General features: G+C 49.2%; 2 protein-coding genes across 2 annotated transcripts; both read right to left on the minus strand.

Annotated features, from left to right (window-relative positions):
- Positions 1-26411: 26411 nt before the first annotated feature.
- On the minus strand, positions 26412-27188 carry LOC123116967 (late embryogenesis abundant protein D-34). Its single transcript, XM_044537829.1, has 2 exons — positions 26757-27188; positions 26412-26641 (listed from the first exon to the last, which is right to left on the minus strand). The coding sequence occupies exons 1-2, from the start codon at positions 27138-27140 to the stop codon at positions 26468-26470; spliced, it is 558 nt and encodes a 185-aa protein (XP_044393764.1). The 5' UTR covers positions 27141-27188; the 3' UTR covers positions 26412-26467.
- A 33077-nt stretch (positions 27189-60265) lies between these two features.
- Positions 60266-61097, minus strand: LOC123116968 (dirigent protein 22-like). Its single transcript, XM_044537830.1, has one exon. It carries the CDS (start codon positions 60954-60956, stop codon positions 60429-60431), a length of 528 nt encoding a protein of 175 aa, XP_044393765.1. The 5' UTR covers positions 60957-61097; the 3' UTR covers positions 60266-60428.
- Positions 61098-72089: the final 10992 nt, after the last annotated feature.

Here is a 72089-nt window from a genome sequence, read left to right on the forward strand (position 1 = left end):
GTATTATTTTAATTTGTGTCTAGAGTTGTGTTGTGATATCCTCCCGTGAGTCCCTGATCTTGGTCGTACACATTTGCGTGTATCATTAGTGTACGATTGAATCAGGGGCGTCACAATCTGGCGTGGGCGTGCGTGAACTGAGGGCCAAGGGTCGTGTAACCCATCTTTCTCACACCCACTTCACGCCATAGTATATATAGACCTTCCCCTCTTCCTCCTAGGGTTAAGTTGGATTACATCTTGAGAGAGTTTTGCACATCTATCACTCATCGGAGTTCAAGACCTCATAGGAGAAGATCCCCTAGTAGATATCAAGGCTTCCTCCCTTAGGTATTGATAAGCCTACCCTATCAATACCTAAATCCTCTAGGGATTGGGAAGAACTACCTTATTTGCTATTTCCTTTGGTTGATTTATGGATCTAAGTTCTTGTATGGATTGTGAGATAGTAGATGTGTATCTTGGTTTTTGTTGAGAGATTCCTCTTTTCCTTGTGTTCTTGTGTGTTCATCTTGATTTCCCCTCCAAGAGTGAGAAGGTCACACATATAGGGTTCCAACATACTTCATTTCCCCTCTTCCTTGGTCTCGGTTTCATCTCCATCCCAGCAAGATTCGGTTTCGTCCATGCCATGGCCGAGCTCGGCGAGTTCCGACAATCAGAGGAGAAGAACAAGGAGCCTGGAGCCCAAACACACCCAGCTATGAGCCCCATACGCAGATCATCACCAGATCCGTCGCTCACCACTACCGGTTGCACCTGCCCGTACGCGGGTCAGGCTGAATCCGTCGCCCGCCATCGGGCGCTGTCCATGGCGACCATGCCTTCCCTTCTCGCCCCCTCATTCCCCTGGCCGTCACAGCTAGACATGGGCCTCTGGGCAAGGTCCATGGCAACCATCTCTGGCAAGCCACAGTCCAGGGGACATCGCTGCCTGCACTGGGTGATTAGAGTGCTGTCACTGGGATATTGTATGCTCCTAAAGCACAACCAAGTTGGTGTAGCAACAGTGCAAATCTGGCAGTGGCGTCCGGTTTACTTCCGTTGCCACAGGTGCCAAAACTAGGGATGACAGCCGCAGGGTTTGGGTACGGGTCGAGCCATCCCGTACCCTTACCCATTCCACTTGAGCTTACCCATCACCCTTCCCCATACCCACCAACGGGTAGAATATTTTCCCATGGCCCTTACCCTACTGCATAGATGGGTACCCGTGGGTAAAATTATCCATGTTTGCAAAGCATCAACATGAACAACTCATAGTCACAAAAAGCAACATATAATCACATTTTATAAATAAGGAGACATTATAACAGCAACACAATAATTATAAACAACAACACATCTTAAACAACAACACATATAATAAACAACATCACTTTCCCGTAAATAACAAAACATCAAAACACATCACATAGTCATACATTTTGAGTTCACAAATTTACGATATAGTGTAGAGATAACTTGGCCATACTCTTGTCTAATTTTATATGGGTACATGGGTATGTGGGTACGGGTTATATGATCCCAACCCACACCCACTTTACCCGATGGGTTTTAGATTTTCTTATTTATATATCTATAGGTAACTTTTTGTCCCATGCCCTTACCCTAATAGGGTTTTTACTCGCATGGTATGTGGGTAATGGGTACCCATTGCCATCCCTATCCAAAACAAAGGCCTACCAAAATGAGCTTTCCAAAACGAAGGCCTACAAAAATGAAGCTTTCCTTTTAGTCGGTAGTTCTGCCTTGTAGTTGTAGGTGTTTGATCTTTGATGGTATGTGGGAAAGAAACATCGCGGCCTTGAAGTGGCGGTGCTCTATTATAATGCTATTGTTGGAGACGATGCGTTTTTGTGCCAAAAAAGCATTTTTGGTGTCCAATTTTCTTACCGGACTTTTTAGTGCCTTATTTTAAGGCTGCTACCTCTATGCAATCGGAAATCAGTGATTATGAAGGGCAAAAGCACCAACTAAAAGCATGTAGTACCCCGAACCGAGCCTCAAAAGGCCATGTGGTGAAACCTGTCCATCAGTGCACAAATCTTAGACTTAAACTTGAACAAATGATAATGTAGTTTTTATATTTATTTCTGATTTTTGACGATGTTTGTTAGTGAAGACGTTTCTGCCGACTATAAAGTGCTCTTGATGCCAGCCTGCCTGCGTTAATCGAGATGAATGTAAGTATATAGGTGAGCATCTGCGTTTCAAACTGAAAAAAATGCATATTATATAGTACTACTCCCTCCGTCCCACAGTAAAGTGTAGTAGTAATAATGTAAGGAAAATACTTGATGATCCCAGTTCTTACATGATACCATAATACCAACCTGTAAAATTGAAATTTGAGGATGTCAAAAAGTTAAAAAAAGGGTCCGAATAACTGCCACACGTGTGGCTTCGACGGGAACCCGCCCGCACGCCTCGTGTGGCATGGACGGGAACCGGCCCGCACGACCACGTCCGCGCGCACAAACGCGTGGCCCGCACGTCCGTTGCGTGCCAACCCCACCCGCACTGCCCTGTCCGGGCAAGCCGACCCGTTGCCCGCACGACCAAGCAGTTCCCGGCCTCCGATCCATCCCCTCTCTCGTCTGCCGCCATCGTCCCCCACCTCTCGAACCCCGACCTCCGTCGCCGGCCTTCTATGGTTGCCATGGCAAACAGAGCAGATCCGTAGGGCACTCCCACCTCAAAACCACACCCCAACCCTCCCCACCCCCAGCCCCAAACTCCAACCCAGCCCTCCAGAGGCGATCATCTAAAAACCAGGTGAAAATCTCCCGATCTCGACCTTCTCATCCTTAAGGCTGAAAATCTCCCGATCTTGTGCTGGATCTATGCTATAGGGGTAGAACACTACATGGTTCAGTGTGTAGTCGCAATTGCCAGGCAGAGTACACCAGATCTGCCATGTACTACATTTGAAATTGACTTAACTTCCTAGCTTAATTGACGCAAGTAGTTGAGTATGAAAAGTAGGAATCACTAAAGAAGGACAGGAGGGACAAATTTTGGAATGAAGAGGGTTGGAAGAAATTAATTGCCACTTATTTATAACGACAGTTGCCACCTTTCGTTGTCAGTAGCTGCCACCTATTTTGACCCGTCGCTTGCCATCCATATCTTCTATGTGCAAGCAGCAGAAGAATACAATTCTTGTGGATTGTTGATGCCTTCTTGTTCATGCAGTGATTGAGAACACATTGGAAAGAAGCGAGACACGGAAAGAATGAATCACGAAGATGGCGCTGATGCTTGGGGTTCTCAAAGGCCAGAAACGCCCCCTTGTGATGCAACAGAGTACAGTCAGCTCATCTCTTCAGGGCCGTTGCTGCCACTACTAGAACAGTATGCAGGCGTAGGTATGATGCGTGATAACAAAAGAAGAGAACAGTTGCCATCTTCACAATGATGAAGATGACATTCTACTTATGTCGTACACTGTCATTTTTTCGCAGGTTCTTATGACCAAAACACAATTAGGGGGCCCCCGTGGCAAGTTCACTCACAAGGCGCTAACACTGACAAATGTACGGGCAGCCAACTTCAACTAGCTTGTATGGATAATCAAGGTAATGCAAACCGAGAAAAGAGCACATACTGCTGTGGACATGAAAAATGAACATGCAAAAAAACTGGCAAAAGGACTCACGAGTTACCACGGGTGAAAATGCAGAGCCTTCATGCAGCGCGTGGCATCAGGCAGCACCAATGTACCTGCCATCGACATCATACACAGGTGAGTCCATAAAAAAGTGAAGTTGCGGATGATCAATTAGCAGAAGGAGCATAGTTGACAACTACAATTTCCATGACTGGACATCTACAATTGCCATGTATTAGAAACTACACTTGACATCCCTGGACAACTGTTGTTGCCATCCTGGACACCTGCAGTTGCCAGGGAAGAACAACTGCAGTTGCCATGCCAGTGCGACTACATTTGCCATGCCATGGCAACTGCAGCTGCCATGAAGGAACAGCTGCGGTTGCCATGCCGATGCAAATACAGTTGCCATGCCAGTAAAACTGCAGTTGCCACATCATGGGAAACTGCGGTTGCCGTGCTAACACAAAATGCATTTGCCATGAATTGACCAACCACTACTTTGCGTACAGGTTATTACACTGGTGGTAACCCGGCAAACGTCTCATGGCAAGCTTCACAAATTGCAGGTGGAGCACATCATTTTGGTGTCACAGACCACACAAGAAGGTCAAATGCAACACAACAAGGTAAGGGAAAAAACTGAACCACAAAAACAGCACTACATTTGTTATTTGTAGTTATTTGTAGGCAAAAACAATAGTTGCCATGTTTGTTGAACAGTAGCTGCCATCACTGGACAGCTATAGCTGCCGTACATGTCCACGCACAGACTCACGGCTTGCTGTTTGAAATGATGTCATGCCAAATCACTCGTAGATGGTGTGATCCGTTGTGATACACATGTTATTCAAACAAAAAACTTACTCTCGTACCTGTTTTTCCTATTACAGGGCCTACAACTAGAGTTAACAGCGGCGCGGGGACATCTACTGCGGGGAGTTCTGAGCGCACGGAAGACGCGTTCCACCAGCCAGTAGACAATCATGCCGTAGACAATTTCGAGTCATAGTCGAGTATGGCAATCATTCCAGCAATACCGACAAGCACCCCTTTGGACACAAGCACTGCCAACACTCAAGTGGATGGAACTGCCGCCGATACTGAAGTGAATGATGAAACTGACGACGAGGCAGAAGGGGATGAAGATGGCGGGCAATCAGAGATCATGGTACCTCAGCCACCGTACATTGGGCAGAGATTTGAATCGTTCGAAGAAGCAAAGGAATACTACCAGACATATGCAAAGTTCCATGGATTTGCGGTCAACATCGAGTACCATAGGAAAATTAAGAAAACTAATGAGTACAGCAGAGGTGAGATGAGGTGCCACAAGGCACGGAGGAACAAGAAGGGGAAAGGTGATGCGCCTGTCGTTCCGGAACGAAAAAGAGGAATCATTCTCAAGACGGGATGCCCTGTCCGGTGTAAGCTGAACGTAGATGGAACACAGTATGTGGTCACTGAATATTTTGACGAGCACAATCACAAACTCATAAAGAAGTTCGACCTGGTCAAATTTCTGACCGCCCACAGAGGATTCACCCCAGTCGAAAGGCAATTCGTAAAGCTGCTACATGATTGTAACGTCGGTCCATCAAGAATGGTCCAGATACTATCACTCATCCACAGCAAAAAGGGGAAACTGAGTAGCATGCCGCACATACCGGCTGACGTCACAAACCTACAGGCCAAGTACCATAGAGAGAGCAGGCTGGCTGACATAGAGGCTACAATTGCCTACTTCGATGAGAAAGCAAAGGAAGATCCAGATTTCTTCTACAGGATAAGGTTGGACGATGAGGACCGTGTCAGGAACATGTATTGGGTGGATGGTGCTGCAAGGAGAGCCTACAAACATTTCCGAGATTGCATTTCATTCGACGTGACGTACCTCACCAATATGTACAAGATGCCATGCGCTCCGTTCATAGGAATAAATAACCACAATCAGTCGTTGCAGTTCGGCTGCGGGCTCGTTCAGAACAAAGACACGGATGGGTACGTCTGGTTGTTCAAGACCTTCTTGGAGTGCATGGATGGACTTGTGCCGATGAGCATAATAACAGACCAGGATTTCAGCAAGCGTGCAGGCATAGAGGAGGTCTTTCCGTTGGCAGTGCACAGGCACTGCAGGTGGCACATTATAAAGAAGGCTGAGGAGACGCTAGGACCGTTCTTTGCTGACCGTCCAGAGCTGCACAAGGCATTCGAGCTGTGCGTGGACCATAGCTTGACGGTCGAGGAGTTTGAAAGGAGCTAGATGGCCATGGTTGAAACACATCAAGTCCAAGACAATGAGACGCTTGCTAGCCTGTGGGAGAAGCGAATGTACTGGGTGCCCGCCTACTTCATGTAGTGCTTCTTCCCCTTTCTGCAGACTACGCAGCGCAGCGAGGGGTTCAATGCTGTTTTGAAGCGATACGTGAGTCCTGGCAACTCATTGCTACAGTTTGCCAAGCAGTACACAGCTCTGCAACAAAAAATTCTGGGATCTGAGCTACAGCAAGAAGCTACCACCGCGCTAAAGCAGCCGAAATTGCTAACGTATTTACCAATGGAGAGGCAAATGAGCAAGATATACACAAACAAGATCTTTAACAAGTAAGTCAGTTGCATTACGGTCTTATTTGCGCAAAAGCACTAAGGCAGTAGGTGCCTAGTAGAGTGCAATGCAGTTGCCATGATATGCAGTTGCCATGTTTAATGAAATACTGTTTGCCATGCTTACTCAGCTGCAGTTGCCATGTTCAATGAAAATTCTGTTTACAATGCTTACTCGGATACATTTTCCATGTTCAATGAAGTGCAGATGCCATGTTTAATAAACTGTACTTCCATTGGGGCATGTTGGTATGCAAATGCCAATGTCAACTGAAAAATGTTATATTGTCAACGCATATGCTGAAATGCAATTGCCATGTTTACTGAAATGCAACTGCCATGTTTGTTGAAAATGCAATTGCTATGTTTACTCAAATGTAGATGCCATGTTTTATGCAATGTGCTTCCATTGGGGGAAATATTGGTGTGGAAATGACGATGGCCAGTTGAAAATGTAGTACAGTTGCCATGTCTAGTGTACTGCAGTTGCCATGTCTGCTGTACTGCAGTTACCATGTTTAGTGTACTACAATTGCCATGTTCAGTGTACTACAGTTGCCATGTCTGGTGTACTGCAGTTGCCATGTCTGGTATACTACAGTTGCCATGTTCAGTGTACTATGTTTTCCGTGTTCAATGTACTATGTTTGCCATATTCAAACAAAAATCTATTTCTATTTCCATGACAGCGTAACATGCTACAAAAAAAAAGATCGCACGATAGATTAACATAAAACACACAAAACTTGCAGATTCCAGGAAGAAATAAAGCGTGCCAGCATGTTCACGGCTTTCCAGGTGGACGAACATACATTCAAGGTGTGTTCTATTTTGGGCATGTCGGATTTAGAACCTGAAGACCCAGACAAAGGAAGGAACTACTTCGTGAAAGCCTCGATCGAGCAAGGCGAATACTACTGCCAATGCTGCAAGTTTGAACGGGACGGCATTGTGTGTTGTCACATACTAAAAGTAATGGATATGAACACTGTGACACGGATGCCCCGCCATTTCATAAGGCGGCGATGGACTTGGGACGCTGACGACGCGTTGGCGCCGCAGACAACACACGCGGTTCTGGCTGTGCATGACGAGAGACCTGAGTCAACCATGGAAGCCGCGAGGCACGTTGTGCTGACAAAGAACTATGCTGAGCTAATTGATGAAGCGTGCAAGAGTGATGAGACAACGAGAGTCGCAGAAAAACACAGGAAGGCACTGAAAAGAGAGCTTGATGAGATCAAGAAGAGGAAAGCTGAGGAAGCCTTACACCGGTTCCCCCGCACATCAAGTGTGCCTTCATCGACGGGGCCATCATCTGAAAACTCGGAGATAGGATCTGGAACAGCAAGCACACAAACCCAGGTCAGGTACCCACCCCGTTCCATCACAAAGGGTCGCCCAAGAGAGATAAGGTACATGTCAGGATTGGAGATTCAAGCAAAACACAAGAAAATGAAGAAAGGGGCGGGCAATCCATGAGCAGAAATTGGGGCAATGTGACATGGTCCTTGTGGACATTTTGTTTTGTACCCTAGACGATGTGATTTTTTTAAATTGGGAGAATAACTCTTGAGGAGCATCAAAAGTGGAAGGAAAATTCATTGAGTGGAGAAATGCAGTTGCCATGTTATGGATACTTAATCTGCCATGTTATGTGTATTAAATCTGCCATGTTATGTGTACTAAATACATGCCATGCTATTTTATACTAAATATATGCCATGCTACTTTGTACTAAATATGCCATGCTAGTTGTACTGGATCTGCCATTTTAGTTGTACTGGATCTGCCATGTTAGTTGTACTGTATCTGCCATGTTAATTATGCTTGATCTGCCATGTTGTTTGAACTGTATCTGCCATGCTAGCTCTGCTGAAAATATGCCATGGTATTTGAAATGACTCTGCATGACATATATTTCCATGACAAATACCACGCAGTTTAGAGAAACATAGTGTGTTGTGGGCGATGTATGGGAAACAAGTTGGAAAAAGGCGTAACGTGCATAAACCGCAACCAAGGTTGTGGATGCATGATCAACCCTACCCCATGCTAGCCGGTGCACTTAGCGATGAAAAAGAAGAAGCAAAACAGACAAAATGAAAACTGACAATGACTTTCGCTACCCATGTATGTTGAACTACATTTGCCATCTGTTTTAAAACATCATAGACGCAATCAAAACAGCAAACTGGTGCTGTAAGCGATGAAACCATTGTAATAATGATAAAACATAAAAACATATGTGCATTGACGCCTAAAATAGGTTCACGTCCACACATATATTACAGAAACTACTAAAATGTCGCTCACACACCACCACTACATATTAGCCTGCGCGGGGTTGCAGTCGTAACATAGCACACAAACATAGTTTTCGACGATGACAAAGAGATAAGTACCTTACATTCCTCAGCAACAGAATGTAAGATATGCGTCCGGTGTGTAACACCACGTGATCACTTGTACTTCTTGTTGATTTTCTTGACAGCTTCCTCCACGAACTCGCGTGCTCCGGACCGCTTGTTGAAATCTTTATTCGTCAACCAGTTCCATGTGTGGATTTTCCGGAGCTCAACGACCGTTGCAGCTGTGATAGCGGGAACAACTATGCCTTCCCACTTTGCAAAGTATTCCAGCGCATGAAAGCCACAGTCCGTACTGCACGAGAAAAAGACTCAGATGAACACGCAAAAAAGGATAGAGGTATCAAAGATAGACTTCAATTCAGATGTGACAACAAAAATAGGGGTTGCATTGATGTAAACGGCACATGAAGGAGGGGGTTAAGAAATTACGTGTTCCCTTGCTTCACAGTCGCCACATACTCAATCGGAAAATGTCTGATCTAGACCTTTGGATGTTCGTAGTGACGGTTCCATGTCTCTTTGAGGTTGTTGATGAAGAATTCGGCATGCGTAGTAAGATCTGAATCAGCTTCCGAACGCATTGAATCAAGCACCTCAAAACGTTGGTTCTTCAGTTCAAGACAAACCGCATAGTGGTGACCACACTTTTCTTGAGTGTCATGTGGTGCAAGATCCTGGAACATGGGGAACATGACCTGCATTTGAAAAGTGAATGAATGAGAAAGCAGACTACACAAAAAAAACAGCGGAGGAACAAAAAAAATAGAATCACGTAGAATGTTTGGTTATGGGTGAACAAAATGTGCCGTGCATTTTACAATCAAATTGCCACGTAGTTCGCATGGGATGCAAAAAACAAAAGAAGTAAATGTGCACGACAGCTGTTGCCACATGAAAACATCTGCCACATAATCACAAGTGCATAAGATGGCAAAAACCACACCATGTGAAAAAACAGTGCAGACAGGGGAGGAGTACTCACATATTTCTTCAGTGTTAGCTTGAATTCACCGTGTTGAGCGAAATTCTTCCTCAAGATTTTGTGGTGGAAGTCACCATCCCATATTTTGCATGTCACACTGTAATGCATGATGATCTTGTCGGCACACACATCGATGTGATTGTTAATGTAGTCGATCCCGCATGCAACTACATTTGTCGACATTTTACCGTTTGGCCTCACGGACTCGGCGAGATCACCCATGTCGATGTACGTCGCTCCGCATTGAATGACTTTGGTTCTGTCCAAACATGAGCTGTATGAAAACGACATAACATGGAAGAATCATGCTTGCTAAGTAAAAAAATATATGAAAGAACTAGAACGTAAGCGCATCATGTATAGAGAGTACGAAGAAGATGAATGTTAAGAAAGGAACAAAGCAAAATGAGAGATTATAGGGTGTGGTCATTTACGCTTTCAACTCCTTCATGTGCTTGCTGCTGGCCCTCGCATTTCCAAACCGCTTGATGATGTCGTACAGCTGGGTCTATTCCTTAGTGGCCCTGAATTCGGGCTTGTAGTCTTCCGCGGGAGGTGGGTGAACTACCCTCTGCTGTCTCACAGAACCAGGGGTGGCACTTCTGATGGTATCCTCAAATGCCGTCTCTGCAGGCAAGTTGGAACTTGATTGCCCTTGCCCTCGCGAGGTCCTCCTCTGCAATGCTGCCTCCTCGATCTTGCGGTAAGCTTCGTCAAGTGACGGTGAAATTTCCTCAGGGGTGCCTGCAATGATTCAAAAAATAAAAAGTGTGTTAGGATAAGGAGAAAGTCAGAAAAAAAATGGGTTGTGAGGAAATAGGGTGTATGATGTGAGATGTAGGTAGAAAAATAGTGGGGAAATTGACATGTGTGGTGCAACTACAGTGGCCACGTCATGGCAACTACAGTTGCCATACAGTTGTGCTGAATTACCATCTAGATGGATTGTGGTTGCCATGTCACATCAAATGCAGTTGCCATGTTGTGTCAACTCCACTTGCCATGTGATTGCCGTACAGAAAAAAATGCAGAATGGTAACAAAAAACTGCAGGTGACATGGTGTGGCAAATCCAGTTGCCATGTGGAATGCACTATATTTGCCATGTGCCAGCAAATACAGTTGCCATGATGAATCAACTTCAGTTGCCACGTGTTTACCCAAATGTCAAAAATGCAGCATGGCAAAAAAAATGTAGGACATGGTGCATCAAATCCACTTGCCATGTCATCACACGGCAGTTGCCATCACAAGTGAGAACACCCAAAAGAATATGATTGGGACAAAATTCAAACTACAAAGATGTATACAGGAAAATCATAAGGACACGACAAATGTACCTTGCACAATTGGCTCCGCAAACTTGACAGCCTTCCTGCCCTCGACCATTGGCTGCGCCATCATTGCGGGCATGCCTCCTGGGAAAGCAAAGGCAACTGGCAAAGGATCTTGCACCACCGGTTGATCTTGACTGATGCCAAGGCTGAAGCTCGGTGGGGTAAATGTCATTGGGTGCCTCTCATTCCTACTAGCCGGACCACGAACGATTTGCAGGGCAGAATCCAATGGTGAAAGATCAACAAATATATCTGAATCGGCCGCTACAGAATGTTCGGGCTTATTTGCAGGGCGGGGCGTGTTGTCAGCGGTATCAGCAGCAGCTTTCATGGCAATCTTCTTGTTTGGGCTGTAGGGGACACCGACATTGACTGGGAGCCTGGAAGTGCGCAGATTTATGCTGGGGATTTCCACTGCGGGTAAAGGCAGTCTGCTCCGGCCGTTCACCTGCGTCACTCGTGCCCGGCTTCACACCTGCATCAATTGTGCTCCGGTCTTGCGGTTTCTCCATCACATTGCTTTTGGCGGGTGGTGGGAACAGTGTGGACGCAGGAACATACCCAGACTCGTCTCTCCTGCTCCTAGATAGAGCCGGTGCGTTGGGTATGACTGTTGGTTGCTTGTGGGGGCTGCGACGCCTAGGTGGAAGACCAGCACGCGCCATGGTCACCTTAGCAGTATCTGCACCGACAGGGGCTGGAGCTGTTGTGCCAGGACTCTCACCTGTAGATGGCATATCCTTATGAACTGCTGCCTCGGTGGCTTCTGTCGTGGACACAGGTGTGCCACCACGCACACGCTTGGAATCAGTGTCAGAAGAGCGGGAATCTTCCTTGCCTAGGTTCGTCTCGGGAGCGTCCACTTCAACACTTGCTGATGGGGTGGCATGGCTCACAGCAGCATCCTTCATTGCCAGAAGAGTTGGCAATATTTCAGCTGTCCTGGCAGATACCGACTCGTCACTCCTCGATGTACGGATGCCTGTTGTTCTAGCCTGGACATCCGCAGCCGGCGGAGATGGTCGGCCACTTGCATCAGAGTTGGTGGGAGCAGTCATCGGTGCAACAGCAGTGTTGTCGCCGGGTGCCTCATGTACATTTGAGTTGCCCCCCATTGACAACTTTGAATGTAGGCGTTCGAACGGGTCCTTACTGATATGCTTGGCCCCGCGCGTAGTAGTCTTCTTCACCCTGCAAAAAGAAAAAAATCACATGAGAAAGGTATGAAAAAATGAACAAAAATATGTTTGCAATGGTAGAAATCTTAAAAGAATGAAAAAAACAAGTGGAAAAGCTGGTAGTTGCCATGTAATGGGAACATGAGTTGCCATGTGTCATAGTTAGCAGTTGCCATCCAGCAGCAGTTGCCATGTTAGCAAACTTGAAGAATGATACAAATGTATGTTCTATCAGGAATGCAATTTGAAACCTGTGTGTGGGATGAGCTCACAAAGCCAAAGGTAAAAGATGGCAGCTGCCATTAGGTAGAGTGGTAGTTGCCAGTTGGCCTAGATGCCAGTTGCCATGTAAAGACCAATAGGAGTTGCCGTAAACTAAAAAAATGAAGGAAGAAATCATTTGGAAAAACAGCGGTTGCCGCGTGGGGGACGATGACAGAAGAACATGTGACAAGCTGAAACAGTAGCATTGGAAATTCAAGAAAAAATACCACTATGTACATGAAAGCACATGGATAAACATACTTCTTGACTGGCTTCCTCAGGTCTGGGAACACGACAGGATCCCTGGTGTTGGTCGTCGTCATATGAGGAGAAGACCTGGTGGAAGGGGTGTCACCAGCAATGGGGGCACCTTTGTTCAAGCGAGCAGAAACACAGGTTGGCATTGGCGCCTGTTTCTTCGTAACTGCTCGTCCACCAGCGGTCGGCTCCCTGCACGTAACAGATGGAGGGAAAAAAGAAGGTGGCAACTGTCAGACAACAAACCCATTGCCGTGCTTGACAAAAAACAAGTGCAAAGAAATGGATGAGATTGTTCCAAGAAAATAGACACAACAGAAAACTAAAATTGAAAGTCGAACCTCCTCCTGGCAGCTACGGGATCGGTCCTAGACCTCTTGCCATGAGAACCCTGCCCAACATCATCTGGAGCCCTCCCCCTCCTTGATGGCAACACCCCCTCGCCTCTCGCAGCCATATGTTCTATCACTTTCTCCGATGGGGGGGCATCTGTTCCATCCTTGCCCTTGTTGCCGCCTGTGCGAACTTCAGCATGTTCATCGTCATCCGTGTCCTGTTGCACATTATCCATGTCATCGTCGTCATCCTTGCTGAGGCCAGCGTCTCCATCTACATCATCTTGTGTGTCACTGGGCTCTTGGGAATTGTTGTAGTCATACCGGCCGCGGCAACCGGTTGGTCGATGTGTACGTTCTGGGACAAATGAAGTGAACTGCCTCGCAACTGCATCGCTGTCAGAGGCACTGAGGGACGTCCACCCCTCAACCAACTTCCCGAGCAAGCTGGTCATTCCGGATGCAAACTGCCCAATTAGATGCTCAACTGGTGCCCTCGCCTGTGCACGAAAACAAGAAGCATCAACAACAACCCGTATTGCAGTCGCTTGCGCGACATCAACAAGTAATCCACGGCAAACAATGGATGTCGATATTTTGATTACCTCAGAAGGGCAAGACGGAGCTGAGTGCACGTCCATCCACTTTCCAAATTTTTGAGGCCCCCGAAACACGCTGTAGTCTATAGCATGCTTGGCCATCAGCTATGAAAAACAAAAAGAAATTGTAAGCATGCCTTATAAACCACAGACGGTTGCCTCATGTCAAATTTGTAAGCATGCCGTGTGAAGAGATAAACAAAAACTAACCTGTAGTTTCCAATATGTGGTATCAGTTGCCCTGTCTGCGGCAAGCACAGCCTTGACAGCGTTGATGGTCCATGGAGAAATAGCAAACTTGTGCGTAGGCGGCCGGCCTCCTACCCCAGAGAAATCCATGGTGGACAGATCAAGACAGTCGACATACATGAGCTGATTTAAAACAATTTTACAAAGAAAGAAATGTCAGTTGCCATCATGGGTACTTTGTAGTTGGGAAAAAGAGCAGGATAATGTATGATCCAATGATAGTATGTATGTGCTAGTTGCCATCATAGTGTGCTGGCAGTTGCAATCATAGTGTGCTGGCAGTTGCCATGCTAATATGATGGCAGTTGCCATATTGTCAGTATGACAGTTGCCATATTGTCATTATGGCAGTTGCCACATTGTCATTATGGCAGTTGCCATCTTGTTATGATCGGGTCGCCATGCATGAATAAAACTGTGTTATAAACAAGAGTTCACACAGAGATCTGGTAAAATAAATACCATTAAATGCAGTCGACAACCCTTCTGGTACATCTTGTTTTTGAAAGCATCATGGAGAAAGTCGACAATAAACTTACACCAGTTCATGTTCTTCACATTTTTCAGATTCGCCTGCACCACACAAAATTTCAGGGCAAAAAGTTTGCCGCATCAAAAATCAAACGAAAAAAACAACGAAAACACTGGCAGTCATTAGCTTAACATGTGACATCGGAGCCAGAAGATTGGAGGAAAATAAAGTAGAAAGGATGGATCATTCACCAGGATGGGGAAACATTTGTTGCTTGGGCGAAGGGAAGTGGTCGGCGCGAAAACAGCTGAGATGAGGTACATGAGTAGCTTCATCTTGAAAACATCTCCATGCATCGTCATGGCCTGCAGCGAATCTGCCAGTACAGACGTGTTCGGCATGGACTCCAATCCAGGAAACAAACAGGCGAACATCGCTTCCTCGATCTCATTATTGACCCCGTACGGGACTTTGATATGTCCACGAGGCACACCCAAAGTGCAGAACATGGATTCCTCATTCAACGGAAGTCTTCCGCGTCCCGGAATCACGAATTCCCTGGAGGCAGGCTCGTAGATCTCACCAAGCCAGTCGCATACAGGGTTGACAAGGTTCGTGCACCGGACATCCATCAGAGCCTGCATACCCATCTCAGCAGCAACCCCCTTTCGATCGTCGGTTAATTTTTCAATCAACAGAGTCAGACGTTCCTGGGAGGCTCTGTTGCGAACACGTTTCTTCTTCTGCAAAAAACGGACACAAAAGTGATCAGCTGTTGCCATGTTTTGCAATGTCATGAAAATTTAGTTCATGACAGACGACTACAAAAGATATAGGTGCCAACCAATAACAAAAATCGGGAGGAGATGGGGCGGGTGTGTGGATAGTTACCTCATCGCCCTCTTTTCTCCGTCCAGTTGCCCGGTTACGCTGTGGTGGATCCATGAAATCATCGTCATCATTTTGATGATCGCCACGAGCCAGTCTGCTGATGTAGGAACAGACCAAATTGTTAAGGGGGAAAATGTAAATGCAAGAGGTAAGCATTTGCCACCTAACAGAAAATGTCAACTAGTGAATGCAAAAATATAGCATGAACACGCACGCGCCCCCCCTCCCCCCCTATGATTGTCGAGAACATAAACGTGGCAAGTAAGTGTTGGGGAACGTTGCAGAAAATTAAATTTTTTCCTACGGTTTCACCAAGATCCATCTATGAGTTCATCTAAGAAACGAGTCAAGGGGAAGAGTTTGCATCTACATACCACTTGTATACCGAGTGCAGAAGCGTTCAAGGGGATGGTGATGATGGAGTCGTACTCGACGTGATTCGGATCACCGATGACCAAGTGCTGAACGGACAACACCTCCGCGTTCAACACACGTACGGGACAAACGACGTCTCCTCCGTCTTGATCCAGCAAGGAGGAAGGAGAGGTTGAGGAAGGCAGCTCCAACGGCAGCACGACGGCGTGGTGTAGTTGGTGCAGCAGTACTCCGACAGAGCTTCGCCAAGCACGTACGGAGGAGGAGAGGTGTTGGGGAGGGGAGGGGCTGCGCCTTAAGTTGTGTCCAGCAGCCCTCCCCTCACCCCTCTATATATAGGAGGAGATGGGCAAGGGGGCTGGCCCTCTAGGGGAAACCCTAGAGGGGGGCGGCGGCCAAAGGGTGGGGGGCTTGCCCCCCAAGCAAGGGGGGTGCGCCCCCTTTAGGGTTCCCCCCCAACCCTAGGCGCATGGGCCCAAGGGGGGGGGGGCGCCAAGCCCACTAGGCGCTGGCTGCTATCCCTACGCAGCCCAAGTGGCCCCCCGGGAGGGGTGGTCCCTCCCGGTGGACCCCCGAAACCTCTCCGGTGGTCCCGGTACAATACCGGTATGACCCCGAAACTTTCCGGTGTCCGTTTAACAACTTCCCATATATAAAACTTTACCTCCGGACCATTCCGGAACTCCTCGTGACGTCCGGGATCTCATCCGAGACTCCGAACAACATTCGGTGAACACATACTTGTCTTCCTGATAACCCTAGCGTCACCGAACCTTAAGTGTGTAGACCCTACGGCTTCGGGAGACATGCAGACATGACCGAGACTCTCCGGTCAATAACCAACAACGGGATCTAGATACCCATGTTGGCTCCCACATGCTCCTCGATGATGTCATCGGATGAACCACGATGTCGAGGATTCGATCAAACCCCGTATACAATTCCCTTTGTCAATCGGTACGTTACTTGCCCGAGACCCGATCGTCGGTATCCCAATACCTTGTTCAGTCTCGTTACCGGCAAGTCACATTACTTGTACCGTAATGCATGATCTCGTGATCAACCACTTGGTCACTTTGAGCTCATTATGATGATGCATTACCGAGTGGGCCCAGAGATACCTCTCCGTCATACGGAGTGACAAATCCTAGTCTCGATCCGTGTCAACCCAACAGACACTTTCGGAGATACCTGTAGTGTACCTTTATAATCACCCAGTTACGTTGTGACGTTTGATACACCCAAAGCACTCCTACGGTATCCGGGAGTTACACGATCTCATGGTCGAAGGAAGAGATACTTGACATTGGAAAAGCTCTAGCAAACAAACTAACCGACCTTTGTGCTATGCTTAGGATTGGGTCTTGTCCATCACATCATTCTCCTAATGATGTGATCCCGTTATCAACGACATCCAATGTCCATAGCCAGGAAACCATGACTATCTGTTGATCACAACGAGCTAGTCAACTAGAGGCTCACTAGGGACATATTGTGGTCTATGTATTCACACGTGTATTACGATTTCCGGATAATACAGTTATAGCATGAATAAAAGACTATTATCATGAACAAAGAAATATAATAATAATACTTTTATTATTGCCTCTAGGGCATATTTCCAACAGTCTCCCACTTGCACTAGAGTCAATAATCTAGTTACATTGTGATGAATCGAACACCCATAGAGTTCTGGTGTTGATCATGTTTCGCTCGCGAGAGAGGTTTAGTCAACGGATCTGCGACATTCAGATCCGTATGTACTTTGCAAATTTCTATGTCTCCATCTTGAACATTTTCACGGATGGAGTTGAAACGACGCTTGATGTGCCTGGTCTTCCTGTGAAATCTGGGCTCCTTCGCAAGTGCAATAGCTCCAGTATTGTCACAGAAAAGTTTGATCGGCCCCGACGCATTGGGTATGACTCCTAGGTCGGTGATGAACTCCTTCACCCAAATAGCTTCATGCGCTGCCTCCGAGGCTGCCATGTACTCTGCTTCACATGTAGATCCCGCCACGACGCTCTGCTTGCAGCTGCACCAACTTACTGCTCCACCATTCAACATATACACGTATCCGGTTTGTGACTTAGAGTCATCCAGATCTGTGTCGAAGCTAGCGTCGACGTAACCCTTTACGACGAGCTCTTCGTCACCTCCATAAACGAGAAACATGTCCTTTGTCCTTTTCAGGTACTTCAGGATATTCTTTACCGCTGTCTAGTGTTCCTTGCCGGGATTACTTTGGTACCTTCCTACCAAACTTACGGCAAGGTTTACATCAGGTCTGGTACACAGCATGGCATACATAATAGATCCTATGGCTGAAGCATAGGGGATGACACTCATCTCTTCTATATCTTTTGCCGTGGTCGGGCATTGAGCCGAGCTCAATCTCACACCTTGCAATACAGGCAAGAACCCTTTCTTGGATTGATCCATTTTGAACTTCTTCAAAATCTTATCAAGGTATGTGCTTTGTGAAAGACCTATGAGGCGTCTCGATCTATTTCTATAGATCTTGATGCCTAATATATAAGCAGCTTCTCCAAGGTCCTTCATTGAAAAACACTTATTCAAGTAGGCCTTAATGCTGTCCAAGAATTCTATATCATTTCCCATCAGGAGTATGTCATCTACATATAATATGAGAAATGCTACAGAGCTCCCACTCACTTTCTTGTAAACGCAGGCTTCTCCATAAGTCTGCATAAACCCAAACGCTTTGATCATCTCATCAAAGCGAATGTTCCAACTCCGAGATGCTTGCACCAGCCCATAAATGGATCGCTGGAGCTTGCATACTTTGTTAGCGTTCTTAGGATCGACAAAACCTTCCGGCTGCATCATATACAGTTCTTCCTTAAGATAACCGTTAAGGAATGCCGTTTTGACGTCCATCTGCCATATCTCATAATCATAGTATGCGGCAATTGCTAACATGATTCAGACTGACTTAAGCTTCGCTACGGGAGAGAAAGTCTCATCGTAGTCAATCCCTTGAACTTGCCGATAACCCTTAGCGACAAGTCGAGCTTTATAGATGGTGACATTACCATCCGCGTCCGTCTTCTTCTTAAAGATCCATTTGTTTTCTATCGCTCGCCGATCATTGGGCAAGTCAGTCAAAGTCCATACTTTGTTTTCATACATGGATCCTATCTTGGATTTCATGGCTCCAAGCCATTTGTTGGAATCTGGGCCCGCCATCGCTTCTTCATAGTTCGAAGGTTCATCGTTGTCTAACAACATGATTTCCAGGACAGGGTTGCCGTACCAATCTGGTGCGGAACGTGTCCTTGTGGACCTACGAAGTTCAGTAGCAACTTGATCCGAAGTACCTTGATCATCATCATTATTTTCCTCTTCAGTTGGTGTAGGCATCACAGGAACATCTTCCTGAGCTGCACTACTGTCCCGCTCAAGAGGTAGTACTTCATCGAGTTCTACTTTCCTCCCACTTACTTCTTTCGAGAGAAACTCTTTTTCCAGAAAGGATCCGTTCTTAGCGACAAAGATCTTGCCCTCGGATCTTAAGTAGAAGGTATACCCAATGGTTTCCTTAGGGTATCCTATGAAGACGCATTTTTCCGACTTGGGTTCGAGCTTCTCAGGTTGAAGTTTCTTGACATAAGCATCGCATCCCCAAACTTTCAGAAACGACAGCTTAGGTTTCTTCCCAAACCATAATTCATACGGTGTCGTCTCAACGGATTTAGACGGTGCCCTATTTAAAGTGAATGTAGCTGTCTCTAGAGCGTATCCCCAAAATGATAGCGGTAAATCGGTAAGAGACATCATAGACCGCACCATATCCAATAGAGTGCGATTACGACGTTCGGACACACCGTTACGCTGAGGTGTTCTAGGCGGCGTGAGTTGTGAAACGATTCCACATTTTCTTAAGTGTGTACCAAATTCGTGACTTAAGTATTCTCCTCCACGATCTGATCGTAAGAATTTTATCTTTCGGTCACGTTGATTCTCTACTTCATTCTGAAATTCCTTGAACTTTTCAAAGGTCTCAGACTTGTGTTTCATCAAGTAGACATACCCATATCTACTCAAGTCATCTGTGAGAGTGAGAACATAACGATATCCTCCGCGAGCCTCAACACTCATTGGACCGCACACATCGGTATGTATGATTTCCAACAAGTTGGTTGCTCGCTCCATTGTTCCGGAGAACGGAGTCTTGGTCATCTTGCCCATGAGGCATGGTTCGCATGTGTCAAACGATTCATAATCAAGAGACTCTAAAAGTCCATCAGCATGGAGCTTCTTCATGCACTTGACACCAATGTGACCAAGGCGGCAGTGCCACAAGTATGTGGGACTATCATTATCAACTTTACATCTTTTGGTATTCACGCTATGAATATGTGTAACACTACGTTCGAGATTCATTAAGAATAAACCATTGACCATCGGAGCATGACCATAGAACATATCTTTCATATAAATAGAACAACCATTATTCTCGGACTTAAATGAGTAGCCATCTCGTATTAAACGAGATCCAGATACAATGTTCATGCTCAAACTTGGCACCAAATAACAATTATTAAGGTTCAAAACTAATCCCGTAGGTAAATGTAGAGGTAGCGTGCCGACGGCGATCACATCGACTCTGGAACCATTCCCGACGCGCATCCTCACCTCGTCCTTTGCCAGTCTCCGCTTATTCCGCAGCTCCTGCTGTGAGTTACAAATATGAGCAACGGCACCGGTATCAAATACCCAGGAGTTACCACGAGTACTGGTAAGGTACACATCAATTACATGTATATCGAATATACCTTTAGTGTTGCCGGTCTTCTTATCCGCTAAGTATTTGGGGCAGTTCCGCTTCCAGTGACCCTTCCCCTTGCAATAAAAGCACTCAGTCTCAGGCTTGGGTCCATTCTTTGACTTCTTCCCGGCAACTGGCTTACCAGGCGCGGCAACCTCTTTGCCGTCCTTCTTGAAGTTCTTCTTACCCTTGCCCTTCTTGAACGTAGTGGTCTTATTGACCATCAACACTTGATGTTCTTTCTTGATTTCAACCTCTGCTGACTTTAGCATAGAAAATACTTCAGGAATGGTCTTTACCATCCCCTGCATATTGTAGTTCATCACAAAGCTCTTGTAGCTTGGTGGGAGCGACTGAAGGATTCTGTCAATGACTGCCTCATCAGGGAGGTTAATATTCAGCTGGGTCATACGGTTGTGCAACCCAGACATCTTGAGTATGTGCTCACTGACAGAACTATTTTCCTCCATCTTACAACTATAGAACTTGTCGGAGATGTCATATCTCTCGACCCGGGCGTGAGCTTGGAAAACTAGTTTCAGCTCCTCGAACATCTCATATGCTCCGTGATGCTCAAAACGCTTTTGGAGCCCCGGTTCTAAGCTGTAAAGCATGCCGCACTGAACGAGGGAGTAATCATCAGCACGAGACTGCCAAGCATTCATAATGTCTTGGTTCTCTGGGACGGGAGCGTCACCTAGCGGTCCTTCTAGGACATATTGTTTCCTGGCAGCTATGAGGATGATCCTCAGGTTCTGGACCCAGTCCGTATAGTTGCTGCCATCATCTTTCAGCTTGGTTTTCTCTAGGAACGCGTTGAATTTCATGTTGACATGTGCGTTGGCCATTTGATCTACAAGACATATTTGCAAAGGTTTTAGACTAAGTTCATGATAATTAAGTTCTAATCAAATTATGAACTCCCACTCAGATTAGACATCCCTCTAGTCATCTAAGTGTTACACGATCCGAGTCGACTAGCCCGTGTTCGATCATCACGTGAGACGGACTAGTCATCATCGGTGAGCATTCTCATGTTGATCGTATCTTCCATACGACTCGTGTTCGACCTTTCGGTCTCCGTGTTCCGAGGCCATGTCTCTACATGCTAGGCTCGTCAAGTTAACCCTAAGTGTTTTGCTGTGTAAAACTGTCTTACACCCGTTGTATGTGAACGTAAGAATCTATCACACCCGATCATCACGTGGTGCTTAGAAGCGACAAACTTTAGCAACGGTGCACAGTTAGGGGAGAACACTTCTTGAAATTGTTGTAAGGGATCATCTTATTTACTACCGTCGTCCTAAGTAAACAAGATGCATAAAACATAATAAACATCACATGCAATTATATAAAGTAGTGACATGATATGGCCAATATCATATAGCTCCTTTGATCTTCATCTTCGGGGCTCCATGATCATCTTGTCACCGGCATGACACCATGATCTCCATCATCATGATCTCCATCATCGTGTCTTCATGAAGTTGTCACGCCAACGACTACTTCTACTTCTATGACTAACGCGTTTAGCAATAAAGTAAAGTAAGTTACATGGCGTTCTTCAATGACACGCAGGTCATACAAAAATAAAGACAACTCCTATGGCTCCTGCCGGTTGTCATACTCATCGACATGCAAGTCGTGAATCCTATTACAAAGAACATGATCTCATACATCGCAATTCATCATTCATCACAACTTCTGGCCATATCACATCACATGATCAATTGCTGCAAAAACAAGTTAGACGTCCTCTAATTGTTGTTGCATCTTTTACGTGGCTGCAATTGGGTTCTAGCAAGAACGTTTTCTTACCTACGAATAACCACAACATGATTTTGTCAACTTCTATTTACCCTTCATAAGGACCCTTTTCATCGAATCCGCTCCAACTAAAGTGGGAGAGACAGACACCCGCCAGCCACCTTATGCAACTAGTGCATGTCAATCGGTGGAACCGGTCTCACGTAAACGTACGTGTAAGGTTGGTCCGGGCCGCTTCATCCCACAATGCCGTTGAAGGAAGAAAAGACTAGTAGTGGCAAGTAAGTTGACAAGATCCACGCCCACAACAAAATTGTGTTCTACTCGTGCAAAGAGAACTACGCATAGACCTAGCTCATGATGCCACTGTTGGGGAACGTTGCAGAAAATTAAAATTTTTCCTACGGTTTCACCAAGATCCATCTATGAGTTCATCTAAGCAACGAGTCAAGGGGAAGAGTTTGCATCTACATACCACTTGTAGATCGAGTGCGGAAGCGTTCAAGGGGATGGTGACGATGGAGTCGTACTCGACGTGATTCGGATCACCGATGACCAAGTGCTGAAGGGACATCACCTCCGCGTTCAACACACGTACGGGACGGACGACGTCTCCTCCGTCTTGATCCAGCAAGGAGGAAGGAGAGGTTGGGGAAGGCAGCTCCAACGGCAGCACGACGGCGTGGTGTAGTTGGTGCAGCAGTACTCCGACAGAGCTTCGCCAAGCACGTACGGAGGAGGAGAGGTGTTGGGGAGGGGAGGGGCTGCGCCTTAAGTTGTGTCCAGCAGCCCTCCCCTCACCCCTCTATATATAGGAGGAGAGGGGCAAGGGGGCCGGCCCTCTAGGGGAAACCCTAGAGGGGGGCGGCGGCCAAAGGGTGGGGGCTTGCCCCCCAAGCAAGGGGGGTGCGCCCCCTTTAGGGTTCCCCCCCCTAACCCTAGGCGCATGGGCCCAAGGGGGGGGGCGCCAAGCCCACTAGGGGCTGGCTGCTATCCCTACGCAGCCCAAGTGGCCCCCCGGGAGGGGTGGTCCCTCCCGGTGGACCCCCGGAACCTCTCCGGTGGTCCCGGTACAATACCGGTATGACCCCGAAACTTTTCGGTGTCTGTTTAATAACTTCCCATATATAAAACTTTACCTCCGGACCATTCCGGAACTCTTCGTGACGTCCGGGATCTCATCCGAGACTCCGAACAACATTCGGTGAACACATACTTGTCTTCCTGATAACCCTAGCATCACCGAACCTTAAGTGTGTAGACCCTACGGGTTCGGGAGACATGCAGACATGACCGAGACTCTCCGGTCAATAACCAACAGCGGGATCTGGATACCCATGTTGGCTCCCACATGCTCCTCGATGATGTCATCGGATGAACCACGATGTCGAGGATTCGATCAAACCCCGTATACAATTCCCTTTGTCAATCGATACGTTACTTGCCCGAGACCCGATCGTCGGTATCCCAATACCTTGTTCAGTCTTGTTACCGGCAAGTCACTTTACTCGTACCGTAATGCATGATCCCGTGATCAACCACTTGGTCACTTTGAGCTCATTATGATGATGCATTACCGAGTGGGCCCAGAGATACCTCTCCGTCATACGGAGTGACAAATCCCAGTCTCGATCCGTGTCAACCCAACAGACACTTTCGGAGATACCTGTAGTGTACCTTTATAATCACCCAGTTACGTTGTGACGTTTGATACACCCAAAGCACTCCTACGGTATCCGGGAGTTACACGATCTCATGGTCGAAGGAAGAGATACTTGACATTGGAAAAGCTCTAGCAAATGAACTAATCGACCTTTGTGCTATGCTTAGGATTGGGTCTTGTCCATCACATCATTCTCCTAATGATGTGATCCCGTTATCAACGACATCTAATGTCCATAGCCAGGAAACCATGACTATCTGTTGATCACAACGAGCTAGTCAACTAGAGGCTCACTAGGGACATATTGTGGTCTATGTATTCACACGTGTATTACGATTTCCGGATAATACAGTTATAGCATGAATAAAAGACTATTATCATGAACAAAGAAATATAATAATAATACTTTTATTATTGCCTCTAGGGCATATTTCCAACAGTAAGCACGTTGGTTAATGCACTTGAAAACAAAATGTTGAAGTTGCCATGTTAGCCCAATATAGTACAAAAAAGCAATGAAACCACATCTGAATCGATAACCTGAAAACAGGCACAGTGTGTTCAGATATCACAAAAGTCATTGTGGCAAAACGAAAAAATTGCGTCCGTAGTACAATGAAAATGCCACATTGTACTGACTGTAACATGGCAACAGACATGATATGGCATCTGGCACAATTGGTACGCAAATGTGGTTGCCATATTATGCAGCCAATTTGCCACACTGTCATATATGCATTGTGGCAACATACATTGTGTTCACATTCTATTTGCCACATGATTATACAATCCAAGTGGCAAACACGCACACTCGATGTGCACATTAGTTGCCGTCCAGTGCAGCTGGATGCCGAAACTGCATTGACTACCGATTGTGGCAACTATCAAAGTGTGGAAACTATAACAAGTAATTCAGAAAAAATTAGATATCACAATGAAAAAGCATGTTTGTGGTTACTATCATATAAATTCAGCAAAATTTAGTTTGCCACATGGAAGAGCGTGGGTGTGGCAACTATCATAGTCATTCAATAAAATTAGTTGCCATATGTGAAAGCTTGAATGTGGCAACTATGACAGACATTTTCAGTATTTTGTTGCCGCAAAGGAAAACACGTTTGTGGCAACTATCACATTTGTTCAGGGAGTTTAGTTACCACACATTTGTTCACGTTCAGTCATTCTGCCAAGTTCGCCTCGTTCTACAGTTTCAAAACCAAACTAACTAGATCTAGGTTTCAGTGGCAACTACTTCGACTTCAAAATCACCCTCAAAATTCTCGCACGAACTGACTGCAAACACAAATTCGAACCAATGCGCATCAAAACAAACCGGGGGACACCTTCCAAATCCATGCGCAAGACTAGTGCGTGCCTCCGAACAGGCATAACCGCACCGACGATGCCGCCGCGGCGGCGGCGACGAAACTGCCCAGTGCCACCAAAAAATGGCTAGCAGGCAACTTCGGCGCCGGCGGGAACGCCGACGCACCGCCGAATCGCCAGAATCTCTAGGAATCGATCTAGGAATCGAACAGGGAGGGAAAGGGGAAAAATGCAGGAAGTGGTTGCGAGAGATGAAGCGAGCATTACCTTCAACCTGCACGGATTCCGGCGAAGCTGCTCCGCTCCGGCGAGCACCATCGACGGCCGCGAACACCGTCGATTGTTCCGCCTCCGCCGTCGCCTTCTCCTCCAGGGGTTTCAAGTGCGAGTGGGTTGCGCCAGTAAATGCGTCGCGGGTAAGTAAATGGAACCGTGAGGGAGAGGGTGGAGGGGTGTGCGACGTGTTTGACGTCAACCGCGGTCGGAGCGTGGCGTGCGGGCGCATGGCAGTTCCACCGCACGCCTCTGAGTGGCAACCGCTGACCACGGGATGGCAACCACCAAGCGGGCGAACTGACTCGCACACCACACACGAGACTCGTCCTACGTGGCGCCGAAAACCGGCCTGTTTGCTACAAGATTCGTGCGTACAGAAGCCAACAAAGATGCTTGCGTGTGGTTGGGATGGTGAACGCCCACACGTGTGGGCGTTAACATTATCGAAAAAAAACATGAATGTCCACAAGACATATTGCCCGCGATCGCAAAAAAAAAAAATTAGATCAAAATTCAAAATAGAGAAGAGAAAAAGAACAAATCCATCATGAATAGTGTTGAAAGAAGACAAAAGCAAAAATGACATTGTTCATATCTGAATTTGTCTTTTAGATTTCTTTTTGTGTATTTCAAATTTTGATCTGAAATTTTTTAGGGGTTCTAGACATGTGTTGGAACATCCATGATTCCTTTAGATTTTTATGACATGTTTAAATTTAAGTTTTGCAAGTTGGTACGATGGTATCACCTTATACTTTTTCATGTGGCAAAATGGATAAAAATAACCTCGAGACCCAACTAGTTCACAAAGTGAATCCTGGATGAAATTTTCTCACACCGCTGACCCTTTTGTGTAACCCGACATGTCGATGCTACGCTACGCTACACTACACTATGTATCGCCTGACTCTTGAATCCTGATGCTATGTATAGCCTGACTCCTGAATCCTGATGAGCGTGGCACCCAGGAGCCAAGCCGGGCCCCATCCTTGGTTGTGCAGGGCCCAGCCGACAGGCGCTATGCTACCACACTTTGTGAAATAGTTTCGCCACATGTTATGTATACTTCCTCTTTATTCCGATTGGTCCCGAAAATATACACGCCTGTCCGGCTATTTCCGGCAAGTCCCCTCCTGATTGCGCCTTGCGGCCTCTGTAAGCGCCGCTCCCACACCGTATGGCTTGGTCGCCTTGCCGGGGGCATCCGCCGCCTCCGCCTCCACCGCGGCAGCCGCGTCCTCCCCCGTCACCGCCTTGCCCGAAGGCAGCTTCGCCGTCGCGTTCCACTGACACACACAACAGACATGCATCCGGTGAGAGATGCAAGACAAGTGGCTGCCCCGCAGTCCGCAGATGTATGTACGCATGCATGTTCGTGGTCGTGTGGAGGACTGCACGTACCTTGAGGACGTCTCCGATGGTGATCTTGTCCTCGGCGTGCGCGGCCGTGGCGTTGGCATCCGCCGCAGCCTGCGCCTGAGCGGCGATCCCGGCAGGGATGTCCACTCCGGTGCCGACGGCCCGCACCTCCGCGGCGCGTATGGCCGCGGCGTCGGATCTCTCCACGGGGTCATCCCCAACGGCCCGTGCCGCCGCCTCCAGCGCCTCCGAGATCTTGACCTTCGTGTCCTGCTCTTCGTCGACGACCGCGCGGCAGCCCCCGTGCGCAAGCCGCTCGTCGTCGCTCGGGGCGACGGTCACGGCTGCGTCGAACACCCAGCCGGGGCTACAGGTGTCGATTTCGGTGTAGGTTTGGCAATCTACTTTGCCTTTGGCCTGCGCCATGGCTCTGGCTTCTGTGTTCAGCTGCCTCTCGCGCGGGCGCTTCCCGTCGTGTGCGGCGGGTGGTGTACACTAGCGGCTGAGTTTATAGAACGGCCGCGGCAGTAAAGCCGGGGACGTGGTCGGGAATGACACGTGGTGATACGTGTCAGCTGGGAATCTACTGCCACTTTGTTGTAGGGCATGCTCGACGACACCTGGCTCGAGGCAAAATGCCCCTGATACAGCCGCGTCACCTCAGCTTTTACTTTGACGAAACCAGCCACGTCGAGCCATTTCATTGTCACCGCTGAAGAACCATCAAAAGGCGGCGGGGTTTTCTGTTCGGATTGGGGAACCATCAACTACTTCCTTTTTTCCAAAATAAATGTTTTTTTAGTAACTTTAGTGTACAGTTGTATCAAGGTTGGGACACTTATTTTAAGACGAAGGAAGTATGTTCAAGTTGCGTAGAAAAAATTGATGAAAATTGACTATTTCAGTCATTAGGTTTCGATCCAACGGTAGGGCGGAATTTTCTTCCTCCCAGCGGTAAGCTAGGTGCTGAGCCGCGGCCAAGCTTCCGCCTCTACATGCCGGTGCATTGCTGCCAGTTCTTATCGGGCATGACCTGCCGGACGGGTGCTTAGATTAAGATCGTTCCTACTATTCTTGTTATGGACAATTCATAGAATTTACAAAAATGATTCGCTAGTTCTATTTGCTTCATTTTTTTCATATGTATATTCTTTTACACCCTTCGTACTTGTTGAGTATAATGTATATTAGAAAGTATAGGATAGCTTAGAATTTGTTCCTGACTTGTCTTGTACTCCAAGTTGATCATTGTATTCCTATATATATGCCCACGAAGCTCAAGCAATACATCAAACTATTCCGCCAATTCCCTCTTTCCCTTCTAACATGATATCAATTTCCGGGTTCTAAACCCTAGCCGCCGCCGCTTCCGCACCCGCGCACCGCCCCTGGGGCGGTCGGCCTCCATGACCGCCGCCGGGGGCTGCGCCGCCCGTACCTAGGGTTCGTCCGTTGGCCGTGTTGGTCGGCTGTCCTAGAGAGTCTTTTTCCCGAGCCCTTGCTCCGGGTTTTTTCGCTCTCTCGCCGGTCGTTTTGATCGGTGTTTTTCTTTTTGGTTTTCCGATCTAATCTTGATCCGTTTGCGTCGCCCGCCACGGCCGTCGACCCGCGCGCGCCTCTACTCCGACACCAGTGCGACCGGCCGGCTACTTCACCGACCCGGCGGCTTCGCGCGTCTGCCCGCTGGTCGCCCCGACCCGACGGCCTCGCGTCATGTGGCGGCCCTTCACCGCTGCCGTTCACGCGCCGGCTCGCCCGTCGATCTACGCTGGCCATCACCGCCCTACTCCGACCGGGACTCCTGTATCACCCCGATCCGGCGGCCTCGCGCCATGCGGCGGCCAATCATAGCCGCCCTGCCGCCCGCCGTCATCGGCTTCATCTCGGACTCCGCCGCCACCCCGCCTTCACCGAGCGGCGTCCCCGACCTCGCGCGCGATCGGCTTGATCACCCGCTCGCCGCGGCGATCCGCCACATCTACGCCGCGCGACCGACCTGTCCCGTCGGTTACGCGCGCCTCCGCAGGTCCCGTGAAGATCGTCCCCGAATTCAGCGCGCCTCTCCACCGATCGAGCATTGGGCTGCCGCTACGTCGCCCCGTCGGGCCGCAGCGCCGCCGCCCCATGGTTCTCCTCGCGGCTGCATCGACCCGTGTGTCGCCGCTGCGTCGCCCCTTCGGGTCGTAGTGTCACGATACGCGGTCCCCGCCGTCGCCCCGAGGCCGTCCCCGCAGCTGCTGTCGTGGTTCTAAGTCTGACAGTAGTGTAGGGGGTACTAAGGAGAGGCAAGATTATAGCTATGGAGTTGTTGTGCACACAAGAGTTTTACGAGTTCATGCCCTTCTCGGAGGAAGTAACAGCCCTACACCTCGGTGCCTGGAGGCGGTCGACTGGATTATATGTGTGAGAGTTACAGGGGTGCGAACCCTTCTGCCAGTGAAGGGGGGTGGCTTATATAGAGGATGCCAAGACCCCAGCCAGCCCACGTAGCGGAGGGTTTAAAGTACATTAAGGCCAGGCGTTACTGGTAACGCCTTACATAAAGTGTCATCATGACCATAAAGACTACTTAATTACAGACCGTTTGGATATAGAGTAGATCTTGAACTCCTGGTGGTCGAGTGAGTCTTCATGGTCGAGTGTCTTCAAGTTCGTCGAGTGTCTTCCAGTCAGTCGAGCGGAGTCCCTCTAGGTCGACTGGAAGACGGCTTCTTCTAAAGATGTCCTCGGGAGGGTACCTTGGACAGGTCCATGACCCTACCCCAGGTACATGACTTCATCATTAGCCCCCGAATGGATCGAGGTTTGAGTGAGGAAGAAGTTGGTAATCTTTCCGACCTGTTTTCTGGTGCTATAAATGTGTCTTACTCTGGATCAATGACTTTTAAGTGAGGGTGTCAACTTTTCTTTCAGTCGCCTTGATCCATTCTTTATATCTGTCGAGTGAACTTTATGAACTTGGAGATTTCCGAGCGACGGATCGCAGGAGATCTTCCGTCTGACAAGTTGCCCTGCGGTTAGCGGATTTAGTGGGATCCGAATTTCGGGAAGCGCGCGAAGCGGAGAAGGCCGCGGTACTCGGATGGGATAAGGCAGAGATGCCTCGATTCCCACGCCGCCTTTTTCGCCACGTATCGCTCGCGCGACTGTTTCGGGATTTGACGGGATTGCCCGGGCCTACCAGTCAGCCACTCGGAAGCGACTCCATATAAGGAACCGGGCGGAGGTTTTTGAACAGTGCTCCCTCATTTTCCCCTCCCCCGTCTTCAGATTCATCCGCTTGCGCTTGCCATCTGTTCAGCGCCGCTGCTCCGTTCCAGCCTCGTCGGCGACAATGGTGAAAGAGAAGACGGCGGCTTTGGAGCGGGCGAAGAAGGCGACGGCGAAGGCGAAGGGGAGAGCGACCAGTCGGGGCGGATCCTCGTCGCGGTCCCGCCTGCCGCAAGGTTGGATCCAGGGGGATTGGATCCGCTCGACCATCACCCAGAAGGATCTCGACGACCTGGCCAACGAAGGGCTGATCGAGCATGGGCAGCGAGGCTTCCGGGGACGGAGTGGCAGCCGCAGCCTCAGGAGGGTGAGTGTGTCCTCTTAGCGACTCATGTCGATCGTGGGTTTTCTCTGCCGCCGCATCTTTTCTTTCGGGGGTTTCTGAACTTCTTCGGGGCTCAGCTCCACCACTTCACACCCAATTCCATTGCCTATCTCGCCGCTTTCGTGTCTTTGTGCGAAAACTTCTTGGGTTGTCGGCCGCACTGGGGCCTTTTCAAACACATATTCACTTGTCGCTCTCAGACGGTGAAAAAGGCTAATCCAAATGACGAGAGAACCCAAGTAATCCAGATGTGTGGGGGTCTTGGGGTCCAGATGAGGAGTAAGAGTGCTTTTCCAGCTATGACCCTTCCCGAGTCAGTTAGAGGGTGGCAGTCGACCTGGTTCTATTGCCAAGACCAGTCGACGCCAGGCAGTCTATTGGGCTCCCTCCCTTCTCCATGAGTCGAGTGAACAAGCCGTCTTCTCTGAAAGTAGTTCCGGAGGAGAAGGCTCAGGTTAAAATGTTGATGGAGCGTGTAGTCCAACTCATTCGCGACGGTGTGACTGGCATGGATCTTCTGGAGGTTTTCCTTCGACGGCGCATCCAGCCACTCCAATAGCAGGGCCACCCGATGTGGTTGTACTCTGGTACTGAAGACACCACTCGGTTCCACCCAGAGGAGGCCGACGATGTCACACTGGAGAGGTGGATGACTGCCATCACAGGGAACAAGGACAACCCTCGTGGGGCCAGGAGGATCCCGCCACTCGACCAGTCTTATGAACCAGACAAGGTATGACCACTTATCTCTGACTGTAATCATGTTTCGTCCATTCTGTTTTGCTGCAGATCAGTCGATCGACTTTTGTCTTGTTTGTTGTCCTTCAGGCTACCACTGAGTTGTATTCGATGCCCAACGGGGCGCAAGCACAGACCGAGGAGGAGGAAGGAAGTGGAGGTGAAAGTCAGGAGGAGTGGGAAAATCGGATGGCGATGAGGGTGATGAAGATGCAGGCTCCGATGAGGAGGAGGAGGAAGAGGAGGAGGAAGTTGCACCTCCCGTTCTGAAAGAAGGTCCAAGCTTGCCCATGACCCTGCGGTCGAGCGCGGAAAGGGGGCCGCGCCTGTTGTGCAATCGACCAAGCGTCCTCGGACGACCTCTCCAGCGCCGACTGAGAAAGCGCCAAAGCAATCTCGAGTGGTGCCGTCAAAGCCGACGAAGGCTTTGCCGAAGATGAAGATGGTGATTCCCACTATTTCTGGGTAATGACATAACTTGTGTCTTCTTGTTTCTTATGGATTTATTCTTGGTCGATTCGTCAGCTGACCGACTGATTTCTGAAACTGCAGTGCAGCTACTTCTGATACCTCGGCCAGATCTGAAGATCAAGAAATGGAGGATGCCATCACTTCCAACCCTGGTATGACCTTTGAAGTTCCATTTTCAGTCGGTGGGATCTTCGTTTTTAACTTTGACTCTTTTCTGCAGCTCCATCTAATATCATCATTGATCTTCCTGATGATGATGAAGACGAGGAACCACTGAGGCAGAGGAGGAATAGGAGAGCGTCTGCTGGCAAGGCAGCTCAGGTCGTATCAGCACCTGAGACGTTGGTTGCGGAGGGGACAACGTCACTCGGCCTACCGTATCCTTTGCGGTGCCGCTGACGAGTGCTCGCCCTTCGTCGTCGAGTGCTGGTCAGCCTTCACTTTTCTCTACCCACCACGTCCCTGAAGACCAAGCAAGCGCTGCTAAAGAAGCCATACGCCAGGCGGGGGTTATGATGGAGCAAGTGAAGGCGATCCGAGACGCCAGTCAAGCAGCTTATGACGCCAGTTCAGCCCTTCAGAGCAATGTTCAGGTTGGTCGATCACTGCCTGTTCTGTTAGGATATGGTATCTGAAAACTTTTCTTTCTGAAAATCTTAGTATCTGTCGTACGCCCACTGGGTGTGTCGATTGAGATTCTGGATTGGTGGGGGCACGCTGAGTGCACCCACTGGGTGTAGTCCCCAAGGCTATGGTCGACTGCTGGCAGTGGACCATAGTCTTTATGTCTTGAGTTTTTTTTCATTACTGTCTTCACTCGATCTGGTCGAATGGAATCATGAACCAGTGGGGGCACGCTGAGTGTACCCACTGGGTGTAGTCCCCGAGACTGTGGTCGACTGATGGCAGTCGACTATGGTCTGAAGAACACACTCTCTCTTTTTTTTGGTCGACTAACCGACTCCGAGTCTAGCTGATAGAACTAGTGGGGGCACGCTGAGTACACCCACTGGGTGTAGTCCCCGAGACTACAATTGAATGTTTAGATTCAGCTGTAGTCTTAGAAATACTACGATTTTTCTCTTAGTCACTCGGAAGTGACCTATCTTTGACGTCCGTCGATTGGTTTTTTGCAGAAATCTTGCGAGCTTGCAGCTCGTTATACTGAATTGGAGAACAAGCATATCCAACTCGAACTTGATCTGAAGCTTGTCCAGGAGAACTTCACGAAGGCGAAGGAGGAGGCAAAAGGTATGTTTGGTGAGAATCTTGACGACTGCCTTTGCTTCTTGTCCATCCCCGAGTCTGATCTTACTTTGATTTTACAGATAAACTGAGGGATTCTCTGAAGAAGAAGGATCTTGACCTCGCTGAGGCGCAGAAAGCAGCTTCCGAGAAGACCAGGCTCGTAGAAGAAAAGTTGGCTTCGATCAACAAACTTGAAGAGGAAAACACTAATCTGAAAGTTGCTCTCGATGTGGCCAACCAGGAGGTCACTCGACTGAAGAATGACAAGATGGTCCTGAGTGACAAAGCTAGCGAACTGGTGGGAAAGAAGAATGATCTGGAGGCTTATCTGGGAGGACTCGCCAAGAAGCTATTCCTCATGCTTGAAGGTAACCCTTTGTATCTGACAGGCTTTTTAATTTTGGCCTCACCACCAAATTGCTGTCTTAACTTTGGGGTTGTGTCTACAGAGTTCTGCCAGAACTTTGAGGAGGAGACTGGTCGACTGGAGACGAGCCTAGATCCCATCAACTCTCCTGTGAAGGATGAAACTGCCATGAACGTGCTCCAACTCGAGTCTCGTGTTGCTGCCGTTGTTGACTATCTTGCAAGGCTGAAGGTTGCGACGACATGCATCGACACGACGCTCTGCCCAGGAGAAGCACTTCAGAATGACCTTGAGTCCCTGATGACTCAACTGAACGAAGTTCCAAGTCGAGTGCAAGAATGGAAGAAGTCTTCTTCCAGGTGCGGTGCCGATGTTGCTCTATCTCTGGTCCGTGTTCACTGCAAGGATGCGTGAGATGACAAGCTGGCAGCTCTCAAGGTGGCCAATACCAAGAAGCATGACTTCCGATCCTTCATGGAGACCTTCATCGCTGCTGCCACTCGAATCGCAGATGGAATCGACCTGGACGAGTTTGTTGCGCCTTCCAGCCCTCCATAGGAGGGGTAAAAAACTTCTATGCTTGATGCTTTAAATTTGCCTCGGAATGCCAAGTGGTTTTTGTAACCGACAAACTTTAACAGGCTTGGTGCCTGAGCACTTCTGGATCCGTAAGACGTTATCTGAACTTAGGTTTGTCATTGAATATGTTTGCTTCTGCCTTCGAACGATCATCATCCTTTGCTTGGAATATATACTAGTGTTTGTGATGCTCTTTTGTAGGTAGGGACGAAGCACAAATTGCAATCGACTTTACTCGTCATGCTTAGGCGAGCGCTGGGCTGCCGCTAAGCCCCCGAGTGGGAGGTTTGCTCTCCACTCGACATGATTTTCAAAAACTTAGGCGAGCACTGGGATGCAGCTAAGCCCCCGAGTGGGAGGTTTGTTCTCCACTCGGTAGGATTTTAAAAAACTTAGGCGAGCATTGGGCTGCAGCTAAGCCCCCGAGTGGGAGGTTTGCTCTCCACTCGGTAGGATTTTCAAAAACGTAGGCGAGCACTGGGCTGCAGCTAAGCCCCCGAGTGGGAGGTTTGCTCTCCACTCGGTAGGATTTTCAAAAACTTAGGCGAGCACTGGGCTGCAGCTAAGCCCCCGAGTGGGAGGTTTGCTCTCCACTCGGTAGGATTTTCAAAAACTTAGGCGAGCACTGGGCTGCAGCTAAGCCCCCGAGTGGGAGGTTTGCTCTCCACTCGGTAGAATTTTCAAAAACTTAGGCGAGCACTGGGCTGCAGCTAAGCCCCCGAGTGGGAGGTTTGCTCTTCACTCGGTAGGATTTTCAAAAACTTAGGCGAGCACTGGGCTGCAGCTAAGCCCCCGAGTGGGAGGTTTGCTCTCCACTCGGTAGGATTTTCGTGGCGTAGTCCTGGAGGAGAAGGTAGCAGTCGACCTGCGCTACGTCCTCCTTGCGGAGCGCATGTTGTATTTGTGGCGTAGCTCAGAAGGAGAAGGTAGCAGTCGACCTGCGCTTCGTCCTCCTTGCGGAGTGCATGTTGTATTTGTGGCGTAGCTCGGAAGGAGAAGGTAGCAGTCGACCTGCACTTCGTCCTCCTTGCGGAGCGCATGTTGTATTTGTACTTAGGCAAACACTAGGTTGCAGCTAAGCCCCCGAGTGGGAGGCTGGCTCACCACTCGGCAGGATTTTGTTTTAAACTTAGGCGAGTACTTTGACTGCAGCTAAGCCTCCGAGTGGAAGGCTGGCTTACCACTCGGTAGGATTTTGTTTAAACTTAGGCGAAACGGATTCGCGGCTAAGCCTCCGAGTGGAAGGCTGGCTTACCACTCAGTAGGAATTTGTTGAAACTTTAGGCGAAACGGATTCGCAGCTAAGCCTCTGAGTGGAAGGCTGGCTTACCACTCGGTAAGGATTTTTGTTGAAACTTAGGCGAAACGGATTCGCAGCTAAGCCTCCGAGTGGAAGGCTGGCTTACCACTCGGTAGGGATTTTTTTGCAAACTTAGGCAAAACGGATTCGCAGCTAAGCCACCCATTGGGGGACTGATTTATGTGAACAAAAGTAATAACAATCACTGGGAAAATTATGAAACTCTTGTCTTTGATAAATAAACTACAGAAGTACTTTTATTACAACTCATCCGAGTGAATACTTAAGTATAAAAGGGGCAGAGCAGATCCGCATTCCAAGCTCGTGGATCATCAATCTGGTGATCGGCATTGTAAATACGGTATGCTCCGTTGTGGAGAACTTTGGTAACAATGAAGGGGCCTTCCCAAGTAGGGGCGAGTTTGTGTGGCTTCTGTTGGTCCACTCGGAGGACCAAGTCTCCTTCTTGGAAGGCTCGGCTCTTCACATTTCTGGCGTAGAATCGACGCAAGTCTTGCTGATAGATGGTCGATCGGATCATGGCCATCTCTCTTTCTTCTTCTAGAAGGTCGACTGCATCCTGCCGGGCTTGTTCTGCTTCAGCTTCAGAGTAGAGCTCGACTCGCGGTGCATTGTGAAGCAGGTCACTTGGCAGAACCGCCTCAGCTCCGTAGACCAGAAAGAACGGAGTCCTCCCAGTCGACCGATTTGGAGTAGTCCTCAATCCCCAAAGAACTGATGGAAGTTCGTCGACCCACGCGCCTGCTGCGTGCTTGAGGTCGCGCATCAACCGGGGTTTCAGTCCTTTGAGAATTAGGCCGTTTGCTCTTTCTGCTTGTCCATTCGACTGGGGGTGGGCGACTGAAGCGTAGTCGACTCATGTGCCTTGGGAAGCGCAGAAAGCTTTGAATTGATCGGAGTCGAAGTTTGACCCATTATCAGTGATGATGCTATGCGAAACTCCATATCTGAATATTAATTCTCTGATGAAGCTGATGGCAGTGCCAGCATCAAGATTTTTAATGGGCTTGGCTTCGATCCACTTGGTGAACTTGTCGACTGCCACCAGTACATGGGTGAAGCCGCTCCTGCCAGTTCTCAGTGGTCCAACCATATCTAAACCCCAAACAGCGAAAGGCCAGACTATCGGGATGGTCTTCAAGGCTGAGGAGGGTTTGTGTGACATGTTGGAGTAGAACTGACATCCTTCACACTTGTCGACTATCTCTTTCGCTATTTCATTTGCTCTGGGCCAGTAAAAACCCGCTCGGTATGCTTTAGCCACAATGGTCTAAGAGGACGCATGATGGCCACAGGTCCCCGAGTGGATGTCGTTGAGAATCATTTGACCCTCTTCCGGTGTTATGCATTTCTGGCTGACTCCATTCGTACTTTCTCTGTATAACTGTCCCCTCATGACAATAAAGGCTTTGGATCGACGGACAACCTCTCGAGCCTCTTCTTCATTCTCTGGGAGCTCTTTCCTTAGAGTATACGCGATATAGGGCACTGTCCAGTCGGGAGTGATAACCAGAACTTCCATGATTAAATCGACCACAGCTGGGACCTCGACTTCAGTCAGATCTGTGGCGCTTTTTGGCTGCGGGTCTTCTTCATTGAAAGGGTCTTCTTGAACTGGCGGCGTGTGAACATGCTCCAAAAACACGCCACTCGGGATGGCTTCTCTTTTGGAACCTATCTTCGCCAAGTCATCGGCTGCTTGATTTTTCAGTCGGGGGACATGATGTAGCTCTAATCCCTCAAATTTCTTCTCCAGCTTTCTGACTGCATTGCAGTAACCAGTCATGGCTGGGCTTCTGACGTCCCACTCCTTCATCACTTGGTTAACCACTAAGTCTGAGTCACCGTAGACCATGAGGCGACGGACGCCGAGTGAAATGGCCATACGCAACCCATACAAGAGTGCTTCGTATTCTGCTTCATTGTTGGAGGAATCAAAGTGAATCTGGAGTACATATCTGAGCTTATCTCCTCGGGGGGAAACCAACACTACCCCGGCACCGGAACCATTCAGCATTTTAGAGCCATCGAAGAACATAGTCCAGTGCTCCGAGTGAACTTGAGTCGGTAACTGCTGTTCAGTCCACTCGGCGAGGAAATCTGCTATTGCTTGGGACTTGATAGCTTTCTTTGCCTCAAATCTGATATCCAGGGGAAGAAGTTCAATCGCCCATTTTGCCACTCGGCCAGTTGCATCTCTGTTGTGCAGAATCTCTGATAAGGGGGCGTCGCTGACGACTGTGATGGTATGGTCAGAGAAGTAGTGAGCAACTTTCTTCGTGGTCATATAGATCCCATATACAAGCTTCTGATAATGAGGGTATCTTTGCTTTGATGGGGTTAGGACTTCAGAAATGTAATATACTGGGCGCTGAACTTTGAAGGCTTTCCCTTCTTCTTCCCGCTCGACCGTAAGTACAGTACTGACGACTTGTCCTGTGGCTGCAATGTAAAGCAGCAAAGGCTCTTTGCTGATCGGGGCAGCAAGCACCGGCTGGGTGGAAAGCAGGGTTTTTAACTCTGCAAACGCTGCGTCAGCTTCAGGAGTCCACTCGAACTTGTCTGACTTCTTCATCAGTCGGTAAAGAGGCAATGCCTTCTCACCGAGAAGAGAGATGAATCGACTTAAAGCGGCCAAGCAACCAGTAAGCTTCTGAACATCGTGCACACGCACAGGTCGTTTCATTCGGAGTATAGTGCCCACTTTCTCTGGGTTTGCATCGATTCCTCGTTTGGAAACGAGAAAACCGAGTAACTTTCCACCAGGAACTCCGAATGTGCACTTGGATGGGTTAAGCTTGATATCATACCTCCTGAGCTTGGCAAAGTTTCAGTGAGGTCAGTCAGCAGGTCGGAGCCTTTCCATGACTTGACCACAATGTCATCCATGTACGCTTCCACATTCCGACTGATTTGAGTGAGCAAACACTTCTGAATCATCCTCATGAACGTGGCTCCGGCATTCTTGAGGCCGAATGGCATGGTGACATAACAGAAGCACCCGAATGGGGTGATGAAAGCTGTTTTGATCTCATCGGGCCCAAACAGATGGATCTGATGGTACCCGGAATAAGCGTCTAAGAAAGACAGTCGCTCACATCCCGCAGTCGAGTCGACTATTTGGTCGATGCGGGGAAGAGGAAAATGATCTTTCGGGCAGGCCCAATTGATATGTTTAAAATCAATGCACATGCGAAGCGAATTGTCCTTTTTGGGGACCATGACGACATTGGCGAGCCACTCGGAGTGGTAAATCTCTCGGATAAACTCTGCTGCTAAGAGTCGAGCCACTTCTTCGCCAATGGCCTTCCTTTTCTGGACGGCGGACCGTCGCAGATGTTCCTTGACAGGTTTTGCCTTTGAATCGACTCGCAGATGATGCTCAGCCAGTCCCCTGGGTACACCCGGCATGTGAGAAGGTTTCCATGCAAAGATGTCCCAGTTCTCACGGAGGAACTGGATGAGCGCTTCTTCCTATTTGGGGCCGAGTGTTGTGGAGATATGAGTCGGAGCAGCGTTGGGGTCGGTGGGTGGATGTGAACTGGTTTTGTCTCACCGGACGACTGGAACGCTGATTCCGTAGCAGGCTTTTTGGCTCGCAACAAATCACTCGGGTCCGCATTCCTCTGGTGTTCCTGCCACTCTTCTGCCACCATCTGAGCATCGGCAATGTTTGAGCCTTTCTGGAAGCACTCTTCTGCCTTCTTGCGATTACCAGTGATAGTGATCACGCCTTTAGGGCCAGGCATCTTTAATTTGAGGTACACGTAACATGGTCGGGCCATAAAACGTGCATAAGCTGGCCTGCCCAAAATAGCATGGTAGGCACTCTGGAAATCTACAACCTCAAATGTCAGCTTCTTTTTGCGGAAGTTTTTGGAATCACCAAAAACCACATCAAGAGAAATCTGGCCGAGTGACGCGGCCTTCTTGCCAGGAATGACTCCATAGAAACTCATGTTGCTTGTGCTGAGTCTGGACATCGGAATGCCCATCCCTTTCAGCGTCTCAGCGTACAGTATATTCAAACTACTGCCGCCATCCATCAACACTTTAGTCAGTCGAGTTCCCTCAATGACTGGGTCGACCACCAGAGCTTGCCTCCCAGGGGTAGCTATGTGCGTCGGGTGATCAGACTGGTCGAATGTGATGGCGGTTTGAGACCACTTCAGATAATTGGGTGTTGCCGGAGCAACCATATTCACCTCTCGGTTTATAACTTTCAGTCGGTTTTTGCTCTCAACGTCAGCAAAAATCATCAGGGTGGAATTGACCTGCGGATATTCTTCGTCACTGTCCTCCTTGTCCTCGACTTTGTCCGACTCTTTTTCCTTATCCTTGTGTTGCTTCCCTTGGAACTGCTGTATCAGGAGTCGACACTGCCGAGTGGTATGCTTCGGGTAAATGAAGTTACCCTCTTCATCTTTCTTCGTGTGGATGTGACACGGTAAATCCATCACGTCGTTTCCTTCTTTATCCTTTACTTTTTTGGGGTTCCAAGGCCCTTGGGCTTTCCTTTGAACTTTCCTTGAGTCACGGCCAGGGCTTCTCCAGGAGCAGCTGGCTCGGCTTTCCGCTTTTGCTTCCGACTGGAGTTCCCTCCTCCGGTTTCCTGGGCGACTGACTTATGCTTGCCGCTCCGGAGCCGATCCTCTTCCTCACCATTGGCATATTTGGTGGCTATTTCCATCATTCGACTCAGAGACATGTCTCCGGTTCGACCGAATTTCAGGCTTAGCTCTCTGTACTTTACGCCCTCCTTGAAGGCGCAGACTGCCTGGTGATCAGATACATTCTCTACTGTGTTATGCAATGTGATCCATCTCTGGATGTAATCTCTCAAAGTTTCATTCGACTTCTGCACACAAGATTGTAGCTCTATCAGTCCTGCTGGTCGCTTGCATGTTTCTTCGAACGTTCTGACAAACACTCGGGAAAGGTCTTCCCACATGTAAATGCTGCTGGGCGTCAACTGATTCAGCCATGCTCTGGCTGACCCTTCCAACATAAGAGGCAGATGCTTCATGGCCACCTCGTCATTTCCGCCGCCGATCTGAACAGCCACTCGGTAGTCCTCAAGCCAAGTATCGGGCTTAGACTCACCGTTGAACTTGCTGACTCTAGTCGCCAACCTGAAGTTGGGAGGAATCACTGCGGCTCGTATGGCTCTGCTGAAGCACTCTGGTCCGGAGACATGCACTCGGCTGCTGACGGGTACATCTCTGTCATTGCCCTCTTTGTGAGCTCTGTTCCGGTCGACCAGACCTTGAACGATGATGGATCTCGCATCAAAGCCTGGTTCTCCGGGGTTGACCGGGATCCTTCGTCTGCCACTGTGCTGGCGTCTATCATCCTGCTGTCGAGGCACATAAGATCCACCCCTTGGGGGAGGAGTGGGCACTCGACGTCGATCGTTGCAATCGAATCGGTGATCATACTGCTCATAGTTCATGTACTGATCATGCCGGTCACCATGCCCTTCACGCCTCGGGGGCGATCTGGGGCTGCCATGGATCTGCTGTGAATCCTGTTCCGCGACTGCGATACAGCTGAATTCTGATCTCCTGCTGCCCGGAGCAAATCTCTGATCTACATCAAGCCTCTGCCAGCCTCTGACTGGGAAGGCTGAATCGATTCCGCTATACGGGCTGCAGCTGCTAAATTCTGAATTGGAGTTTGATATACCTGAGTCGGAGGTGGAAAGAGCTGGCGTCGACTGGAGTCTGGAATCCGTTGCCGCGCGCGCTCGTCGAGTGCCCGCTGAAGGTTCTCCAGTCGAGTGCGCTCAGCCAGGTTGGCCAAGCGCGCGTCCTCCAAGGCGCGAGCCTCAGGGGTTTCTCCAATGATCGGAGTGTGAAGCGCATCCATGTTCCGGCGGCGAAGCTCTTCCCTCTGCTGCGAATTGAGGGGCTCGGGGAGGTATTCCTCATGGACGTGCGACGGATCGCCTCCGCCGTTGCCTCCCTCGGCACCGGGAAAGCCGGGGGGAACGTGCGGTCCATTGACCATCAGGATCTCCGCCGCTGGATCACTGCTGTCGCACTCGGATGCAGTCTCTGCGGAGCCAGTCGACAGGTCGAACAGGCCGTAGAGAGATTCGTCGGGCTCGATTGCCGCGACTTGGGCGGTGGTCGACTGGCGAGCCACCGCATGCCTCACCCACCGCTGAAGCCTCGACCGACCGGAGCGCTTACGCCGGCGGGAAGCTGGGAGGGAGGATGACACGAAAACCGGCCGATACTGGGTCGACGGTTGCCGCAGAAGGACGCCGCGGACGCACGCTCGAAAGTGCGTAGCTCCGCGGACTGGGAGCGCGTCGACGTCGAGCGGAGCCTCCTGCAGCCAGGCAGAGTCGTCGGCGACGAACGTGAGCGCGCCGAGACGGATCTCGCGGCCCTCAACCAAAACTCCACCTGAAACCATGATGATGGGAATCAGAAAAATTGCAACTTCTCCAATAAGTCGCTAAGACACCTGCCCCACGGTGGGCGCCAACTGTCGTGGTTCTAAGTCTGACAGTAATGTAGGGGGTACTAAGGAGAGGCAAGATCCTAGCTATGGAGTAGTTGTGCACACAAGATTTTTACGAGTTCAGGCCCTTCTCGGAGGAAGTAACAGCCCTACGTCTCGGTGCCCGGAGGCGGTCGACTGGATTATATGTGTGAGAGTTACAGGGGTGCGAACCCTTCTGCCAGTGGAGGGGGTGGCTTATATAGAGGATGCCAAGACCCCAGCCAGCCCACGTAGCGGAGGGTTTAAAGTACATTAAGGCCAGGCGTTACTGGTAACGCCTTACATAAAGTGTCATCATGACCATAAAGACTACTTAATTACAGACCGTTTGGATACAGAGTAGATCTTGAACTCCTGGTGGTCGAGTGAGTCTTCATGGTCGAGTGTCTTCAAGTTCGTCGAGTGTCTTCCAGTCAGTCGAGTGGAGTCCCTCTAGGTCGACTGGAAGATGGCTTCTTCTAAAGATGTCCTCGGGGAGGGTACCTTGGACAGGTCCATGACCCTACCCCAGGTACATGACTTCATCAGTTGCACCGACTCGCGAACCGCCGTTGCGTCGCCCCTTCGGGCCGTAGCATTGCGGCCCGCGGTCCCTGCCGCCGCCCCGAGGTCTTCCCGCCGTCGCCCCGACCCTCCTGCCGCCGCTGCGTCGCCCCTTCGGGCTGTAGCGCCGCGGCCCGCGGTCCACTCCATCGTCACCGCGCGTCTACCTCTCGTGGTATGCACCGCGCCGTCTCCCTTGGCGTGGGAACGCCACCGTCCGCGCCGGTCTTGGTCATGTTGTCAGGGTTTTTCGCCTACTTCGAGCACCGCCGCCGCACTCCTAATCTAGCCGCGGCCGCCGCCGTCAGGCCGCCGCTGCTGCTACCCCTGTAGCCGCCACCACCACCCATACACCCTCCTTCGTCTTCGTATAGCATCAGCCCGTCGTCACCGTCGCCGTTATCTACCCCGACCGCTTCATCTACTCCGACAACCGTCATCGAGTCCTTCTCTGCTGGCCTCTCCGACTTCTTCGACATGGCGTATAGCTCGTGCAGGTCCCATTCTATGCATGCCCAGTGCTGGCAACACCGCCGCGTGTCTTCGTCCACGACGTGTCCTCGGGCCTGGCAAGCCTGGTGCGGCGCTTCGTCAACTTTGTCTTCGTCGGTCTACGCATGCCTAGTGCTGGCGACACCGACACGTGCCTTCGTCTACGATGTGTTCCCGGGGTTGGCAACCCCGGCGCGACGCGTCATCAACATCATCTCCTTCCTGGCGCACCACTACTTCGACACCACTGCGCCCACGACTAACTCGGTGCCTCCTTGCGCCCGCGGCTCCACGACAACTTCCTAGACACCGGCTACCCCGACTCGACATCGACCACGGTATTCTTCACACGGCTACCTCGACCAGGGCTCCACCACCCACGCTCTCGGCTACAACGACAAACGGCAAAAAGGGCTACCCCTGCTTGAGCAACCTCGTCGGTTTTCACTCCAGCCACGACTCCGCGGTGCATGTACCGTTGCGACTGTGGGGGGGTGTCCGTCGGCTTGCCTTCGGATTCTTCTCCAGTCTCACCGTCTGCATCGCTACCGTTGTGACTATGGGGGGATGTTGAGTATAATGTATATTAGGAAGTATAGGATAGCCTAGGATTTGTTCCTACCTTGTCTTGTACTCCAAGTTGGTCATTGTACTCCTATATATATGCCCACAAGGCTCAAGCAATACATCGAACTATTCCGCCAATTCCCTCTCTCCCTTCTAACAATACCGATACATCATGCATCTTAGAGCATGATTAATAGTATAGCCAGTTACTGGCTATATGATCTTGTTACTGGTTAATAATACAATATTCGTATATAAATATATATTTACCATTTTGTTGATACATGACCCACCTCACTCTCTCATAACATGTCCATGAGCACATGTTGTAGCCGGATGTTAATCAGTAGTCCGCTTCTCTTCTCTTTTCTGCTCTCTCCTCCAACTCATTAAATATATAATATTTAAAACCTTACAACCACCTACATCATTCTATTGTACTTGGTCTTATGTTGTACACTGCTATCAAGCCGGGGGGAAACTGAGAGAACTTGATGTTTATTTGCTAATGAAATACCATTGCACGCTGTGCTAGTTAGTCTAAAGTCATTGTAAGCATACATGCCCCCACATCTTCTATTGGTTGTTTTCTTTATTTAGACCAAGAAACAAGAAATAAGATAGAAGTCAATGCACCAGACCTAAACGTTTTGGGAATATTTGGTTTTCATAATGTGCCTAATGCACGGGTACAGAGGGAGTATTATGAATAGATGGAAATGGCAAGATGAAATTGCACAAATACACAACTTTTTGGCCTGAGGTAACATAAAACCCAACTCTAGGGGAGTTCAACAGAAAACCACAGCTCCAAAACTAGTTGGTAACGAAAAACACAAAACAACCAGTTTTATCTTACAAAAACTGACCAAATTTTAAATGTCTAGGCTAAATTGGTTGAAAATCCCCTAGATTGATCATTTCAGAATTCAGATGTTCCGATTACTGTAATTAATTTAGTTTTTTAACTCTGATTTTTTTAAGGGAAATTACAAAAAAATTCAAAAATTGAAAATAGTTGGGCTAAATTAGTTGCAAATTTCCCAAATTGTTCATTTAAGATTGAACCCATATGTCATAATTCTCCTTAACTGACTAATCAGAGCAAATTTGTGTTTTTTTACCGATTAGTTATGGAGTTGTGATTTTCTGTTAAAGTTCTCTGGGATTGTGGCTCTGTGTTACCTCCGCACCAGAACCTAGATATTAGTGCAATTTCCTCAAAGGGCGAATATTGTAGTTATGTTTTCGTCGGTGCAAATTTTTGAAACATGGTCTAGGCGCGCCTGTTTGGCAAAAAGAAAAAGGAAAAATAATAAAAATAATAAAATTGAAACTTTGTCGGAATAAGTATTGTCTAGTGTATTACTCATGTGTAAAGTTTCAGGACAAAATGAGTTCACTAGTACTATTGGCAAAAATATTAAATTACAAGTACAAATTGTATGAATATTGAGCTTAATATAGTATCAGTTTTGTTTTTATTCGTTACAAAGACTAAAAATCATTTTGCCGCGAAACTTTACAAGAGAGTAATACACTAGACAATACTTGTTCGAAGAAAGTTTCCGATTCTTTTTTGAAATTCAGGTGTGCCTAGACCCAAGTTCTGTTGTGTATTTTCGTGTTTTCATAGATTATAGAGTACAACATTCACCTATGGAAGGTAACCTCACCATCCCTATATAAAAGAGGCGAGCTGAATCAAATTTGACTCATCATATCTGTCGAGCCAAGTGCATGAACATAACTGATTTATTTCATTTTTAAAGTTCCAACGAAATGTGAAAATGGAACCAATCGATTCCACTAGAATAGGACTGTGACATTTCATTTCATTTGGTTCCTCGACAAAACATGTCCCAAGTTGTTGCTCAATCAAGCGCGTCTCTAATGCTTTTATTGTTTTGATCTGAAAGGAATGGTTCGACCTCAAATGTTGGGGCTGACAATGAGCTTCATCTTCGTGATCGCCAGCTCGTCGGTCTTCTTATGCTTAGTCGGGATGCAGTCGTAGGTTTTTGGTGTGGAACTGAATTACAAAACAGGACGAACACAATGAACCAAGCCCCCCCTTGTCGGTGTCAAAACCGGCGGATCTCAGGTAGGGGGTCCCGAACTGTGCGTCTAAGGCTAATGGTAACAGGAGGCGGGGGACACAATGTTTACCCAGGTTCGGGCCCTCTTTATGGAGGTAATACCCTACTTCTTGCTTGATTGATCTTGATGAATATGAGTATTACAAGAGTTGATCTACCACGAGATCATAGAGGCTAAACCCTAGAAGCTAGCCTATGATTATAATTGTTGTCGTCCTACGGACTAAGCTAGGGTTACACAGAGTCGGTTATAGAGAAAGGAATATTCATATCCGAATTGCCAAGCTTGCCTTCCACGCAAAGGAGAGTGCCATCCAGACACGGGACGAAGTCTTCTATCTTGTATCTTCATAGCCCAACAGTACGGCCCATAGTCTGGCCATCTGAGGACCCCTTAATCCAGGACTCTCTTAGTAGCCCCTGAACCAGGCTTCAATGACGATGAGTCCGGCGCACAGATTGTCTTTGGCATTGTAAGGCGGGTTCCTTCTCCGAATACTCCAAAACAGATTTTCAACATAAGAATCGTGTCCGGCTCTGCAAAAGAAATTCCATATACCACCGTGGGGAGCATATATTTTCACGAGTCCAATCCGCTGATAATTTTTGCAACACGACATTACGTCATCGTCCGACCATTATTTTGAATCGTTTTTCCAGCCTACTCCTCCATGCTTCGTGAGGCGGTTTTATTGGCACGTCTTATCGAAGCGGAGATCATGTCCCCTTATTGCGGGATTCTCATCAACACGGACATGGGTAACTCAACCATCCCGTTGGTATGATTCCTTGGGAATAGGCATATTTTTAAGGCCGCGTAGGGGACGTTTGATATTCGTCGTCTTTATAAGGAGGCCAAGACTTATCTCTTACCTCCCACGCTTATCCTTTCTTCCTCCCACCTCAAGTTCCAACACCCAAGGCTTAATCCAGTCACTTCAAATCTCAAGCCATGTCCGGATCCAGCTTTCAAGGCCGGTAGACGGCCTCTTCTGTCACAGAGGAGGATATTACGAAGCTCCGAGAGGCGAGGTATTTGACCACAGAGATCCTTCACAGGCTTCCTGCTCAAGGGCAGCTTATCCCTACTCCTAGATCCAATGAGAGGGTCATATTTATCCCTCACTTCCTCCGAGGGCTAGGTTTCGCTCTTCATCCCTTTGTTCGAGGGCTCATGTTTTACTACGGACTAGATTTCCATGATCTAGCTCCGGACTCCTTCCTTCACATCTCATCATTCATTATCGTGTGTGAGGCCTTCCTCCATATTTCCCCACACTTCGGCTTATGGCTCCAGACCTTCAATGCGAAGCCGAAGATAATTGATGGGGGACACGCGGAGTGCGGAGGTGCTATAGTAAGCAAATTGGCCGATATTGCTTGGCCAAAGGGTTCCTTCACCGAAACTTCCGACATATGGCAACGGGAGTGGTTTTATATCATGGAACCCCGTGGTACAAAGTGGGCGGCTTCACCCGCCTTCCGATCTGGCCCTCCGCCACAACTTGCATCATGGATCAACAAGGGACTGGATTGGGGATCACTTAATGAAGTGCAGATGCTTCAAAGCCGCATTCGAGACCTTATTAAAAAGGACATCGGTCTCATCAAGATAATCCAAGTTATGCTACTCTGTCGGGTCCTGCCATGCCAGCGACGACCTCTCCGCATGTGGGAGTTCAATCCGGAAGGACCGCGAACCATTCAACGCTTCTTCGGCACGACGCTCGAAGGGATGTATAAATTATTCTTTGGGTCACGAAAAAAGTGTCCGGACACCACAGAGGATGCAGGCCTCGACTGCAACCACCCGGATTCCCCGGTAAGCACCCAACTTCCAAACACATTTTAGTTAAGTTTCCCATAAAAATATTCTAAGAAAACCGTGCTTGGCCAGGGCTGGATAAACAAGGCGGAGAGGATCAGGTGTTCGGCCCCTCTTCCCAAAAACCCAGCGGATCCGGTGTTAACCAGGATGCTGGCTCCGGCACCTTATCAAGTGCCGTTGAGGGAAGACAAGGAGAGGAGTGGGGAGGTCAAAAGTGGCCCCCATACCAGAGGTACGTCACGCACCGCATCTGGGGAAATTGGAACTTCTGTATTAGAGGATGAACGGGAAGGATAATCTAACATTCCCTCCCCCCACGGGAAGAAAAGAGCCGCCCCCGAAGACTTGAAGGCAGAGGCTTCCAAGCGAGGGGAAAAATCCCTTTCAGGGGCCCTGATTTGGGAGGCAATATTGCCGCACAGTGCCCACAAGGGGGCCAGCCTTTAGCCGAATCGTAAGTGAACAAAGGTGTTTTATAAGCATACCCCATTCTTTTCCTATATGTGAGGGTAATATTTGAAACGCATGTTTTGCAGTTCGGCATGTAGCCTCCCTCAACAATCTTCGTCCTCGGGGGATCTTCTTCTAGAGATGATGGAGAGCAAAACACATCCTCATACTTCCCCGCCCCATAAGGCGGATGACCCCGAGGTGTCGTCCCGGAGGATCTCTCCCGATCCGCAAAGGAGGACAAGGCCAGAATGTGACTCTTCGGCCGCCCGAGGTCCGGGGTGTTCGCCTCCTAGAGAGACCAACAACAAAAGCCCCGGACTATCCGATACAACCGGATATATTGACGGGCCTTCTGCGGAAAGCGCCTCTCTCAGAGGAACATCGTACCTTAATGGGTACGGTGATTAAGAGAATTTCATCCACAAAAAAGTGGATTGAATGAAGCTTTCATGAGCCTGCTAAGAGGCTTCAAGGTACGTAATGTAACATTTTTAATTATGCTATAAACGCAAGGTGGACTGTGTGTAGATAGTAGCCCCTGAGACTCTGGTTGGCATCCAAATGGAAGCGATCAGAGGATCAAAAAATATATATATAAGCTAAGGAATAATTTTGCCAATTGACAGACAGGTTGTTTCAGCCCCGGAGACTGCCCGGGCTATAGAGGTTGCCGAACTGAAGCGACGACTGGACGTGGCAGATGATGACATCACACGTACGAACAATCGGCTTGACGAGGCACAAGGTATGTCTTCGGGGCTGTAACATCCCGGATTCGATGCGCCAGGTGTCTTCCAGTTATTCGCCGTAGTTGCCATGTCATTTGCTTGCGTGTTGCATTTTGCCATGTCATCATCTACATTTCATCTGTATGTTTTCAAAACTTGCATCCGTTCGGGTTCTCCCGGTTCTCTCCGTTGTCCGTTCGGAGTCCGGACCTCTCACACGTGCCCCGTCGCCCCTCTCAGACCTTGTTTTCGTGTGTGGGTGTTAAACGTTCTCGAAATGGACTGAATCTTGCCAAGCGGCCTTGGTATAGCACCGGTAGACCGCCTGTCAAGTTTCGTGCCATTTGGAGGTCGTTTGATACTCCAACGGTTAACAGCGTAGCCTGAAACCCCCCTTTCTCTTTGCAGCCCAACACCCTTTCAAAGTGGCCCAAAACCCATCTAACCCCCCTCCATGCTCTCGGTCATTCGATCACGATCGCGTGGCCGAAAACCGCTCCTCATTTGGACTCTCCTAGCTCCCAGAAATCTATAAATAAGCCCCTCCCCCCGAAATTCGCGGATGAATTCTCCCCCGAAACCCTAGAAATTCCCCTCGCGCCGCCGGACACCTTCTCCTCCACCGACGGACATGTCCACCCGCCCCGCATCCAATCGGCAGTCACCACGTGTCCCGCGCCGCCGCCTCCCGTCCCGGGCGCCGCCGCGGCCCGCCGGGCCCGGTTCGGGCCCGCGCGAGCCCATCTGGCACCGCCGCCCGGCCCGCGCGTCCTCCTCCAGCGCCGCCGCGCGCCTGATGCTCGCCCCGCCTCTGGCGCTGCCCGGGCGCGCCTCGCCCTGCCTCCGCCGCCAGGTCCCGCTTCCTCGCCGTCCGGCCCCGCGCCAGGCGCCGCCCTCGCCGCTGTGCCCGGCCTCCGCTCCTCCCGTTCCCGCCGCCTCGCGCCGCCTCGCCGGATCTCCGTCGCCGCCGCCTGTCTCCTCGCCGCCGGCGCCGCGCCCTCCGCCGCCCTTCGCCATCCCTTCGCCATCCCGTGCCTCCCCGGCCTCTCCCTCGCCTCCGGCCACCGTCCCCCGCATCTCCGGCCGCCTCCGGCGAGAACTCCGGCCGGATCCGGCGAGATCCGGCCCGGAACCTACAAGGTGGATGAGATCCACCAGGATCTGATCCAAACGGCCCCTCTCCATCCCGGAACCCCTCCGTCCAATCTCTCCGAGGTCCAATATTCACTAAGTCCCCGAAATATTTACATTATCATGCATTGTTCATCATGTCATATCTCTGCACCCGTAGCTCCGTTTCGTGCGTGTAATATGTCAAATTGTTCGGCTCAACGAGTACTTCATTTCATTCCATTGCATCATGTTCATTTGAGCTCATCTTGATGCCTGAATCATTGTTGCAAGAGTGCTTCATAATGTTGTCTCCTGTCTGTTAACAGAACATGCTCATTTGTCATTTTTGCCATGATTGATGTGTGCATCCTATGAGGTTGATGTCTACATGTGTTTTGATCTATGTCATGCCATCTTTACATTGGTGTATGCCATGTATTTTTGTGATCAATGTGGTGACTAGCACAAGCATGCAAACTAGGCTTCATGATATTGCTGATTTCAGTCCCTGTTATGCTGTTATTTTGATGCCATGTAAACTTGATGCTACAGAGAGATCCATGCATATTTTGAGATACTTCAGTAAGGATGTTTTGAACATATGGTTTTTGTCTAGCCATTCATGCCCCTGGTTGTAATTATGGAGTAGTCTAGCATATCATTTTCTTGCTCTACTTTTGCTACAAATGTTTCCTGGCAGAATGTTTACATGTTATTCAATTTTGCCAAGGTTGTTGTAGTTGATCCTTGCATGCTATGAACTTGTTCTTGCCTTGGTTTGTTTCATAAACATGTCTTCTTGATGATGCTATGCTTATCTTGTCATGCAATAACTTGTGGTGAGTGAATCGTGCTTGTTAAGTAGGGTACTTGCTGTTACTGTTTTGCTAGGCTGAATCTGTTATTTCGTGATGCTATGTAAACCTGCTGCTACAAGTCATTCTATGCATAATCTGGAGATGTTCACTAAGGGTGTTTCGTTCTACATGTTATGCTCTATCCATTCATGCCCCTGATTGCAATTATAGATTTCTGTAGCTTGTTGATATCTTGCTCCAAAGTTGCTAAATAATGTTGCTGTCAGCCTGTTAACATTAAGTTCGGTTGTTGCCATGATTGTTGCTAGTGTTCCATGCACCCTATGAACTTGCTCTTGCCATGCTTAGCTTCATAAACATGCCTTCTTACTGTTGGTTGCCTTTCCATGCCATGTTTTGATTTGTAGTGAGTTGCACAAGCTCATCTACATGCCTTTGTATCGTTGTTCCTGCCATGTTTGAATCTGTAATATAACTTGCTATGTTTACATGGATGCCATCATATTTTCTGTTCCTTTTTGGTTCATGGTCAGTAAGGGACTTTTGTTCTATGCAATTAGTAGATTCATGCCATGCCTTTGTTTGCCATGATAAGTTCTTGTAACATGTTGTTTGATAGCTCTAATTATTGCAACCTGATGTTATTTTCTGCGAAGTCTGAATTGTTATTATTTGCAATCTTGCCATGTGTGTTTGAGCATGTTCTAGTGATTTCTGGAGATAGCTCAGTGTTCATGTTTTGTTATGCTTTACTTGTACATCATTTCCATGCCTTTTGTTCTCATGTTGGGGTGCTGTAGCATGTTGTTTTGATGCTTGCAATATGCCTAGTTGCTGTTTTGGTCAGATTGTTGCTATGACTTGTATAGTGTGTGTGTGTGTTGAACCGTTGCTCCGTTTTGAGTGTGCTCTATATGAAACTTGCTTGTTTTTGTGTGTAGCTTCATATTATCATGTTGCATCCATGTTTTGAGGTGTTTTCTTGATGGTTGTATGCATTTTGCATCAATGCCATGTCTAACTTGTTTTGCTCATATCTTCTAGGCCGTAGCTCCGAATTAAATGAACTCTATATGTAACTTGACTAGAGTCTCGTGTAGATCATCCTTGTGCATCTTAACTTGCTATTTAACAACTTGAACATAAGGTTTATTCAGATCTGGACCAACTTCGAAATATGCATATGAGGACTTACCGGAATTGTTATATGTCACTCCCGGCCTCATTTAAACTTGTCTTGATGTGTTGCTTTGGTTTGCATCATCCCTTGCCATGAGTAGCTTCATGTAGCCTTGTAATGCATCATGCTCGGTTGTGCATCATGCCTTGTTCTTTTGTGGTGTGTTTACCTTATTGTGTGCTTTTTCTCGATAGTTCCTGTTTCGTTGTGATCGTGAGGATTCGTTCATCTACGCTTGGTTCGGCTTCATCCATTCGTCTTCTCCATGGACTCGTTCTTCTTCCTAGTGGGATTTTAGGCAAGATGACCGCTACCCTGGATCTCACTACTATCATTGCTATGCCAGTTGTTTCGTTCTATCGCTATGCTGCGCTACCTATCACCTGTTCTTCAAGCCTCCCCAAATTTCCATGAACCTCTAACCTTTGACACCCTTCCTAGCAAACCATTGATTGGCTATGTTACCGCATTGCTCGGCCCCTCTTATAGCGTTGGTAGTTGCAGGTGAAGTTGAAGATTGCTCCATGGTGGACAGGAATTTGGTTGGGATATCACAATATCTCTTATATTATTAATGCATCTATATACTTGGTAAAGGGTGGAAGACTCGGCCTTATGCCTGGTGTTTTGTTCCACTCTTGCCGCCCTAGTTTCCGTCATACCGGTGTTATGTTCCCGGATTTTGCGTTCCTTACGCGGTTGGGTGATTTATGGGACCCCCTTGACAGTTCGCTTTGAATAAAACTCCTCCAGCAAGGCCCAACATTGGTTTTACCATTTGCCTCACCACCACCTACCTTTTCCCTTGGGAGTCGCCCTCTCGAGGGTCATCTTTATTTTAGCCCCCCCGGGCCAATGCTTGTCTAAGTGTTGGTCCAAACCGAGCGATGTCCGGCGCCCCCTGGGCAACCAGGGTCTATGCCGACCCGTCTTGATCATCCGGTGTGCCCTGAGAACGAGATATGTGCAGCTCCTATCGGGATTTGTCGGCACAGCGGGAGGCTTTGCTGGTCTTGTTTTACCATTGTCGAAATGTCTTGTAAACCGGGATTCCGAGTCTGATCGAGTCTTCCTGGGAGAAGGTATATCCTTCATTGATCACGAGAGCTTATCATGGGCTAAGTTGGGACACCCCTGCAGGGTATAAACTTTCGAAAGCCGTGCCTGCGGTTATAGGCAGATGGGAATTTGTTAATGTCCGGTTGTAGATAACTTGACACCAGATCCGAATTAAAACGCATCAACCGCGTGTGTAGCCATGATGGTCTCTTTTCGGCGGAGTCCGGGAAGTGAACATGGTTTTGGGTTATGTTTGATGTAAGTAGGAGTTCAGGATCACTTCTTGATCATTGCGTATGTTAGACACCATATATGCTTAGTCGCTGCTGCAACCTCACCACTTTACCCCTTCCTTACCCATTGAGTTTTGCTAGTCTTGATACCCATGGTAATGGGATTGCTGAGTCCTCGTGGCTAATAGATTACTACAACAATAGTTGCAGGTACAGGTTTACGTGATGATCATGATGCGAGAGCGATGCTTGCTTGTTTGGAGTTATTCTTCTGCTTCTTCGATCAGGGGATAGGTTCCAGGTCGGCAGCCTGGGCTAGCAGGGTGGATGTCGTTTGAGTTTCTATTTGTGTTTCATTCGTAGTCGGATGATGCTCTTTTGTATTGTGATGTTGTATTCGTGTGGCATTGTATGCCTTATGTATGTATCCCCATCTATTATGTAATGTTGATGTAATGATATCCACCTTGCAAAAGTGTTTCAATATGCGGGTCTATCCTTGGTGGGACCTTCGAGTTCCTTTTGGATAGGGTCGCATATTGGGCGTGACAGGGGCGGTCAGTAAGTATAAATGGGAGCATGATGCTGGAATTTATAATATGCTTAACTGCAGATGGTGCTGCCACCGTGGAGACCCTTCGGGCTGAGCTTGACCGGGCCAAGGAGCAAGCCAGGATGAGAGCCGTGGCTGTCGAAAAGGCAGCTGGTGAATTAAAAGCCGAACAGGCTGCTCATCGCCAGAGTGTGTCTTGAGCTAAGGGATGCCGCTAGCCGATATGAACTTCTCGAGAAAGAGATCTAAGAAAAACGACTGACCTGGAGAAGGCCTTACAAGCGGCAAAGTAAACTCGGTCTGAGGTCAGAGTGGCTCGGGACGAGATCCGGCAAGCCGGGGATATCGCGGATGGGAAGCCCTTTTTATTGCGAACTAAGTTCGCTATCCAAAATATGCCCCGCTTGATCAAATGTGGAGTGCTCCGGACGCATATTTGGACTTGTCGAAGAGTGTTTCTGATGCGACGCGGTTTTTCCAAGCCCAATAAGGCCATGAAGCAGAAAGACTTTTGTGGTCGCAGTTTAGCATGCCAAGGCGTCCGCTGTTGTTGAACGAACAGATGACCGAATGGGCCGAGCTCCACAGGATATCCGGACTTGCCATGAAGGTTGTCATGGACTGGTTGTGGCCTGGGGAACCAAGTCCGAATAGTTATTTTGGTTTGGTGCAACAACTCGTTCGTGCGGTGTCACATATCGACTTTGTCAAGCGGTCAACGTGCATAGAAGGTGCGCGGATGGCCCTCGCCCGTGTGAAGACGTACTGGGCGAAGATGAAGGCCACCGATATTGCAACAAGGGGTCCACCCGAGGGCCAGGACACACCAGAGCACTATTTTGAAGAAGTCTTAGAGGGTGCCCGCTTGATAGAGGGTCACTACTCGAAAGATATTATGTTCGAGTAAAATGTATCCGAATTGTTAAAAACAATGATTATGATAACGAAGGCTTTATTTATACTTTCGCCTATAAAGTATTTTAGTGCCTCCTGTGGGGTTACTATATAGCCCCTGGTATGTCCGCGTTTATCCGAATACGGTGCGTTTACATACGTGACCGGGAAATCAGTCCTTCGTTAATGCGGAGGAATCGCGAAGATTCCGCTGAGTCATCGAGTGGTTGACCATCTCTTGACTTATCATGACAGTCAGTTTTTGCCTTTCTCTACTGAGGTGCTCATCCAGATGAACCAAGGCACAATCGTAGTAGTTCTCCCTTTACCACCTTAGCGGATAGAGCGAAATGTAAGGTGGAAAGCACAGGAGCCGGGAAAACCCAACTATTGACCAAAGGCATGATTCAGAGCTTATGCATATAAGGCCAAACTCGCGACGCCGAACACTCCCGAAGGTATTCGGACTTTTCAACATATACCGAGCTAAATACAACCCCCGGTAATGAACCCTGTATTCAAGTCATGTTTGGCAATCCGGCGTGAGGAGAGAGCGCCTATGGTGGGAGCATAAATCTCAAAACACAGTACAGGCTGCCTCTATAATGTCCATTTTGGTACGGCGAATCTGTAAGTTCGCGGATAATGTCGGTGTCTTTCTTGGACATTTTACATGCCAAAAAAGTATGAAACAACAAGAGATAATAAAAAAGGTTTACACGGGGTCTTAATCTAAAAAGAAACCTTAAAATGGGGCCCTGCTGCATGTCTGCGCCTTCGTCTCTGTTGTGAAGTGTCATTGAAGGGTATAGCATGGTGGCCATCTATAAGAAAAAGAAAAAACCAGGTGAAAGAATTCTGGTGTGGCCGTGAGTAAAGTTGGTTTGTCTAAATGAACCGTGAAATATAGCTTCTTGAATCCGAATAGGGTCAAGCCGAACTATGGACTTCTTGCGTGCAGGGTGCCCCCAGCGCCACCCAAGGAATTTTGAGTATATATTTATGTATATGTGAAAACATGTACAATCTTCTTATGGGGCGGTCTATGGGGGCATGGCTGCTAAACAAGCTCAGGTTTATGTGAGCTGCTACACTTAGGTGTTCTTTGAACACGTTTAGCTGTGTCCACGGTCTTGAAGACCGATGAGCTGCTCGGGTTGAAAAGGCCGCTTCGTGCTTCGGCTACTAGAGCCGCCGCGTATTCTTCTGTACGAAGAGAACGCTCAGTATTTCCGCTGACCGTGATAACGCCACGTGGTCTAAGCATCTTGAGTTTGAGATAAGCATAATGCGGACTGCATTAAAACTGGCGAAGTCCGTTCTTCCGAGTAGTGCATGATAGCCACTTCGGAACGGAGCAATGTCGAAGATTAGCTCTTCGCTTCAAAAGTTATCGGGAGAGCCGAATACTACATCCAATGTTAGAGAGCCTGTGCAGCGGGCCTCTATGCCTGGTATTACTCCTTTAAAGGTAGTGCTGCTTCGCTTGATTCTTGACGGGTCTATCCCCATACGGACAGTGTCCTGATATATCAGATTGAGACTACTGCCGCCGTCCATGAGGACTCGGGTGAGGTGGTATCCGTCAATTATTGGGTCGAGCACTAAGGCAGCCGAACCCCCGTGACGGATACTAGTCGGGTGATCCCTGCGATCAACGGTGATTGGACATGCCAACCATGGGTTAAATTTGGGGTGACTAGCTCTACAGCATATACATCTCGGAGTGCGCATTTGCGCTGCCTGTTTGGGATATGAGTGACATAAATCATGTCCATTGTTTTGACCTCCAGTGGAAATTTCTTTTGTCCCCCCGTATTTGGCTGGCGAGATTCGTCCTCGTCTTCGCTTTGGCGGTCCCTTCCCTTTGTGTTCGGCATTGAGCTTGCCGACCTGCTTGAAGACCCAACATTCTCTGTTGGTATGATTAGCTGGTTTATCGGGGGTGCCATGAATCTGGCAGGACCTGTCTAGAATTTTATCTAGGCTGGATGGACCATCTCTACTGCCTTTAAATGAATTTTTCTATTGACCGGGTCTAGAGCCCCTGAATCCGACGTTTACCGCTGTATTGTCTGGGCTTTCTTCATTGTTTTGATGTTTGTTTTTATTGCGTCGTGGTTTACCATTGCCATCCCTGACTTCGGATGTGCCAGGATCGCTGGTGCTGCTATGGGCTAACCAGATGTCCTCTCCCGCACAAAAGCGGGTCATGAGTGTAGTTAGGACTGCCATTGTCCTTGGCTTTTCCTGGTCAAGGTGTCTGGCTAGCCTTTCGTCCCGGACACTGTGTTTGAAATATGCTAAGGCTTCGGCATTCGGACAATCAACGATTTGGTTCTTCTTAGTGAGAAATCGGTTCCAAAGCTTACGGGCTGACTCTCCGGGTTGTAGGGTTCTGTGACTTAGATCCTCTGCATCTGGAGGTCGGACATAGGTCCCTTGAAAATTGGCCCTGAAAGCGTCCTCAAGTTCTTCCCAACTTCCAATGGAATTTTCGGGGAGGCTTTTCAGCCAGTGCCAAGCTGGTCCTTTTAGCTTGAGGGGTAGGTATTTGATGGTGTAGAGATCATCTCCGCGAGCCATGTGGATGTGAAGAATAAAGTCTTCTATCCAGACCATAGGGTCTGTCGTTCCGTCGTATGCCTCGATATTCATGGGTTTAAACCCTTCTGGAAATTCATGATCCAACACCTCATCGGTGAAGCACAGGGGGTGTGCAGCACCCCTGTATTTGGCTGTGTCGTGGCGTGGGTCCGACGGTTGTAGTGTTCGGTGTTGGTTCCGAACTGGTAAGTGACTGACATATTTGGTTTGATAGCCATGATCCTGTGGAGGAACATGTTCCTTGGATCCATAGATGGACCTGGTTCTGCCAGCCCTTTTGTCCAGGTCTTCATGTAAATCGTGTTTCTGGTCCTGGATTGCGACCTCCCTTCCTTCATGGGGAGGGGGTGCAGTTTTGTGTGTGGCGTTGTTGGTCGCTCTGTCTCGACCACGAGGTAGTCTGTTTGGTTTGTCGGATGTATTGTTTCTCGGCGGTATGGGCGCAATAGCCTCGTCGTCAAATTCAGACAGCAGTTTGCGTTTGGGATAGCTCTTTGTTTGGCGATTACCGCCGTATTTTTCCTCAGTGTCGAGCACTTCATTCCATCTATCATTGAGCGTATCATGTGCGGCTTTAAGTCATTGCTTCTGCTTCTTCAAGCTCTTCGCAGTGGCGATAAGTCTCTGGTGGAGGCACTCTTGTTCCAAGTGTTTTTCCGGGACGATGAATGCATCGTCATCCAGACTGATCTCCTCTATGGGGACAGGTTGATAATTGGTATCTTTGGCATCGCTGTGATTGGACAGCGGCCCCAGACTGTGTTTGCCGTCTCCTTGCTTGTCTTGCTCCATTGCTAGGTCTAGGAGGTCTTCATTGTCTTCGGCGTCGTCCGAAGTGTTATTTTCTCTTGTGCCGGTATCGCTGTTTTTACCATGGCGTGGTTTAGAGCGGCACCGCTGACGTCGGTGCTTCGGCTACTTCTCAGGAGGCTTATCCTCAACTGGATCCTTTTTGTCATCGCCGTTGTCTTCTTTGGGTGTATCCACCATGTATATGTCGTATGAGGAGGTGGATGTCCAGCGTCCTGTGGGCGGTGGTTCCTGTTCTTCTCCCGCATCGTCGTCCATATGGTCGATGTCTTTGGAGTCGAAATCAAGCATGTCGGTCAAGTCGTCGACAGTGGCTATCAAGTGGGTGGTGGGTAACGAAGTTCTTCGTCGTCCGCTTCCCACTCAAGCCAGACATAGTTCGGCCAAGAATCTCCTGCCAAGGAGAGGGATTTCAATGAGTTTAACACATCACCTAAGGTGAGTATTGGAAGATGTCCACGTAGCTGAATTCCAAGATTGGCGCCCAGTCAGATTCGATGGGCGCGCATACACGCGGTTCGGAGCCTATGGCCGAAGACGAGTCCGAGGTTCCGAGGACACATGCCTCATTAGAGGTAGGATCTGTGTTCGGCTCTAGCACCGTTGAGTCTGCGGTCTCCGTGGAGGGGTCTAGCCTCCCGTCCTCAGATGGCATGATCTGCTCTGGATCTAGGGCCAGGGCGGTTACTGGCACTATCTCATGCACATAGTCTAATGACAGATTTAGGTCATGTTCATCATGGCGGCAAGGTGCGGCTGTCACGGGCTCGAATCTGTCAAAGATCAAGTCTCTGCGGATGTCGGCGGTGTAGTTCAAGCTTCCAAAGCTGACCTGATGGCCAGGGGCGTAGCTGTCGATCTGCTCCACATGACCAAGCAAGTTGGTCCGCAGTGCGAAGCCGCCGAATACGAAGATAAGTCCAGGGAGGAAGACCTCACCCTGGACTGTGTTGTCGATGATTAAAGGAGAAATCAAGCCTTATGATGACGACACAGTGGAACTCTGCATGAAAGCACCAATGTCGGTGTCAAAACCGGCAGATCTCGGGTAGGGGGTCCCGAACTGTGCGTCTAAGGCTAATGGTAACAGGAGGCGGGGGACATAATGTTTACCCAGGTTCAAGCCCTCTCTATGAAGGTAATACCCTACTTCCTGTTTGATTGATCTTGATGAATATGAGTATTACAAGAGTTGATCTACCACGAGATCGTAGAGGCCAAACCCTAGAAGCTAGCCTATGATTATGATTGTTGTCGTCCTACGGACTAAACCCTCCGGTTTATATAGACACGGAGAGGGCTAGGGTTACACAAAGTCGGTTATCGAGAAAGTAATCTTCATATCCGAATCGCCAAGCTTGCCTTCCACGCAAAGGAGAGTCTCATCCGGACACAGAACAAAGTCTTCTATCTTGTATCTTCATAGCCCAACAGTCCGGCCATCCGCGGACACCTTAATCCAGGACTCCCTCACTCCCCCTCTCCCCTCCTCCCCGTCCTGCCGCCTGCGCTGTCTTCCCGGGAGGTGGCCGGGGCGGGGCGCGACCCCCTTCTGCCTTGACCACCCCTCTCCGTCCTTTCTTCCCGCTGCCGTCGGCGGTCGCCCCCGGATCTGGCCTGGTGGTGTCGGCGGCGACGGGCCGTTCCTTACCCGCGCGTGCTCCTCCTTCCCGGGGTGGGGGGAGGCGGCGGTGGTGCTCGGCCGGTGGCGGTCCGGCGTCCTGGTGCGGATGCCGGCAGCGCTCGCCGTGGCGGTGCCGCCTCTTAGTGGCAGGACGGTCCGGTGATGCTGGCCGGCCGGTGGCGCGTCCTCGGCCCAGATCTGGGCCCATAGGGTCCCTTCTGGGTCCTTGCGGGTCGGCTCCGGTGCACCCGCCGCACCCTCTGTACGGGGAGGCAGGCGAGCAGCTTGGACTGGGACAGCGGCGCCAACGGCGTGCCAGCTGCTGTGCGGAGGTGGGAGCTGTCCGAGCCTTTGAGGGCCCGGCCGGGCCTGTGGGGCCACGGGCCCACCAGTAGACTCCTGCTTTGGCGTCCGGTCGGCTACCGTCGTGGATGGTGGAGGTGGGGCCCTCCCGTATGCCGACGGTGCTGCTGCCCTAGTTCCGGCTCCTCTTCTTCGTTGTGCAGACCATCTTGGGGATGTTGTGGTGAGACAGCGTGGGAAGCTTCGTGTCCGTGTTGGCGCAGGGTGGTGGTCGGTTTGGTGGCGAGCTCTGAAGTGCCTGAGGTAGAGGCTGTGATCGCGAGAAATCCATGTTGGCTTGGCCGACACCGACGCAGTGGCGCCTGAGGGTGCCGCCGGACCTTCCTGGAGGGCGTCGGGGCTACCCTTCCTCTCTCCTCGCCGCGTACCAGGGGAAACCCTTGGCAGCAGCGTCGTCATCGTCGCGTCCCTTCTTGGAGGTGTTGATTGATACCGGCGGTTTGGAGTCTCGGAGCTTGGTGGACGATCTCCGGTGGACTCAGCGGTCACGAGGCTTCGTCGTTTTTGTCGATCCGCCATTATAGGCATTTGTTTCTTTTCTTTTTTGTCTTTCATTTTTTTGGGCTTGTTTGTGCTGCTTTCGACCTAACTTATATCGTTGGTTGTATCGGATGGTTGCTTTGCAATACAAAGCGGGGAAACCCTTTTTCTTAACTGAATTACAGTATCAAACACTCGGACAACAAAAGGATATTGATCAGATTGTACTACCTTCATGTCAAAATATAAGACGTTTTTACAATGAGGTACTAGTATTTCATTTTAAAACTGAAATGTTTATTAAAATCGTATTATTCCAAATAATCACATCCGTACGACACATGCACATACCCTCGAAATTTAAAATAAGCTTGGTTCAAATCAGGAAACCATATGTGTAGGAACAACAAGTTTATTATTAGTCCAGCTGACAATGCATCAGTCGTGGCGGAGATGGATCTTGTACTCGACGGTGGCGTCGCCGGTCTTGGCGTCGAACCAGTGGGTCCGCAACTGGCAGTAGCCGCGCGCGAACCGAAAGACGCCGGTGCCGCCGACGACGGGCATCTCCCTGACGGCCCGGTCCGCCTGATTGGGCCCGATGATGGCGATGCTGCTCCCGTTGTAGGCGCCGTCGACGAAGACGAAGTTCATGGCCATGAGCAGCGACAGGCTGTCCTTGCCGGCGCTGATGTACATGCCTTGCGCGCGGCCGAGGAGCCTCGACGTCAGGTTGGGCCCCTCGGTGAGCGGGTCGTCGATGACGAGCACAGTGCCAAAGCCCGTGGCGGAGGCGTTGGAGGACGGCGCCTGCGCCACCTGCACCACCCTCGCGTTCGGCCCGCCGCTCACGACGTCGTGCCAGTACACCCGCAGCCGGGTCTCCTCCGCAGCCGACGCGGGCGCCGCGGCGGCCGCGAGGAGCAGGAGCGCGGCCAGGCAGGAGAGAGCGGTGCTGCTCGCCATTAGGATCAGCTAGCTAGTAAGCTAGGAATGGATTGGTGATCGGATGCAATGCGATTGCTTAGCTCTTCCTGAGGAGCTCTGGTTTGTGCTGGTTGCTCTCCAATGGTGCAGAGATGGGTCTATTTAACGGCAAGTTGCGACAGTGTCTGGCCGTGTGTTCGGTTTATCTTCTATGCGTGTGCAAGATGTAGTAGTTGATCTTACAAGTCATCGTGGACTTCGTCGGCTGTGACTTGGAATAAGAAGCTGTGCGCAGTAGGTGAAGGTATGACTGAATTAACACGCTATAGTTGGGTGGTGCAGTCTGCACTTTCCATGCATCCACACACACACGCTCGTCCTCCTTCAAATTCGGAGAACGGGGTGCTCTAGAAGGTTGACGCGGGGACTCGATCGTGCCATTAACCAACAATACAGGGGTCCGGCCATTGACCGCAGTTATTCTAAGACTATTGACAGCGATTGACCGGTAAAATACTAAACCGACAGGTCCGTTTTTTAACTATGCTTGTGACTGAGAAAATAGATTATTTGCCTGAGATTGATGGGTGGGGTCGGGACCACCTGCCATTGGGAGAACCCTAGAGCAAATCATCAAACTCCGTGTAAAGTAGGGCAAATGATCCAAATCCCCGCATGTGACTCACGGGCGGCCGTTCTATTGACGTGGGTGCTTTGGGTCACTTCTTCCTCTAGCCGGCTGATTGGCATAAAGCCGCTCGTTGAATTTCAGTATGTCTTCATGCACCCGTAAACAGGGCACATGATTTATAAAATCTTGTCAATTTTTCATATGGGCTAAATAGACTTGCCTTTTCATTGCTCTTACAATACTTACAAATTTGGTGAGGGGTTCATGGACATTCTTGTGTATCCGAACCCTTATGTAACCATCTTGATTATTTCCAGCTAGTCTCATCTCTAGGATTGCGCTCGCTTTCTTGATGAGCTTCTCCACCATATCATAATGACAGTACCCCTCCGGAAGTTTCTAAATCTGGAGTGAATTGCATATAGTTTTTGTCATTTTCATGGCCTTTGTGAAACCATCATATTGTTCCAAACAAAAAACTGAACAAAATTGCAAAATGGGCAATTAAAGCCATTATCTCTCAATTGGCTCATTTTCTTTGGGCAAATCTTTGCGATGTGCATAAATATCATTTGGCTAATTGGGGTCTTCTATGCCAAAAGAGTCCTTTGGTGGTCTAGATATCCCTAATTTAAGGGAAGTTAACATGTCACTGCTATTGTGGGCTAAGAGATTTTTTTCGGTGATAACAAAAATTGGGTTTCTCTGGTGAACTATAAATACCGAACTAATAAACCTAATATTCTCTGGTCTGACAAAAATGTGGGGTCTCCTTACTGGAAAGGCTTTACCTGGGCAATGGTCGGGGTCAAGCCTTTCTATAGGCGGGAATTGGGCGGTGTCTGCAATATTTACATTTGGCATGATGTTTGGGCTAGAGATTATTCTCTTAAAACACAATTCTGGGACTTGTTTGACATCTATCAACACTAAAACTCCACTGTAGTTTAGGTATGGATGACCATATTCTTAAACTAACTTTCAAAAGATGTGTAGATGCTTCTCTATTAGAGAAATGGCATATTATTAGATGTGTTATTTAGAAAATATATTCCAAATAATGTGGCTGATAAGCCTATTTGGACTTTGCATGCTTTTGGGAGTTATTCCACTAAATCTTTCTATAAGAAATCAACTGGGTTGGGGTCTCCACCCCCATCTGGGACAAATTCTGGAAGATCATGGTTCCCCATAGCTACTTGTTATTCATTTGGTTAGTGATTCACAATAAAATCCTTACTAGAGACAATTTAAGTAAAATACAACATCTTGATGATTTGTCGTGTCTTTTCTGTTGTGAAAAGGAAATAGTTGATCATCTTTTATGTGATTTTATTATTGTTAGAAGTGTCTAGAAGATAAAGTTGATGCTTTTGGTTTTTACCTCCTAATAGTTTACATGAACTTCCTATTATGGGATAGAAATAATAAGAAATTGGTTATAGCTATGGCTTTTGTTTTATCCATTTGGAGCTTATGGACTGCGATACAGCTGAATTCTGATCTCCTGCTGCCCGGAGCAAATCTCTGATCTACATCAAGCCTCTGCCAGCCTCTGACTGGGAAGGCTGAATCGATTCCGCTATACGGGCTGCAGCTGCTAAATTCTGAATTGGAGTTTGATATACCTGAGTCGGAGGTGGAAAGAGCTGGCGTCGACTGGAGTCTGGAATCCGTTGCCGCGCGCGTTCGTCGAGTGCCCGCTGAAGGTTCTCCAGTCGAGTGCGCTCAGCCAGGTTGGCCAAGCGCGCATCCTCCAAGGCGCGAGCCTCAGGGGTTTCTCCAATGATCGGAGTGTGAAGCGCATCCATGTTTCGGCGGCGAAGCTCTTCCCTCTGCTGCGAATTGAGGGGCTCGGGGAGGTATTCCTCATGGACGTGCGACGGATCGCCTCCGCCGTTGCCTCCCTCGGCACCGGGAAAGCCGGGGGGAACGTGCAGTCCATTGACCATCAGGATCTCCGCCGCTGGATCACTGCTGTCGCACTCGGATGCAGTCTCTACGGAGCCAGTCGACAGGTCGAACAGGCCGTAGAGAGATTCGTCAGGCTGGATTGCCGCAACTTGGGCGGTGGTCGACTGGCGAGCCACCGCATGCCTCACCAACCGTTGAAGCCTCGACCGACCGGAGCACTTACGCCGGCGGCAAGCTGGGAGGGAGGATGACACAAAAACCGGCCGATACTGGGTCGACGGTTGCCGCAGAAGGACACCATGGACGCACGCTCGAAAGTGCGTAGCTCCGCGGACTGGGAGCGCGTCAACGTCGAGTGGAGCCTCCTGCAACAAGGCAGAGTCGTCGGCGATGAACGTGAGCGCGCCGAGACGGATCTCGCGGCCCTCAACCAAAACTCCACCTGAAACCATGATGATGGGAATCGGAAAAATTGCAACTTCTCCAATAAGTCGCTAAGACACCTGCCCCATGGTGGGCGCCAACTGTCGTGGTTCTAAGTCTGACAGTAGTTTAGGGGGGTACTAAGGAGAGGCAAGATCCTAGCTATGGAGTTGTTGTGCACACAAGAGTTTTACGAGTTCAGGCCCTTCTCGGAGGAAGTAACAACCCTACGTCTCGGTGCCCGGAGGCGGTCGACTGGATTATATGTGTGAGAGTTACAGGGGTGCGAACCCTTCTGCCAGTGGAGGGGGTGAGTTATATAGAGGATGCCAAGACCCCAGCCAGCCCACGTAGCGGAGGGTTTAAAGTACATTAAGGCCAGGCGTTACTGGTAACGCCTTACATAAAGTGTCATCATGACCATAAAGACTACTTAAATACAGACCGTTTGGATACAGAGTAGATCTTGAACTCCTGGTGGTCGAGTGAGTCTTCATGGTCGAGTGTCTTCAAGTTCGTCGAGTGTCTTCCAGTCAGTCGAGCGGAGTCCCTCTAGGTCGACTGAAAGATGGCTTCTTCTAAAGATGTCCTCGGGGAGGGTACCTTGGACAGGTCCATGACCCTACCCCAGGTACATGACTTCATCAGTTGCACCGACTCGCGAACCGCCGTTGCGTCGCCCCTTCGGGCCGTAGCATTGCGGCCCGCGGTCCCTGCCGCCGCCCCGAGGTCTTCCCGCCGTCGCCCCGACCCTCCTGCCGCCGCTGCGTCGCCCCTTCGGGCTGTAGCGCCGCGGCCCGCGGTCCACTCCATCGTCACCGCGCGTCTACCTCTCGTGGTATGCACCGCGCCGTCTCCCTTGGCGTGGGAACGCCACCGTCCGCGCCGGTCTTGGTCATGTTGTCAGGGTTTTTCGCCTACTTCGAGCACCGCCGCCGCACTCCTAATCTAGCCGCGGCCGCCGCCGTCAGGCCGCCGCTGCTGCTACCCCTGTAGCCGCCACCACCACCCATACACCCTCCTTCGTCTTCGTATAGCATCAGCCCGTCGTCACCGTCGCCGTTATCTACCCCGACCGCTTCATCTACTCCGACAACCGTCATCGAGTCCTTCTCTGCTGGCCTCTCCGACTTCTTCGACATGGCGTATAGCTCGTGCAGGTCCCATTCTATGCATGCCCAGTGCTGGCAACACCGCCGCGTGTCTTCGTCCACGACGTGTCCTCGGGCCTGGCAAGCCTGGTGCGGCGCTTCGTCAACTTCGTCTTCGTCGGTCTACGCATGCCTAGTGCTGGCGACACCGACGCGTGCCTTCGTCTACGATGTGTTCCCGGGGTTGGCAACCCCGGCAAGACGCGTCATCAACATCATCTCCTTCCTGGCGCACCACTACTTCGACACCACTGCGCCCACGACTAACTCGGTGCCTCCTTGCGCCCGCGGCTCCACGACAACTTCCTAGACACCGGCTACCCCGACTCGACATCGACCACGGTATTCTTCACACGGCTACCTCGACCAGGGCTCCACCAGCCACGCTCTCGGCTACAACGACAAACGGCAAAAAGGGCTACCCCTGCTTGAGCAACCTCGTCGGTTTTCACTCCAGCCACGACTCCGCGGTGCATGTACCGTTGCGACTGTGGGGGGGTGTCCGTCGGCTTGCCTTCGGATTCTTCTCCAGTCTCACCGTCTGCATCGCTACCGTTGTGACTGTGGGGGGATGTTGAGTATAATGTATATTAGGAAGTATAGGATAGCCTAGGATTTGTTCCTACCTTGTCTTGTACTCCAAGTTGGTCATTGTACTCCTATATATATGCCCACAAGGCTCAAGCAATACATCGAACTATTCCGCCAATTCCCTCTCTCCCTTCTAACAATACCGATACATCATGCATCTTAGAGCATGATTAATAGTATAGCCAGTTACTGGCTATATGATCTTGTTACTGGTTAATAATACAATATTCGTATATAAATATATATTTACCATTTTGTTGATACATGACCCACCTCACTCTCTCATAACATGTCCATGAGCACATGTTGTAGCCGGATGTTAATCAGTAGTCCGCTTCTCTTCTCTTTTCTGCTCTCTCCTCCAACTCATTAAATATATAATATTTAAAACCTTACAACCACCTACATCATTCTATTGTACTTGGTCTTATGTTGTACACTGCTATCAAGCCGGGGGGAAACTGAGAGAACTTGATGTTTATTTGCTAATGAAATACCATTGCACGCTGTGCTAGTTAGTCTAAAGTCATTGTAAGCATACATGCCCCCACATCTTCTATTGGTTGTTTTCTTTATTTAGACCAAGAAACAAGAAATAAGATAGAAGTCAATGCACCAGACCTAAACGTTTTGGGAATATTTGGTTTTCATAATGTGCCTAATGCACGGGTACAGAGGGAGTATTATGAATAGATGGAAATGGCAAGATGAAATTGCACAAATACACAACTTTTTGGCCTGAGGTAACATAAAACCCAACTCTAGGGGAGTTCAACAGAAAACCACAGCTCCAAAACTAGTTGGTAACGAAAAACACAAAACAACCAGTTTTATCTTACAAAAACTGACCAAATTTTAAATGTCTAGGCTAAATTGGTTGAAAATCCCCTAGATTGATCATTTCAGAATTCAGATGTTCCGATTACTGTAATTAATTTAGTTTTTTAACTCTGATTTTTTTAAGGGAAATTACAAAAAATTCAAAAATTGAAAATAGTTGGGCTAAATTAGTTGCAAATTTCCCAAATTGTTCATTTAAGATTGAACCCATATGTCATAATTCTCCTTAACTGACTAATCAGAGCAAATTTGTGTTTTTTTACCGATTAGTTATGGAGTTGTGATTTTCTGTTAAAGTTCTCTGGGATTGTGGCTCTGTGTTACCTCCGCACCAGAACCTAGATATTAGTGCAATTTCCTCAAAGGGCGAATATTGTAGTTATGTTTTCGTCGGTGCAAATTTTTGAAACATGGTCTAGGCGCGCCTGTTTGGCAAAAAGAAAAAGGAAAAATAATAAAAAATAATAAAATTGAAACTTTGTCGGAATAAGTATTGTCTAGTGTATTACTCATGTGTAAAGTTTCAGGACAAAATGAGTTCACTAGTACTATTGGCAAAAATATTAAATTACAAGTACAAATTGTATGAATATTGAGCTTAATATAGTATCAGTTTTGTTTTTATTCGTTACAAAGACTAAAAATCATTTTGCCGCGAAACTTTACAAGAGAGTAATACACTAGACAATACTTGTTCGAAGAAAGTTTCCGATTCTTTTTTGAAATTCAGGTGTGCCTAGACCCAAGTTCCGTTGTGTATTTTCGTGTTTTCATAGATTATAGAGTACAACATTCACCTATGGAAGGTAACCTCACCATCCCTATATAAAAGAGGCGAGCTGAATCAAATTTGACTCATCATATCTGTCGAGCCAAGTGCATGAACATAACTGATTTATTTCATTTTTAAAGTTCCAACGAAATGTGAAAATGGAACCAATCGATTCCACTAGAATAGGACTGTGACATTTCATTTCATTTGGTTCCTCGACAAAACATGTCCCAAGTTGTTGCTCAATCAAGCGCGTCTCTAATGCTTTTATTGTTTTGATCTGAAAGGAATGGTTCGACCTCAAATGTTGGGGCTGACAATGAGCTTCATCTTCGTGATCGCCAGCTCGTCGGTCTTCTTATGCTTAGTCGGGATGCAGTCGTAGGTTTTTGGTGTGGAACTGAATTACAAAACAGGACGAACACAATGAACCAAGCCCCCCCTTGTCGGTGTCAAAACCGGCGGATCTCAGGTAGGGGGTCCCGAACTGTGCGTCTAAGGCTAATGGTAACAGGAGGCGGGGGACACAATGTTTACCCAGGTTCGGGCCCTCTTTATGGAGGTAATACCCTACTTCTTGCTTGATTGATCTTGATGAATATGAGTATTACAAGAGTTGATCTACCACGAGATCATAGAGGCTAAACCCTAGAAGCTAGCCTATGATTATAATTGTTGTCGTCCTACGGACTAAGCTAGGGTTACACAGAGTCGGTTATAGAGAAAGGAATATTCATATCCGAATTGCCAAGCTTGCCTTCCACGCAAAGGAGAGTGCCATCCAGACACGGGACGAAGTCTTCTATCTTGTATCTTCATAGCCCAACAGTACGGCCCATAGTCTGGCCATCTGAGGACCCCTTAATCCAGGACTCTCTTAGTAGCCCCTGAACCAGGCTTCAATGACGATGAGTCCGGCGCACAGATTGTCTTTGGCATTGTAAGGCGGGTTCCTTCTCCGAATACTCCAAAACAGATTTTCAACATAAGAATCGTGTCCGGCTCTGCAAAAGAAATTCCATATACCACCGTGGGGAGCATATATTTTCACGAGTCCAATCCGCTGATAATTTTTGCAACACGACATTACGTCATCGTCCGACCATTATTTTGAATCGTTTTTCCAGCCTACTCCTCCATGCTTCGTGAGGCGGTTTTATTGGCACGTCTTATCGAAGCGGAGATCATGTCCCCTTATTGCGGGATTCTCATCAACACGGACATGGGTAACTCAACCATCCCGTTGGTATGATTCCTTGGGAATAGGCATATTTTTAAGGCCGCGTAGGGGACGTTTGATATTCGTCGTCTTTATAAGGAGGCCAAGACTTATCTCTTACCTCCCACGCTTATCCTTTCTTCCTCCCACCTCAAGTTCCAACACCCAAGGCTTAATCCAGTCACTTCAAATCTCAAGCCATGTCCGGATCCAGCTTTCAAGGCCGGTAGACGGCCTCTTCTGTCACAGAGGAGGATATTACGAAGCTCCGAGAGGCGAGGTATTTGACCACAGAGATCCTTCACAGGCTTCCTGCTCAAGGGCAGCTTATCCCTACTCCTAGATCCAATGAGAGGGTCATATTTATCCCTCACTTCCTCCGAGGGCTAGGTTTCGCTCTTCATCCCTTTGTTCGAGGGCTCATGTTTTACTACGGACTAGATTTCCATGATCTAGCTCCGGACTCCTTCCTTCACATCTCATCATTCATTATCGTGTGTGAGGCCTTCCTCCATATTTCCCCACACTTCGGCTTATGGCTCCAGACCTTCAATGCGAAGCCGAAGATAATTGATGGGGGACACGCGGAGTGCGGAGGTGCTATAGTAAGCAAATTGGCCGATATTGCTTGGCCAAAGGGTTCCTTCACCGAAACTTCCGACATATGGCAACGGGAGTGGTTTTATATCATGGAACCCCGTGGTACAAAGTGGGCGGCTTCACCCGCCTTCCGATCTGGCCCTCCGCCACAACTTGCATCATGGATCAACAAGGGACTGGATTGGGGATCACTTAATGAAGTGCAGATGCTTCAAAGCCGCATTCGAGACCTTATTAAAAAGGACATCGGTCTCATCAAGATAATCCAAGTTATGCTACTCTGTCGGGTCCTGCCATGCCAGCGACGACCTCTCCGCATGTGGGAGTTCAATCCGGAAGGACCGCGAACCATTCAACGCTTCTTCGGCACGACGCTCGAAGGGATGTATAAATTATTCTTTGGGTCACGAAAAAAGTGTCCGGACACCACAGAGGATGCAGGCCTCGACTGCAACCACCCGGATTCCCCGGTAAGCACCCAACTTCCAAACACATTTTAGTTAAGTTTCCCATAAAAATATTCTAAGAAAACCGTGCTTGGCCAGGGCTGGATAAACAAGGCGGAGAGGATCAGGTGTTCGGCCCCTCTTCCCAAAAACCCAGCGGATCCGGTGTTAACCAGGATGCTGGCTCCGGCACCTTATCAAGTGCCGTTGAGGGAAGACAAGGAGAGGAGTGGGGAGGTCAAAAGTGGCCCCCATACCAGAGGTACGTCACGCACCGCATCTGGGGAAATTGGAACTTCTGTATTAGAGGATGAACGGGAAGGATAATCTAACATTCCCTCCCCCCACGGGAAGAAAAGAGCCGCCCCCGAAGACTTGAAGGCAGAGGCTTCCAAGCGAGGGGAAAAATCCCTTTCAGGGGCCCTGATTTGGGAGGCAATATTGCCGCACAGTGCCCACAAGGGGGCCAGCCTTTAGCCGAATCGTAAGTGAACAAAGGTGTTTTATAAGCATACCCCATTCTTTTCCTATATGTGAGGGTAATATTTGAAACGCATGTTTTGCAGTTCGGCATGTAGCCTCCCTCAACAATCTTCGTCCTCGGGGGATCTTCTTCTAGAGATGATGGAGAGCAAAACACATCCTCATACTTCCCCGCCCCATAAGGCGGATGACCCCGAGGTGTCGTCCCGGAGGATCTCTCCCGATCCGCAAAGGAGGACAAGGCCAGAATGTGACTCTTCGGCCGCCCGAGGTCCGGGGTGTTCGCCTCCTAGAGAGACCAACAACAAAAGCCCCGGACTATCCGATACAACCGGATATATTGACGGGCCTTCTGCGGAAAGCGCCTCTCTCAGAGGAACATCGTACCTTAATGGGTACGGTGATTAAGAGAATTTCATCCACAAAAAAGTGGATTGAATGAAGCTTTCATGAGCCTGCTAAGAGGCTTCAAGGTACGTAATGTAACATTTTTAATTATGCTATAAACGCAAGGTGGACTGTGTGTAGATAGTAGCCCCTGAGACTCTGGTTGGCATCCAAATGGAAGCGATCAGAGGATCAAAATATATATATATAAGCTAAGGAATAATTTTGCCAATTGACAGACAGGTTGTTTCAGCCCCGGAGACTGCCCGGGCTATAGAGGTTGCCGAACTGAAGCGGCGACTGGACGTGGCAGATGATGACATCACACGTACGAACAATCGGCTTGACGAGGCACAAGGTATGTCTTCGGGGCTGTAACATCCCGGATTCGATGCGCCAGGTGTCTTCCAGTTATTCGCCGTAGTTGCCATGTCATTTGCTTGCGTGTTGCATTTTGCCATGTCATCATCTACATTTCATCTGTATGTTTTTCAAAACTTGCATCCGTTCGGGTTCTCCCGGTTCTCTCCGTTGTCCGTTCGGAGTCCGGACCTCTCACACGTGCCCCGTCGCCCCTCTCAGACCTTGTTTTCGTGTGTGGGTGTTAAACGTTCTCGAAATGTACTGAATCTTGCCAAGCGGCCTTGGTATAGCACCGGTAGACCGCCTGTCAAGTTTCGTGCCATTTGGAGGTCGTTTGATACTCCAACGGTTAACAGCGTAGCCTGAAACCCCCCTTTCTCTTTGCAGCCCAACACCCTTTCAAAGTGGCCCAAAACCCATCTAACCCCCCTCCATGCTCTCGGTCATTCGATCACGATCGCGTGGCCGAAAACCGCTCCTCATTTGGACTCTCCTAGCTCCCAGAAATCTATAAATAAGCCCCTCCCCCCGAAATTCGCGGATGAATTCTCCCCCGAAACCCTAGAAATTCCCCTCGCGCCGCCGGACACCTTCTCCTCCACCGACGGACATGTCCACCCGCCCCGCATCCAATCGGCAGTCACCACGTGTCCCGCGCCGCCGCCTCCCGTCCCGGGCGCCGCCGCGGCCCGCCGGGCCCGGTTCGGGCCCGCGCGAGCCCATCTGGCACCGCCGCCCGGCCCGCGCGTCCTCCTCCAGCGCCGCCGCGCGCCTGATGCTCGCCCCGCCTCTGGCGCTGCCCGGGCCGCGCCTCGCCCTGCCTCCGCCGCCAGGTCCCGCTTCCTCGCCGTCCGGCCCCGCGCCAGGCGCCGCCCTCGCCGCTGTGCCCGGCCTCCGCTCCTCCCGTTCCCGCCGCCTCGCGCCGCCTCGCCGGATCTCCGTCGCCGCCGCCTGTCTCCTCGCCGCCGGCGCCGCGCCCTCCGCCGCCCTTCGCCATCCCGTGCCTCCCCGGCCTCTCCCTCGCCTCCGGCCACCGTCCCCCGCATCTCCGGCCGCCTCCGGCGAGAACTCCGGCCGGATCCGGCGAGATCCGGCCCGGAACCTACAAGGTGGATGAGATCCACCAGGATCTGATCCAAACGGCCCCTCTCCATCCCGGAACCCCTCCGTCCAATCTCTCCGAGGTCCAATATTCACTAAGTCCCCGAAATATTTACATTATCATGCATTGTTCATCATGTCATATCTCTGCACCCGTAGCTCCGTTTCGTGCGTGTAATATGTCAAATTGTTCGGCTCAACGAGTACTTCATTTCATTCCATTGCATCATGTTCATTTGAGCTCATCTTGA

The sequence above is a fragment of the Triticum aestivum genome, chromosome 5B (assembly GCF_018294505.1).
Source record: "Triticum aestivum cultivar Chinese Spring chromosome 5B, IWGSC CS RefSeq v2.1, whole genome shotgun sequence".
Classification (NCBI taxonomy): domain Eukaryota; kingdom Viridiplantae; phylum Streptophyta; class Magnoliopsida; order Poales; family Poaceae; genus Triticum; species Triticum aestivum.

What these genes read in the sequence shown, in the direction of transcription:
- LOC123116967 (XM_044537829.1), bottom strand. Translation starts at nt 27,140, where the DNA reads ATGGCGCAGGCCAAAGGCAAAGTAGATTGCCAAACCTACACCGAAATC. An exon ending in CCATCGGAGACGTCCTCAAG is followed by an intron (nt 26,642 to 26,756) that starts GTACGTGCAGTC and finishes TGTGTGTGTCAG; the next exon opens with TGGAACGCGACGGCGAAGCT.
- LOC123116968 (XM_044537830.1), bottom strand. Translation starts at nt 60,956, where the DNA reads ATGGCGAGCAGCACCGCTCTCTCCTGCCTGGCCGCGCTCCTGCTCCTC.